Source organism: Fundulus heteroclitus, chromosome 3 (assembly GCF_011125445.2).
Source record: "Fundulus heteroclitus isolate FHET01 chromosome 3, MU-UCD_Fhet_4.1, whole genome shotgun sequence".
NCBI classification, from domain to species: domain Eukaryota; kingdom Metazoa; phylum Chordata; class Actinopteri; order Cyprinodontiformes; family Fundulidae; genus Fundulus; species Fundulus heteroclitus.
In genome coordinates, this window is record NC_046363.1 from 469720 (window position 1) to 537392 (window position 67673).

At 41.3% G+C, this 67673-nt stretch overlaps 1 protein-coding gene and 1 pseudogene across 3 annotated transcripts; both read right to left on the reverse strand.

Moving 5' to 3' along the window:
• LOC118557426 overlaps positions 1-6040 on the reverse strand; it is a 19677-nt pseudogene extending 13637 nt beyond the window's left edge.
• A 16491-nt stretch (positions 6041-22531) lies between these two features.
• Positions 22532-39286, reverse strand: LOC118558089. Of its 3 annotated transcripts, none has more exons than XM_036128559.1 (11): positions 39051-39131; positions 26567-26655; positions 26046-26195; positions 25655-25791; positions 25111-25247; positions 24888-24981; positions 24553-24664; positions 24118-24344; positions 23802-23976; positions 23531-23661; positions 22532-23172 (listed from the first exon to the last, which is right to left on the reverse strand). In XM_036128559.1, exons 1-11 carry the CDS (start codon positions 39059-39061, stop codon positions 22858-22860), a joined length of 1578 nt encoding a protein of 525 aa, XP_035984452.1. In that variant the 5' UTR covers positions 39062-39131; the 3' UTR covers positions 22532-22857. The 3 variants fall into 3 exon arrangements, with proteins under 3 accessions (XP_035984452.1, XP_035984451.1, XP_035984455.1); XM_036128558.1 differs by lacking the exon at positions 39051-39131 and adding an exon at positions 26873-27230; XM_036128562.1 differs by lacking the exon at positions 26567-26655 and having other exon boundaries at positions 39051-39286.
• Between the last annotated feature and the right edge of the window lie 28387 nt (positions 39287-67673).

The window sequence follows — 67673 nt, forward strand, 5'->3', positions numbered from 1 at the left end:
ACGTCCCGGAGCACGGCCCCGGCGTGTCAGGTTCTCCGGCGGACGTCCCGGAGCACGGCCCCGGCGTGTCAGGTTCTCCGGCGGACCTCCCAGAGAACGCCGGCGGAGCAGGGCTTTCGGAGGCCTTCGCCTGGAGAGGGAGAAAACAGACCCTGGCGCCGGACTAAACACTAAGGACGGCGCTGTACTAAAAGCTGGGGACGGCGCCGGACTACCGGCTACAGGGGGCGCCGGACTACCGGCGACTGGTGCGGGAGCCTGGCTACAGGCGACTGGTGCGGGAGCCTGGCTACAGGCGACTGGTGCGGGAGCCTGGCTACAGGCGACTGGGGCGGGAGCCTGGCTACAGGCGACTGGGGCGGGAGCCTGGCTACAGGCGACTGGGGCGGGAGCCTGGCTACAGGCGACTGGGGCGGGAGCCTGGCTACAGGCGACTGGTGCGGGAGCCTGGCTACAGGCGACTGGGGCGGGAGCCTGGCTACAGGCGACTGGTGCGGGAGCCTGGCTACAGGCGACTGGTGCGGGAGCCTGGCTACAGGCTACGGGCAGGGCCTGGCTACAGGCTTCGGGCAGGGCCTGGCTACAGGCTTCGGGCAGGACCTGGCTACAGGCTTCGGGCAGGGCCTGGCTACAGGCTTCGGGCAGGGCCTGGCTACAGGCTTCGGGCAGGGCCTGGCTACAGGCTTCGGGCAGGGCCTGGCTACAGGCTTCGGGCAAGGCCTGGCTACAGGCTTCGGGCAGGACCTGGCTACAGGGTACGGGTGACAGTGCTTTGAAACTACGAGGAGCTGGCACTGGAGACAGTGCTTTAACGCTATGAGGAGCTGGCACTGGAGACAGTGCTCTAACGCTACGAAGAGCTGGGACTGGAGACAGTGCTCTAACGCTACGAAGAGCTGGGACTGGAGACAGTGCTCTAACGCTACGAAGAGCTGGGACTGGAGACAGTGCTCTAACGCTACGAAGAGCTGGGACTGGAGACAGTGCGCTTAAGCTACGAGGAGCTGGCACTGGAGACAGTGCTCTAATGCTACGAGGAGCTGGCACTGGAGACAGTGCGCTTAAGCTACGAGGAGCTGGCACTTGAGACAGTGCGCTTAAGCTACGAGGAGCTGGCACTGGAGACAGTGCGCTAAAGCTACGAGGAGCTGGCACTGGAGACAGTGCGCTAAAGCTACGAGGAGCTGGCACTGGAGACAGTGCGCTAAAGCTACGAGGAGCTGGCACTGGAGACAGTGCGCTAAAGCTACGAGGAGCTGGCACTGGAGACAGTGCGCTAAAGCTACGAGGAGCTGGCACCGGACACTGAGTCTTTGAGCTGCGGGGAGCAGGCACCGGACACTGAGTCTTTGAGCTGCGGGGAGCAGGCACCGGACACTGAGTCTTTGAGCTGCGGGGAGCAGGCACCGGACACTGAGTCTTTGAGCTGCGGGGAGCAGACACCGGGGCAGAGATTAAGGGCTGGTCCTCCAGGACCCCCTCACGGGACTCGAGCGGAGGCGGACCCTCCGAATCTCCCTCCTCGTCGCCAAGCGGAGGCGGACCCTCCTGGGTCTTCACGTCGCCCGCTGGCGGCGACCCCTCAGGGGCAGGAGCCGAGGCGTCAGCCAGACCAACCGCTTGCCGGCGTTTGCGGTGGCGGGGCGGCTGCGGCAGAGCGCTCCTCCCTTGGAAGTGGCCTCTGGGACCAACACCAGGGGGACAAAACGCCAGCCTGGAACCCTCAAACGAGACTCCCAAGACAACCTCAGGTAAGCGCCTGACATCCTCTTCTGTCCCAAACAAAGCCCAAGTGTCCATCATAATCTTAAGTCCAGATCGCAAACTCGGTGTCGGGTTCATTGTGGGAAAAAAAAAAGAAAAAGAGGAGAGGGAAAAAAAAAAACAACGTACTTGTCTGGCGATGGGTCCGGTTTATGGCCACATCATTCTGTCACGAACCAGAGACAGATGGACCCAGTATTCAACCAGACAAGCAGAGGTTAGGTGAAAGAACATTTATTTACAAAAATGCAAAAACAAAAACGGGCATCAGGCCAAAAAAGGGAAGAATGTGTCTAATAACCAAAAATAACAAAAAGCAGTCACTGACAAAACTATTAACAAAAACAGGGGACAGGCTAACTTAGAAATCCAGAGACAAGCAGTGGTCAGTTAAACAGGCAAACAAACGTGGAACAGGGAATGCTGGACAAGACTCACCGATAGGGATTGGAAAGACAAACAATGATGTGGCAGATTGCAGGGGGCAGAGGCAGGTATAAGTAAGGGAGTGATCAGGTGAATGGAGTGAAACTAATTAGTGACATGGGTGGAGCTAATCGGGAACAGGGAAGTGCTTGGGAGTAAAACTGAAGCCGATTGGATGGTGACTGGTGAAGGGGAGTGACAGGAAGACAAAAGAATGCTGGCAGGTGAACTGAGTTTAGACTGGTGACAGAAATGGTCTGAGCAGGCCGGATAAACTTATAACCTAAAACAAAATCAAACACTAAGACAGAACCAAAATTAGAAACTGAACTTAAGGCAGGAGAGTAAAGTAATTAATCAAATAACAAACAAAACACATAACCAAACCCAAATCATGACAGTGACATCCTCTTCATCATTGCTGCATGTTCCCAGCTTGCCATCTTCCTCGTGACTTGACATTGGAATAGTTTATCTGGGTTTCTGGGAAATCCACCTCAATACAGTCATCTTTTCCAGTGGTGGTACATATGTTCAAAGGTTAATTTTCTTCATCAGAGTCAGACTATAGAAAGAACAACAAAATAAACTATCTTTTGATGAGTTCTGCTGTTACCAATATGAGATGTTCAATAAAAAAAATAAACCAACGAACCAGAAGAGTTTTTGATGGCCTCACATACAAGGCTTTGGTTTTGAAAACCTTGTGTATCAGCATCCCATTAAGTTCTTGACCCTCCTGGAGTTTGGGGGCTACAAGCTTACTGCCACAACCCATGAGAAACTCAAGGCTGCAAAGATGTGAATGTCAAACAAAATATTTCCCATGTTATATTTATGCAAATAGTTGCTAACTGGTGTTAAAATGCAGACATGTCATTTAATTTACAAAGGAAATATGTAAATGTGTCGAGTGAAAATAGAAAACAGGCTTTACCTGACATCTTCTGGAATGCGTTCACCAAAACCAGCTCTGATCTGTTCCACGACTGTTTTGTAGTCCCAGGCTTTCTGAAATTTAAAAGCACTGAAGATATGTCCGTGCTTGTGTAATCTCAGTTTTGACCCTTGCTTGCACACCAGTCCCCAAGATGGATTTGGAAGTAGTACAACATCCTTGTTGAAATGGTCAAAATACTGCGGTCTGGATCTAAAATTACATTTAAAAATCAAATAGCAACATGAAAAGCCAAAAATGTTTCCCAATTTTGAAAAAAAAGAAAAGAAAAATATTTTCTGGCTTTGAATTCATATTGTTGCTGTACATTTAGAAGTTATTTTCCCAAAATTATTTAACAAACAAAGTCATAAATTTTCTCACTCTCAATCCATCTAGCTTTTTATGTCTTGACAGATAAATAAATTACTGGGGTCCGTGCACCTTTTGTTAACATTTTTTTATTGATTGTCTAAGCATTTAAAAAATTAATTCAGCGATTTTTTTGATGTATTTTTCACTTTAGTCACCCATCAAAAATCTTGTGATTACAAAACGCCCCGTGACCTCATTTGATTGATATGGTTTGGGTTTTATATCAAAAATAAAAATTACATAAATAAAACACAATGTGTTTGAAAGCAGTGGTAACTGACTGATATCCTTCAAATTAAAAGGAGCATAACACAAATCGGAAAAGACTTTGATTCATTTGGTTATCACAAAACCAAATGAAAATATGTAAAACAAAACAAAAAAGAAAACAAAATAACAGAAAAACACAAATGATTAAGACAATAAACTAACAACCTCGACATCATTAGGTGTTGTCAGTTTACCGAAAAAAAAAATTAGAAATGTTATGCTGAGAAGACTGTTGGATCCCAGCCTCTCTAGCTTCAGGTGCGCTCCAGATACAGGGGGAACTAATCGTCACAAGTGAAAAGTATTTCACAAGACAAATCTTTAAATAAAATGAGGGCCGTTTTATAACCGTCTGATTGTTGACGTAAGGATGAGGTAAAAAAAGAAACGAAGAAAACCAACCCGTCGATGTATTGTAATTTTTAAATTACTTGTAATTACCCCACATGTTTAAATTAGTAATAAAATGTTTGTTTTTAATTCTCAATCAAAGACCAATGGATTCAACTGTTCACGGACCATACAGACAATTTGTTAAGCTAGCCCATGACTTTATCAGAAAATCTCAAATTACCTTTTCTTCCTTGTTGTTGATGTCCATGCACCGAAGCGCTGTTGAGCTTGATAGCGAGGGGCAGATTCCCTTCTGACTGTAGCTGCAGCTGGTACAGGCATGCTACGCTGGCGGGATGGAAACAGAGATGCTAAGCGGCTATCCACCGAGTCCGGAGTTGGAGTTGAAGTTATCGGTTGCTGTCAGAGCGTTGTAGCATTTGACAGGGTTCTGATTGTCTCCGTTGAAGCTAAAATATTGTTGAGTAATGCCACTGCTTCCATGAGGTGTTCAGTGGGTCGCTGAGCAGACATCGGTGGGTCTAGTATCAACTAGAGATAGCACAAAAAACGTGCGATGCTAACCCGCCCGCCTCCCCCGCCAAAAAATAAATAAACACCACTTTGTAGCATTTGACAGGATTCGGAACAAGGTCTCTGTTGAAGCCAAAATGAAGCTGAGTTAATGGCTCTGCTTCTATGAGGTGTTCAGCCGGTAGCTGAGCAATAATCAATAATTTCATTTTGTAAAATATCGGATGGAGATTGCGCAACATGTACGAAGCTAGCCAGAATGACCTCTGTTTAAAACAACATCCGGTTTAATGACGTTCCTTCCTGTTTCACTGAAATGCCTTCCGTTTCAACTGAAATGCCTTCCGTTTCAACTGAAATCCGTAGCTTTTCAGTAGTGTGTGTGAGAGCTTTTTCAGTAGTGTATATGAAAGCTTTTTCAATAGTGTATATGAAAGCTTTTTCAGTAGTGTATATGAAAGCTTTTTCAATAGTGTATATGAAAGCCTTTTCAGTAGTGTATATGAAAGCTTTTTCAATAGTGTATATGAAAGCTTTTTCAGTAGTGTATATGAAAGCTTTTTCAATAGTGTATATGAAAGCTTTTTCAGTAGTGTTTATGAAAGATTTTTCAATAGTGTATATGAAAGCTTTTTCAATAGTGTATATGAAAGCTTTTTCAGTAGTGTATATGAAAGCTTTTCAATAGTGTATATGAAAGCTTTTCAGTAGTGTTTATGAAAGCTTTTCAGTAATGTATATGAAAGCTTTTCAGTAGTGTTTATGAAAGCTTTTCAGTAGTGTGTGTGAAAGCTTTTCAATAGTGTGTGTGAAAGCTTTTCAGTAGTGTGTGTGAACGCTTTTCAATAGTATATATGAAAGCTTTTCAGTAGTGTATATGAAAGCTTTTCAGTAGTGTTTATGAAAGCTTTTCAGTAGTGTTTATGAAAGCTTTTCAGTAGTGGATATGAAAGCTTTTCAGTAGTTTATATAAAAGCTTTTCAGTAGTGTTTATGAAAGCTTTTCAGTAGTGTATATGAAAGCTTTTCAGTAGTTTATTTAAAAGCTTTTCAGTAGTGTATATGAAAGGTAAAGCTTTTCACCAGTTTATATGAACAGTTCTCACTACTTTGTATGAGAACGTTTGAGTAGGTTATATAAGAGGTAAATGTTTTCACTAGTTTATGTGAGAGCTTTTCACTAGTGTTTGTGCAAGGTTTTCAGTAGGTTATATAAGAGGTAAATGTTTTCACTAGTGTATGTGAGAGCTTTTCACTAGTGTTTACGCACGGTTTTCACTATATTATATGGAAGAGTTTAATTTAACATGTGTATATGGAAGTTATTTTTGATTTATGTGTCTAGGGGCACCCCATACCAGAGTACCATCACTGACCTTTACTCTGACTTTGTCTGCGGCATCGTCCCTAATGGAACGTACACGAGGTGTTCTACTTGGAAACCACAAGTCAACTTTCCTACAGAGGGTGGATGGTTCCTGTGTGGAGGAGACAGCATCTATCCATTGTTGCCTGTAAACTGGTCAGGTACATGTGCACCTGTGTTTGTTTCTGACCACACTGTCATCATCTCAGCTCAAGCTGTGAAGGAAAATCATCCTTCTAATAGGAGGAGAAGAGAACTCAGCTCCAGCTCAGTTTTCCAGCCCCATGATCCCATAAGGGGTTCCAACGTTCCCCTTTGAACATAAGCACTGGAGTAAAGCGACTAAAATAGGACTTTCACCTTTCCCGTGGTTTGGAGTTGGTAAATTTATGCTGATGATTGAGACACTGGACTACAGAATGAAGACCCTGGTGAACAATGACGATGGACATTAATAAAGGACAAAACAATTAAGTGAAATGAGTTTAATGGTACTGCAAAACAGAATAGTTTTGGACATGTAAACTGCTAGCCAAGGTGGCGTATGTGTAATGATTGGAATGTCCTGCTGTACGTACATTTCTGAAGCAAATTAAACTCATATTACTGAAGTGATGTCTGCTTTAAAGAATCTGCAACAAGCAATGTCCCTGGATGCTTTTCCTCTAAGTATGAACTTTCACTCCGGGTTCTTTTCAGGATCGTGGTGGCACCTTTTACTGAAAATAATGACACCCATTATTATTGTTCTTATTATTCTTTGTGATTTTATTGCTTGTGTAATCCCATGCCTAAAGTCTATGATTGCTAAAACTATGGGAAATGTAATGTTTCAACATCAAATGCTTTCACAAATCCCTCTTGAAGAAATACACTCCGTATCTTAACTTTTCCCTTGTTAAATGCTTAACAAAATGACAGTCTCATTAAAAATGCAGAATGCAAGAAAAGAATACTTGAAGTAGGTTAAGTTAAGCTTTCAATAAAATGATTAACAGGAGGGATATGTTGGGGAAATATAAATGTAATCATTTTATTTCTATCAAGTTACAGGTATTTGGTTTGTTTAAGGGTTTGCTTTCAGGAAGATTTTGTTGTTCCTTAGGCAGGAATAACAAATGGCTCTCTCAGATAAGAATTGTCTCCCTTATCCAGCTGTGCATGAAGCTGGTGAGCAATTACCATCTGCAATTTCAATTGTTTCCTTTATTGCTTTTAACCTCCTGACTAGTGATGGGTCGATGAGGCGTCATGAAACGTTTCGACACATTGCAACTCTGTGCCGATACTGTGCCGATACTGTGTCACTGAATACTGACACCTGCTGGACCTTAAAAATCCCTACAGGCAACCTGGTTGACAGAGTTAACTGACACTGATTTGATGACCAAGTATACACAATACAATTTAAATCATTGTATGTTGCATTGTATTATTTTATATTTTCATTTGAATTAAACATATATTTGATTTTTTTTAGATACAGTCAATAAATAATGTGAAGGAGGATGCTTGAGGACTGGCTTTTTTATTTTTTTTACAAATGGTTGATCGGGCGCTGTGTTTAGTTACCTGACTGATATCATCTGTTCTGAAATCGGACATGCTGAGTATGACAAAGGGAGGAAAAACTACTCAGAATAGCAACTTTCTACTCAGTGTAGATCAGCCGTTTTTTTCTGAAACGACGCTCAGAACACAGACGCACAGCGCAACCCGCCCAACCAAAAAAGCGTTGCAGAACCCATCCATCAGTGGTGCGCTCCGATCAGCACCTGGCGCTCACAGAGCGAGACTGTGGTACAACACCATCACACCAGAGTTGCAAAATGGTTAAAAATTAACCATTATTAACCGTTATTTTGTTTACAGTTCAGCTTGGATTTTCTTTACTGCGCAGCATAGCTCTGCTGTGCGCGCTGCTGTGCGCGAATGCACACCCGTGCAGCTTAGAGGGAACAGAAACAGTTTGGCGCGTCAGTCAGTTCGAAACAGGTGCTGTATTGGTCACGTGACCGAAACAGTTCCTGTATCGGTCACGTGACTTTTCCGTAGCAATACACACATCGACACGGGTTTCGCTCTATGAGACCGACACATGCGCCGACGCATCGGTGTTGCCGGACCCATCACTACTCCTGACCCTTTTCAACCCTCATGTTGTAAATTCCTGAAACCTCCTGACCCAATCCTCCTGACCGCCTCTTTGATGTGTGACAATAAAGACAAGAGGACAGAAATGACCCGACGCAGATGATCCCAAACTTTCAGGGAGGGAAGTTCTCCGTTTGGGTATCCTCTGTCCTTTTCTATAGAACAGTCTAAAACTTGTGTTGTGTGGTTTTCATTCTAGGATAAAAGGGGTTATCTTTAATAACCCTATCAAGAGCGTTAACGGGTGTATGGGTAAGCGTCAAATTCAGCAAAGCTCTAGAACTCGGATACCGCCTTGCTGAAATCACTGAGGTCTGGCATTTTGAAAAACAGAGCAGTTCAATCTTTAAACCGTATATCCACACTTTTCTCAAGGGTAAGCAGGAGGCTTCAGGTTTCCCGGCTGAAGCGATGGATGAGGAAAGTCATTTGAAATATGTGGCTGACTACAAACGTGAGCAGGGCATCTAGTTGGATATGGAGATTGTACAAGACAAAAGATTGAGGTGAATCCGGCTAAAAGGCAGGTGGCTAAATTGTGTCTGAACAGTTTTTGGGGCAAATTTGCACAGAGAAATCATTTGGCTCAGACGACCATTGTCTCTGACCCCGATGAATTTTCAACTTCCTGTTTTCAGGTAAATACACAGTGAGCTACTTTCACTTCTTGAACAATGAAATGTGTATGGTTCAGTGGAAATACAGCAATCGCTGCATCTCTCCACCCTTTACAACTGCCCACGCGCGTCTGAAATTGTACACCTGTCTCGAACGACTTCAACAGTGTGTTTTGTACATTGATACGGACAGCTTGATCTATGTGGTTAAACTGGGTCAGACCTCCCTCGAGTTAGGAAATTTTTTAGGTGATTTAACTGATGAACTTTAAGGCGACACCATACAGGAGTTTGTTTCCGCAGGTCCGAAAAGCTATGCTTACCAGACGAGACACCGAAAACAAGTGGTGATGAAGTTTAAAGGTATCACTCAGACTCATGAATGCAGTGAGAGGGTGAATTTTGACAGCGTGAAAGACCTGGTAGAAGGTTATCTGCAAGGTTCTACAGGGGATGTTTTACAGGCTCTACAGCCTACCAACAGGAGGGATAAAATAAACTTCCAGCTTCAAAATGCCACATTTCAGAAAAAGCTCCGGGTGGTGTATGACAAGAGAAGGCTTTTTCCTGACGGAACAACCCTTCCGTTTCGTTATCAAAGGCTAACTGAGAAAAAATGTCGCTGTCCTGTGAAACACAGGAGGTTGAATTTGATCCAAGATTCAAAACCCCCTTTTCGTGTATTATTTCAGGGCTTTTTAGGTTTCCAAAGTATGTATTCTGAATTGCAAAAAATGAATAAAACGATTAAATTCATCTAGGAACTACCTGATTCATTTGATGATGAAAATCTGTTTCCTCCTGATCAAAATGATTTGGTTATTTTAGACTATGTAATTTTCCAGGCTTCGGAGCATCCAGAAGTGCTCAAGATTTTTACCCAATACCGGCATCGTAAAAGTATGAACGTTATTATGCTGACTCAGAATGTGCTTCATCAAGGCAAGTAAAGCCGTACCATCAGTTTTAAACGCTAATTATAAGGTGTTGTTTAAGAACCCCAGAGATAAACTGCAACTAAATATATCAGCCCGTCCAATATTTCCGTCAAAAAAAACTTTCTTTATGGAGAGTTTTCAAGACGCCACCAAAGAACCTCACGGGTACTTAATCGTCGATCTGACGTTTCAGACTGAGAATTGGAATGCTCCCAGGTCAGTGGCCGGCTATCTATGTACCGAAATTAAACTAATTCATCATGTCAGCGCGCATAAGAAGGAACGCTCCCTTATTCAGAGCTCTGTTTCATACATCTCAGAAATCAAAGATATTCTTGCCCACTGCTCACCTGATTTTCTCAAAGCCTTGTGTGAGATAGCTCTCAATATCTTAAAAGGTAACGTTAAAGTATCTCCTTCACAACATAAAAAACTGGAAAAGCAGAAAAAGATCATCAGACTGCGAGCTGATATAAGAACCGGTTTAAAACGCAAGCGGCTGGTTCTGAAAAATCAAACGGGTAGTTTTATTCTTCCTTTATTGACTACCGTGGCCCCTTTAATCGGAGAACTGGTGGGAGGTTTCATCAGGAGATGAGAGAAAATGTCTCTTAGGGCTGTGCAAAAGATGTATCTGGTTTCACCGCATCAGTTCAAACGTTTGACCCCGTCAGAGCCTTCTATCAGACAGACCGCCGAAGAGGATTTGAATTCTAAAATGAGAGAGATTCTGAATGAACCAGGACTGAGTTCTTATGAAAAAATTATAAGGTACAATGCTCTGTTGCAGAGATATCTCACTCTAATGAAGCAGGGTCAGCTGGACGAACCCCGAGTGACTTTAACTGTGCAATGTGACCCTGTGTCTCAAAATAATGAGGCTGACTCTACCGGTTTTCCAGCCTCTCCTGCAGTATTGGACCAAACCGCTAACGAGGTTTTAAAAGCTCTACCTAACAGAGATCACAAAAACGCTAAATACATACTGAAAAAGTTATCAGAAGTTGGCACGAGTTGGACCTCAAAAGGCAAATTTGTTTATCGCGATCATGTGATGGGAGGTTCACATTTGGTTGATGTGCTCAAAAACCTTCTGCTTCCGTTTAAGAGGAAAACACAGACCCATGAACTTGTAGGTTCGACCCCATTCATGGCAGCCCTAAAGGAGCTAAACATCCCCGTGTCGTCAGTCAGTAATCCGCAAGCCCGTGACCAATACAGAGGCATGACAGAAACAGGTGTATCGGAGAAGAACGGTGATAAACCTGTCATCAAACGAAAAGTAAAAATTGAGTTGTCTCCTAAATTCCCTGGAATAGACTTAGAGGATCCCACCCCCGAGCACGGACGTGCTCGAAGACTGTGAGTCAAAACCCCCGCATGGTTGAAATTTCCACCCTAAAAGTCTGTATGAAATAAAAACTGGAGAAAAGAATTTGTAATAAAGAAACTTTAATGTTTCAAATTATTAATGTGTACAGTGGTTTTTTTAGACAAGTTACAGCTTGTAACAATTTTTAAACATTTGTAAAATACAAGTTCCATGATTAAACGAGCACGAGGTCCTATTTTTGATACAATGCTGATATTTTTCCGCAAAATCATATACCATGACATCATTGTGGTAGGTAGCCAATATGTCATGCACTGAAAGCCCACAGGCTTTATGACACAGATAATAAACACAATGGTGACCGCACACAGTTGATAGAGTGTCTTGAAGTTCACGATTATGATACAATATTTTCGAGGATCTCTATTTCAAAAATGTCACTATTCTTGATGGATAAAATTCAAAATCAGGACTGAATCCGTAAGAGTCGAAAAAGGAATCAGCTCATCGCGCTGATGAGCTGATGGTACGGATCGTGCTACCGGTACGGATAGCACAAGGGTAGCTCAAACAAAAGGCAAAAATATCTTCTTCTCCAGCACATTCTTCGCGCCTCCCCTGTCGCGCCTCACCTAATGAAAACCACTGGTTTAGATCATCCAGAGTGCTAATTTTCCCGCAGATTTAACAAACATCAGTTAAACTATTCCACCATTGAAAATGAGACTCTGGCTCTTAGCTCTTCAGTACTTCCATGTTTACTTCCATGTTCTTAGTTCCACCATTGCTGTTTAGACTGTTCATAATCCTCATGTATTCCTCTCTCAAATGTTCAACCACAATCAGAGTCCCATGTGGTGGGCTCTGTTACTGCAAGAATACAAACTTGACATTCGTCATAAAAAAGGTTCTGAAAATGTTCTTGCAGATGACCTTTCCAGGTTGTGAGTAAGTATATGTTCTGTTTTAAGGGGAGGGGTGTTATGGCTGTCGATTTTCACCCAGTAGTGCAGACTGGGCTCTGGGTTAATAATGCAGAAAAGACTGTTGTAGCACGCGCCTGGGATTTGCTATAAGGACACTGAACTAGCCTCCGACATACTGAGCTCCTGTGTGAACCATTTCCCGAAGCCATGGACCAATCAAGTCTTTAATCACCTTCTGAAGTGAAGATAGAGTGTCTTCACTTCAAAAGACACTCTGAAAGCCTCATTCAGTGGGGCTGTATTTGAACAGTGAACACGGTTTGCACCCATGTGCGCGTTTTGTGAATAACTGAAATACAAACAGCATTTGAACCATTAATAACCAATAGACCACAGCAAAACAGCTATTCTCCTACTAATGAACGATTGTGCTTCAGTCACATAACTAGGTCAAATATTTTGATATTTCTAGAAACTGAAGTTATTACATTTAAAGCTTCCAGCTTGCTTTTGCTGACAACACAAACTGTTTTGGTACAATTAACATTTATCAAAGATAAATTATCAAAAAAAGAGCAAATTGTTGTGTGGCACTTAGTGACCCAACACAGTTATGGGGCCAGTATCCCTTCCATCACTAAACACATTAAAGGGTACAATTCCTCGCCTCACGTCTAAAAGCATGTGCTTTGCTTTCTGCTTCTGATAGAGGGAAAATTACCCTCTTTCAGAGAGTAGCCTGATGGGGAGCTGCAGTTGGAGGCTTTTAGTGTTTCTGCTGGTCAAACATAAAAACAGAAAAGGTGAACACAGGTGAAGCCTAGTGTGTTGTGTTGACTTTGAGAGCTTTTAATCTCCATTACGGCTGCATAATGCCACATCTTGGATCTGATTAACTTTGACATCTCTCGGCTCAGCTCTAATCACTTGCCTACGGCCACCATCCAGTTGTCATGCTGACATTATTTGCCTGCAAAGTTTGCAGCAGGAACTTTGAAAGCATGAATGGCTTTTTGCTGAGCTACACTCTACAAAGTACTGAGTTGGTCAGAGTGGCAGTTATACATGCTAAAGTTTTCTTGTCCTGTTGTTTTGTTTCACAGTAAAATAATATTTTGTCTTGTGCATGTATTACGCATGTCTACACACACACAGTTTTAGGCATGTTCTCTAAATTAAATGGTGCAAACTCTCAAACAATCAATTCTAATTCCAGGTTGAGACAAAACAAAACTTGATATATGAAAAGGGGTTTAATACTTTTGCAGGTACTGTAAATGACTTCATCAAAATAATAATAATAATAGAAATATATATATATATTTATATATAATTTCAACAAAGCATATACAAAACAGAAAAGTGCTTTTAATTTAATTTAGTTCAAAACTGAGCAAATAATTTACAGAGCAATATTTAATATTGAATATTTAAATATTACAAAACAATTTCCTTTATGTGAACCAGCATCAAGACACATAAAAATTATTTTTTTTTGAGAGACCGCAATCTTGTGTTTTTCAAGTGCAAAAAAAATATGTGTATGGGTTTTAGAAAATAACAAGCCTCCTCCATAGAGGGATTTATATAAAAAAGTGGCCTTCTTTGACCTAAATTTGAAGCGTGATAAAAGGGTGCTTATACCAGTGGCAGTACGGACGGGCTAAATAGGGTAATGTTAATGTTGTTGCTCTTCATTTTAACTTTTTCCTGCTCAGCGAAAACCTTGTGTCTCCTCACCCTTCGCCAATCAGTGAATGGTAATCTGTTCACATAACATTTTTGATGTGAACATTTTTACCACACCGGTGCTGAACAAACTGTAATTGAAATAAAAGCCGCAAGCGGCGTCGATCGGCCCTCGCAGCCAAGCGCCGCTCTGGCCTATTGGCCACCGCGGGGGTTCGCACGTGTTCTGCCGCCAGCCACCGCAGAAGCTGTCACACATTTTCCCCGCTTGTCCACCAGGCAATACACAAAAACGCGTTGGTCAGCGCTCCCCCACGACTCACAAAAAATCTGGTGCAGATCGGTTGATGCAGTGAGGAGATACAGCTGTTGAATAATGATATTGCATTTGGCCACCAGGCCGGACTAAATCGTTCGGGGGGCCGGATCCTACCCGCGGGCCGTACGTTTGAAACCCCTGGTTTAAACATTAGTATACCAATTTAATCAAAGGTATTTTACTAGCTGTTAATCCAGCTTCATGTAAAAGTTACCCAAACCTTTTTAGTTATTTAACGTTAATTGTAATTTTATGTGTTTAAGGGTTTCGTTTCTTGCATTAAGCTTTTATGAAAGTTTGACTGTGAAATTGGTGGATACACACCCAAAAGTAATTATGTGAAAGTAACACATTAGCAATTGGAATTTTGCTAAAGTGTTACTTTAGCAATATTCCACATGTGCATGTTGTGTAACAACTTGCGTAATTCCTAACAGACCACTTCACTCTCAGAAAGCAGGTCTGCTGGTGGTTCCTAAAGCCTGTAAAACCAGAATGGTAGGCAGATCCTTTAGCTATCATGCTCCTCTCCAGTGGAACCAACTCCCAGTTTTGGTCCGTGATGCAGACACCCTGTCTACTTTTAAGACTAATCCTAAAACTTTCCTTTTTCCATCCATCCATCGTCTTCTGCTTATCCGGGGTCAGGTCGTGGGGGTAGCAGCTTCAAGAGGGAGGCCCAGACCATTCTCTCCCCAGCCACTTGGGCCAATTCCTCCGGGTGAATCCCAAAGCATTCCCAGGCCAGCAGAGTCTCTCCAGCGTGTCCTAGTTCTTCCCCTGGGCCTCCTCCCGGTGGGACGTGCCCAGAACACCTCACCAGGGATGCGTCCAGGAGGCATCCTAACCAGATGCCCGAGCTACCTCAACTGGCTCCTCTCAATGTGAAGGAGCAGCAGCTCTACTCTGAGTCCTCCCCGGATGACTGAGCTCCTCACCCTATCTCTAAGGGAGATTTTTTTAAATCACCCGTTACAAGCGACTAAAACCGCTTGCACAACTGTTCGGGAACTTTTAATCACCTGAAACCCTGAACGACGAACTTTAACCGATCGCTTTAAAACTTACTTGCTGTGGTGTGCTTTTCTCCCGGTCGGATCCCGTCAATCCCTCGTTGGCGAAAGGAGTTAACCTATGACGCGGGCCCAGCGAGTTACATCCCGGGACTTTAAACAGGTCCTTGACTCAGACCACCGGTGGGTTTCAGCACGTTGCTCTTCTCGTCAGCGAGCTGATATGTTGGGATCCACGTCACGGCACCAGGCTGATAGGGTTTTTAAAGATAACCCCTTTTATCCTAGAATGAAAACCACACAGGAAATTCGAGGTGAAAACCTTCATGCAACCCGACGCAATTATGATCGACTTTAAAGGATCCACATTTGTCTCTTTAAAGAACTCTTCTCTGAATTTCACACAACCCCTGAAAAGAATCTCCACATCGTTTTGACAATAATAAAGAGCTTCTTTCTGAAAGTCAAAGGGGTGCTTACAGACCTCGTTGTACCAAATGGAAAAACGTTACTGCTCGGCGGGATTCATGTACTCGACCGCGTAGAAGCTGTGAAGCGGATCCACGTAGTTTAATGTCTTCTCAGAGAACAAGTGGGGGAAAAAAACCTTTAGAGTGATCAGTGAAGCCTAATGCTTTTGACATTTGGCTGAGTTTCATAGTAAGGAATGAAAGACTGTCGATGAATTTCAGGCCGTAATCAGGCTCGGTAAAACAGATGATTATACTTCCCTGTGTGATTAGATATGGTTTAATGCCTAGCTGAACTATCACACTCAGAACCAAGTAAGAGTCAAATCCCCGGTTGTTGTGAGCTAAAAAAGTATAACCTCTGTAACGAGCTTTCCTGAAATTGAGTAGAAGATCCTTGACGCATTTCAATCCATAGGAATACCAAGTTTCCCCATTCAAAGTTTTTGTGCAGGCAAGATATGGAATGTGTGAACCAGACTTATCTGTAAAAGTTTCGAGATCGTAAAAAAACAATTTCTCACCGAGCTCTGGATCAGTCAGGCTTGGTTGAATGTAACACTGATGTCCGTTTAACGTTACATCAGCACCGCCAGGCACTTTCTCATGACAGACCGGGCATTTTATCGAAAATTGGTGAGGCTTGCTCTCTTTGCCAGCGGGCAAATCATATAGCTTTTTACAAACAGGACAGAATTTAGTGGTGTCACAGCTACTCACATGCTTGTGCCTATTAAAGCATAGTGAATTGCGACAGATCCGCTTACAGTCTATGCATTGTACAGAACTGTACGGCTGCATTGTACAGTTCGGATCGAGGCAAACCGAACAGCGACCTTCACAGTTATGTCTGTTCATGTTTTTGAAACCGCTAAAGCAATAGCTGCAAATGTACTTAGAACCTGTGAATGCTGTGAGACTTTTAATTCCATAATAATGATTTTTGAACAGAAACAGAAAAAAAGGATTTGAACGATCTGAAAAGTCGGTCTGGAAATTACAAAGCAGCGCGTCCTTGCTGTCTTTATGGAAAACGACAATTTTCCTGTTGAGAATCTTTTCAAATTTCTGCACATCGCTGAAAGTCACAGGAGTTTGCTCTGTCAGACCTGCCATATGCTGCCAAATTGTCCCTGGATGGACGGCTTCACTGTCTGTAAAAGTCGGATTAAAGAGATGTGCTAGACTTGTTGCAAAACAAAGTTGATTAGAAGCATTTTCAACAATATAGAGATGACGTCGTTTTTTTATGGATCAGTTCACAGTCTAACAGTTTAACGGCCTTACATTTTGCACCCCCGCTAGGCGTTCTTACAACCTGAAGGACAATTTCTAAGTTGTCGGTTAATTCCTCGTTAGATTGTGTTAAGTTGTCTTCTGAAATGCAGGCAGGATTGAATCACCTTCACCATTGACTTGCCTGGCGGTGCTGATGTATGACGAGAAAATCCTTCCCCGCTTAATTCTAGCTGAATAATTTCGTTACGGGACGTCAGAGGTGTAACAGTCTGTGCAAGGTCGGCCAGAACATCATAAACTTGTGTGTAAAATTCATATGGATCTGGAATCTCGCCAGGCTGCGAAGTGGTGATGCTGAAAGAGCGTCTTATTTCTGTAACATTGAAACATTCACGCTGGATGCTGGATGTAGAGCTCTGCTGAGTATGCTCAGAGCTATACACAGCTGACTGGCTGGTGCAGGGTTGATCCTCGGGGTCATGCACGGGAACGACAGCTTCGCTGACACCGGGATGTTGACTCGTGCTGGAGGTGGGATTTTGCAAAACAGTATTCGAAGAACCAGACTGATTAACTTGACTGCTTTCTACAACAGTTTGATTTAAACTACCCCCATGCTGCTGCTGCTGCTGCTGATGGTGCTGCGGAGACTGCTCACCTGCAGGATTAGAGTTAAATGGCTGAGAGAAGGAGGCGTTTAATTGATGGAGGGCTTGTTCTGGCGACGATAAACGCTCATAATTCCAACTCTGCTCCGTATGAGCCTGTTGTCTATCGGGAGAACTACTACCTTGATGTAAATTTGCAGACACAGACGTATCCTGAACAGGTATATTTTAAAGCTCGTTAACCATTTCCGTGATTTAATTTAAAACATCTGTAACTTGCTGCTCAAAGTGTAGTAAATCATTTTCCGTGGAGGAGGGTTGAGAGAATGAAACGTTTAATTGATGGAGGGCTTGTTCTAATCGGGAGGGTGAAGCATTAGGTAGATTCAGAACACCAGACGTATCATGAACAGGTATATTTTGTAATTCGTTTACAGCTTTTAACATTTCATTTAAAGCATCTCTCATTTGCTGGCTACCCATTTTTACAGAGGTCACAATTTTACTTGGTTACAAGGAGTGCAGTCTCGACAGCTGGAACAGTTGATCCAGCTGAATCTGGCAGGATCTCACAAATTCTGCAGCTTGCAGGCAGTATAACTGTGCTCTGTCTCTTGACGACGGAATTTGTTCAACAACCGCAGACGTTTCTGTAATACAAGAAAAATAAAAAATAGAATATAATTAGATTTTTAACATAATCAGGTTTGTATAAAAATGTATTTAATATATCACAAACTAATTCTTTGAACACATTCAAATTAAGATGTACTATGAATAATCCTCTTAACAGCACAAGCTTTGATGATTATTCGGTCGATGTCATGCTGGAGTTTCAGGACAGATGTACGTAAGTTATTCAGATGGGGTCTTCTTCTCTGTTCACTTCTTGTACGGTGCAGTGTTGGTTGTTCACTCAAAAAAACAGATTTGGTGTGTGGTAAATTAATCTAAATGTGAAGTGTTGGTTTTACTATAAATAGTTGTGTTTTGTGTTTGAACATCATTAAGTAATGTTATTTTAACATGATGTGGGATAAGTTAACATTTACTAAATTCAGTTATGCTGACAGAACCTAATGCCTATTGGGTAAGATATCAAGTGACGTATACAAGTTCAGAACAGAGGGTGGCAGTAATGTGCAAGCAGGGAGTGCATTAACAAACTTTAGTTCAAGAATTGCAGAAGAAGATAGAGCAACAAACGCGGTGAAACGGAGAAGTTCGAGAAGATAAGGTAAATCATTTACCATCCATCGTCTTGAAAAAATAAAACACTGCACAGAAATGTTACATAACTCTTTATTATCCACTCTATGATTTAGAACAATAATTTAGTCACTGAGTGTTTCGTAGTGTCATATATGTGCTTAGCACTGTATTAGCATTAGCAGAGCCTTGTTAACACGCTCTTCTGTTGGTAACACGGTTGACACAAAGATGAACTAGATGTCTGCTTTCGCTTAAATATCTAAAAAAAAACAGCGCGTAAGCATGTCACTTAATGAATTCAGCACAGTCTATGACCATATTCTATAGAAATATAGAATTTCAAGCGAAACAACCCTGTAACTTTTCCCTCTACATATACAGTGCTTCAAGTTCTCCACACAGTAAATTTTGAAGAGTAAAATTTACTCAATTTGAGGAAAATTTTACTCCCAAAAAGACAATATTTGGTCCCAGTCCAAAAAGAGTGAAATTTACTCCCATCATAAAAGTTAAAATTTCAGAGTTATCTGTACTCTAGCTAGAGTTCATGTTTTACTCCACAAGATTACAATTTACTCAATTTAGCTTAAAGTGAGAACAACTCCAACACCATTTCACTCAATAGAGTTGTATTTTACTCTGTATGGAGCAGTTACTGCCTCAAAATAGAGGTTAATTCTACTATAAATTGAGAAGAATTTTACTCTGTACGGAGCAGTTATTGCCTCAAAATAGAGGTTAATTCTACTATAAATTGAGAAGAATTTTACTCTGTACAGAGCAGTTATTGCCTCAAAATAGAGGTTAATTCTACTATAAATTGAGAAGAATTTTACTCTGTACAGAGCAGTTATTGCCTCAAAATAGAGGTTAATTCTACTATAAATTGAGAAGAATTTTACTCTGTACAGAGCAGTTATTGCCTCAAAATAGAGGTTAATTCTACTATAAATTGAGAAGAATTTTACTCTGTACAGAGCAGTTATTGCCTCAAAATAGAGGTTAATTCTACTATAAATTGAGAAGAATTTTACTCTGTACAGAGCAGTTATTGCCTCAAAATAGAGGTTAATTCTACTATAAATTGAGAAGAATTTTACTCTGTACAGAGCAGTTATTGCCTCAAAATAGAGGTTAATTCTACTATAAATTGAGAAGAATTTTACTCTGTACAGAGCAGTTACTGCCTCAAAATAGAGGTTAATTCTACTATAAATTGAGATGAATTTTACTCTGTACAGAGCAGATACTGCCTCAAAATAGAGGTCCAACTCTATTAACTGATTTGTATTTCACTTAAAATGAATCTTAAAAATAACTCTGGATTAAAATGTCTGAAATAATAAAAAAGACCAGAAATATATATTCCACAATTAACTTGTATTTTCTTAAATGCATAACACTGCGCACCCATCATATACATGTCAATACTGTTTGGCCGTTGTAATATCACAGCATTATATGATACATAAAAACTTAAAATGGTCTCAAAACCTATAACAAAAATCTCCATGAATATGGCTCCATGGGCAGAGTAATCAACATGAGGGAGGGAAGAAAAAAAAAAAAAAGTATTTTGGGGTGACACGTCTCTGTATCATGATAAAAACAAATAGAATATTCACACAATCACTACACCAGTAGCTGCAGGTACGGCTGTAGAATATTGCAATAGCCATCACCCCACCCAAAGAATGTATACTATATTTAAACAATTTGGACACGTGCCCTTTGAAATTGGGTGGATTGTATAAAAGAGGAGAAAAATATGAATAGATTAGAATTGGAGTAATGGACAAGAAATTTAAAAAACCATTACCTGGTGCAATAGTTTGATCTTAACGACTTATTACAGGAAACAGTATGGTACAATAAATGAACTTGAATCATCATTACTGTATGACCTCTGCATATCGAATGCTTTGTGACACAAAAGCTCTTTGACATCAATAACATGAGGTCCTTCTGCAGTGCATACAACTTTAAATGCACAAAAATGCTCATCCATGCACACTGCTTGTAGTACAAATGTAAGTAACAATAACCTCTCGTCTTTAAGAACAACACGGTGGATTTTGTGAAAAACTGGCATCTCATTATGCACTTTAAGACAAACAACTAAACCTGAACGATACACATTTCCATGTTGTTTGGCCCATCTAACATCTAACACCTTAGTGTCCATTGCTACCTGAAGATCCTCTGCTATCTCAAAGCCCCTGTCCATCACATTTAAAGCTACCATTTTACTTGGACCAAGCACCAGTCTGTCAGGCTCAAATGTTTTCCAACTATATGCTACTTGAGTTTGGTGTTTCTTTGCCAATGTTTTAGTTATATTTTTGAAACTTTTGAGTTGTTTTTTGAAGAAATTGTGCTTTGCTTCATAGCGCATGCACAAGGTGTGCAAAACTGGTCCAATTTTACGAATACATGTAGGATAATGCACCATAAAATGATGCTTTGGTAGTAGCTTCTTGCTGGGAAACAAATGCTTGAATAATCCATGGTGCTCTAAAATCAAATCTCACCTCTGTAAATCAAATAAATGGTAATGCCAGTTGACAACATGGGAGAAAATACAATATGTGCTATTTGAAGCAGCAACAGAAGCAAATACCAATATTGATCACCTTGACAAACCAAGTCTCCAAATATAAGTGGGAAATTCCGAAGTAAACACCAAGATTGGATTGCGTTTAAACCCAAGTCGTTTGAGTCCTCCACTAACTTCAATGCAGGTGGCTTGTTGTTTTGTTCCATGTAGCCATAGTTAAAGTTCTTAATTCTCCTGTCTATTTCCTTTGATGTTGTGTAGTTTTTGATCAAGTGTAGTATTAGCAGCTTCATTTCATATTGTGCCACTCCCTCCAAGATATCGTGCATAATATCAACAGAGAAGTTTTCACATGTATTAAAGTACTTCAAAGAATTTAGAACACAGGAACGTTTTACACCCATCACATAGGGAAGACTAGGAGTTTTATCCATCATTTGGCAGTGTTTTGCATGAAGTGCTTGAGTTCGCATGACTATCTTGGGTGAATCTTCTGTGAATTCTGTTTGAAAGTCCTCTTTCTTAGCGAGACAAAAGCGACAACAATATCTGGCACTGAATGACTCTACAAAACCAAACAAACCATGAAGACCAAGGTTGTCACCAGTAACTTGAACAATAGTTCCATACACATTCTCCTCATACAGTGGGACCTGAATTCCTTTAGTCTCCAGCTCTTTAATGTCTTGAACAATTGGATGAAGTATTTTAGAAAAGCCATATGTCTTAATGTCTTGGGCATGAAATAAAGCAACCAAATGAATATTAAGCAGCATTGAGTTGTGCTTTGGAGAAAGATTACGCAAAGTGAAATACATTGCTCCCAATTTATGTATTCCCTTTTTACTCCCCAATGGATTTGTACATTCAAAATCATCATAGAAAAGCTGCAACTGAATTGCATGCTTCTGTTTTGAAAATAAAGGATGACTGTTGAAAAGAGCTCCATCACAAAAGTCATTTAGATCTTTTCTTGAACTATAATCCCTCTGCATCATGTCTTTTATCTTAGGGTGTTTGTAAATGAAGTCTAATGTTTTCAAAATTGGAATATAAACAAATTTATCAGTAACAACAACTGGATCATAAGTTCCAGTAGTTCGATTGCGTCATGTATCAAATCTTGTACCAAGAACACATTCAACGGGTTCCACCCTTCCCCACTTTTCTGTGAAATACTGCCTTCTCTTAGTTTCAGAATTTAAGAGACCAAAAGGATTTTCAATTTCTTCAAAGCACTGATCAATTTTAAACTCCACCTCAGTGTTTATAGGTTCCTGCAAAGATAGACACTGCTTCACAGATTCTTTTGCTTGATTATGGATCTCATCAACAATCTCTTCCATTGAAGTAACCAAAGAGTTAATGATTGTTTCACCTACACCTGCCACTTTAAGTTCAGCCACTGTTGTAGCACAGCTGTCTACAAGACTCTTATTAAGAATGACTGGGTCAGAAGAGGGAATGCTTGATGGAAAGTCATCAGCAAAACTTCCGGCTAAATGTGCAGTTGTAGAGGGGCCTTTACCAGAATCACCACGAGGTTCATGTGCTTTAAGATGCTTTCGAAACCCAGAAAAAGTACCAAAGAAGTGGGAACAACCAGGCTGACCACATTTCAGACGAAGTGTCTTTCCTGAACAAAGTCCGTGGATCAACTTTAAGTGCTTAATTAGTGAATTGGCATTGGCCTGAGGGGCTTTGCAAAAAAAACAAAACATTTCTGTATCAAATCAGTGCAAAAGCAGATCCCTCCAAAGCATCTCAAAGTGTCAAAATCAGTGCAGCATCCGGGCTCTCATCTCTTTGACCCTGGGATTCACCTTAGTTGTAGCAGCATCAATTTGGTAAACAGCGGTTTGCAAAAAGTAGTAGACATTGGCCAGATCCCTGTATGAGGTAGCGAAGACGAAATGAGCTTTGAAAAGCTCATCAAAAGAGGTAAGCGGATCTGGTGACTGACACGGGATTGCATGTTTGTCAATCACAATGAAATATTTGTGTATGGCGCTCCTCTTGGTCCCCACAGCCAGTAGATAGGGTTGACGGCTCTCTGTGATGCTGTCCAGATGACCCTCAACACTGGTCCCAGTCTGTGACAAGAAAATGTAATTAGTCTTGCTATTAAAATAAATCTGTTGCAGTTTATGGCCCCATCATCACCACAAGAACCACCTTTTCCCACAAAATGCTAGATACCATAGAAACCATACCATTTTCAGCCTTATTTTTTTTATTCTTCTAACTGTAAAAGAAATAAAACACTTAATCATATCAGCGTATCTGAGGCTGACGATGACAGATCTGTGGGGAGCCAAATCAGATAAATTTCACAGGCTACTCGGTAGACTGCGTGGCCATCGTTTGATATAACAAGAGTTTAGTTTTAAGGTTTAATATTACGAACAGAACAGTTAGCCTTCTTAAGCTTTAATTAAATCGTAACATTACCTTGATAAATTTCACAAGGTGGTCAATGGCTTGTCTGGCAGAGAGCTTTCCTGGTCTTTTGTTGCGGCCATGAGGTGATGGCGGCATGAGGTGGATAAGGAGCAAGATGGATGACAATTCACTGTCCCATCCTGAAAATAAAGAAAATTTTGAAAGACATTTTTACTAAAACGTCCATATTTTTGTTTCAAAACCCACTTACTACTACAACGTGTATATATATATATATATATATATATAATCATCATATATTTCTTTAATTCGGCTGTACCATCTTCCAGTTCCTCTGTTGTGGATTCTGCGTTATGAAGGAGATCTTCAAGGTCGCTTGTCTGGGTGAGGCCACGACTTTGTTCAAGGACTCTCTGCTTGTAGTGCGTAGGCCACTGCTCCAGGAACCTTGCAGAGATGTCATCACCAAACATCAGACTGAAATCCTGCTCTATCTGCAGTCAAGATGGAATACAGAAAACAACATGGCATACATCATTAATAGGTGCACCAGGGCTTACCAGGGATGTCATCTGTTTAAAGTAATTTTTCATCTCAGCTCGATTTCAGTGCTAGGTAGTTTAAGAGCGACCTACCATTCCCTTGATGTCAAGAAATCTTGGAAAGGTGGTAAATATTTCAGAGGACTTTACTGGGTCATTAACCATTGCTTGGCGATGGGTGAAGGTCTGTTTCATCTTCTCCCTGATAATTGCTTCATCAGTTGTATGCTTCATCAGTGCGATGGCCTCACAACACTGGGTTTCTGTGGCCAGTTGGTCTTCCTTACAGAAGGGGGTTCTCTCACCAGAAACCGGACCGCCTGTAACAGTGAAACCACTTAATGATGCAATACTTTACTTCCCAAAAAAAGTTGAGCAAATTTCACCCCTTACACAGCCGCCCACTCGTCTTTTTTCTTAACCACTGCAATACCCACTACTGTAACAAAAAGCACTATGCATATTAATAATGGGTTTTAATGTGTGAATTCTCATAAGAAAAATATAACTACACTAAAATTCATGCACCTGTCAGTGGCTGAGGGTTTCTTTTCTTTTGTCCCTCTGAGGCTTCTTTCTGAAGCATTTTCACTCTCCATGCAAGAAATCCACTCCCATCTACCGGATTGTAATACTGCTCCTAAAGACCAAGAAAGTATTTATATTTTTCTTCCTTAAAAACACCAACATGTCCTTGCTAAAATCAAGGTCAGCCAGTTTGACATCTGCTGTGATTAACTTGTTGAGGTTAGAAGAAAGGGTCAGCTTACAGAAATGTTAATATTTAGTTGAAATCTCACTCGGTTTTTTGATCAGTACCACAAGTAATGAGTTAAGAGGTTAGACTTGTTTTATGTACTTACATAGCCCAAAGTTCCCTGGGGATCAGCCAGGTATGGAAACAAGGCAGTGATGCCCTTTGCGTAGTCCTCTTTAACACGTCTTGAAGGACTTGTCCTACAGTGCACACACACACACACACACACACGTATGAGAGCCAAACAAAAGTATTACTATGCCGATGCCTTCTGAACAAAAAAAAAAAAAAAAAACTTAGGGTTGGACGTTAATTACATGACAACATACCCATGTTCACTCGCCATGTGTGCAACCAAGATCTTCACCATGTCACATCTTCTGGAATCTGTTAAGCTTTTTGTCCGACCATACTCTGTAAGGATCCTCTCTCCTCCAGGTTTCTTCCTCAGAATGTTTTCAATGAGCTAAGTGTGAAGAGCGAAAAAAAAAAGGGAGGGACACAGGAATTTGGTTGCCAATTCTATTCACAGTGACACAAATGTAAACCATGCCCCATATTTCTCTGCAAATTTACTTGACCCCCCCACCATTTTATCAGAATCACCATCTTGATCTTTCCATGTAATAGTAACTTTGTCTTCATTGTCATCGAAACACACATTACAACAAAATTTGATTTCTGCTTTTAACCCATCCCCTTGGGGAGCAGTGGGCTGCAACTGTCCAGCACCTAGGGAGCAATTGTTGGTTAAGGGTCTTGCTCAGGGACCCAGAGTGCAGGCTGTGGGGATCGAACCGGGTACTTGCATCCTTCTCAGAGTCCAATCTCACTGCTCTAACCACTAGCCCACCACTCCCCAGTAAAGCTTACCTGAGCTAGACGAGTCAGGTCAGCTCTGTTTCTTTGGGCAGGAGTAGACTGCAAAATGATGGTGTCATCAGAGTCCCCTTCATCAAAGGAGCTGTTGCTTGTGCAAATGGAGTGGTTTGTAGAGGGGCTGACTAAATCTAGCAAGTTGACATAACAGGTGTGATTAGCAATAGAGGATCATCTGTGATAAGAGTAGTATGCAAGACCCCGCTAGATTAGGATGGATCCACACACTAAACTAGTTATTCGTCAGATGCTTTTTTAAGTGTCTGAAGAGGCATGTTTATTCAAAATGTCATGCAATGTGGATAAGTATCTCTTTACTATGTTGCATTACAAAGTAAGTCAGGACTGCATGGATTATGAGACTCTGAATGAACAAGTTACTCACCCTCAAAATCTGAACCCTTGGGCAAACGGACCTCAAGCACACCCAGGTCTGGTTTCATTACAAGAAACGCAAATGCATCCTCGTCAACTTCAGTGTTCAAATCATCATAGACTTTTAAGTCCAAGGTAGGAATCTCAAACTTCTTGGAAACTGTGAAGACAAAACAATATTGCACAAGATTGATATTCTGTTGTGCAATTAATCCTATTTTTATTAAAAGGTCATACATTTGTTTCTATTTATATTCAAACCACTTAAAACAACGATTTTATACTTTAACTATAAAAGAAATTATGAAGATTTTTACTAATATTTGAATATACTTTTACAGCGAACATTTCTAACTCAAATTGTTCTTATTAATCAGGGTACACGAAACACCATCTAGAGAAGGGGGTCCAAAATCTAAGACATACTTTAGGGGTCCTTGACAACAACAACGATAACAATAATAATAAAAAAAGACAGCACTACTCATTTTAACATGACACCCAACAGCTTGTGCAATTTGTTTCACTCACAACACTCCAAAAATGATTTGAAGGTCAGTTGCCCTTCATAACAAATGTATTTCTGGCGGTCTCTGTATTTCACTCTTACAGCCTGCATTCTTTATGGAAAGTAAAAAAGATAAAAGTTACTAAGATAATATAATTGATGCACTGAATGTTACAATTAGCTTAAGTATTACAAAAGCCTTATCTACAGGTAGACTCGATACCACTCTGCATTTGCATCTAATTAAATGTTGTTTGAAAGCTGGGTAAAGTCATTGTTTTTGTCTTAGGTTGCTTCCAATGTGTTTACATGCCTATCAATTCACATACCTAACGTTACAATGCTGCCGCTCCAGCATAGACCACAACACCCCATCTCTGAGTGAATAAAGAATTGTTGGTGTCAACCAGTTTCATTTGAGCTCACCTCTGTAAACTTCGCATAATTCCTTTCAACCCTTTGCTACGTGGGAAAACTCCGAAACTGTCGTTGAGGACATGTTTGTTCCATGACTTAATTCAGAGTAAAATGCACGTGCTTGCTAACGGTCCAAACACACACTAGCTAAGTGGTGACTCAATTCAGAGTAAAATACACGTGCTTGCTAGAAAAATACCAGGTAAAACGGTCCACATACAAAAAAAAAATAATAATACAGAACGGAAAGCAATTAAAACAGTCGGTGTAAATTAATCAGTTCAACGAAGAACCTTACACGTGATTGCTATAGGTCCAAACACACACACTAGCTAACTGATGCCTCAATTCAGAGTAAAATACACGTGCTTGCTGACGGTCCAAACACACACTAGCCAAGTGGTGACTCAATTCAGAGTAAAATACACGTGCTTGCTAGCAAAATACCAGGTAAAACGGTCCACATACAAATAAAATAAATAAATAACAATACAGAACGGAAAGCAATTAAAACAGTCGGTGTAAATTAATCAGTTCAAAGAAGAACCTTACACGTGATTGCTATCGGTCCAAACATACACACTAGCTAACTGATGCCTCAATTCAGAGTAAAATGCACGTGCTTGCTAACGGTCCAAACACACACTAGCTAAGTGGTGACTCAATTCAGTGTAAAATACACGTGCTTGCTAGCAAAATACCAGGTAAAACGGTCCACATACAAAAAAAATAATACAGAACGGAAAGCAATTAAAACAGTCGGTGTAAATTAATCAGTTCAAAGAAGATAACCTTACACGTGATTGCTATCGGTCCAAACACACACACACACACACACACACACACACACACACACACACACTAGCTAACTGATGCCTCAATTCAGAGTAAAATGCACGTGCTTGCTAACGGTCCAAACACACACTAGCTAAGTGGTGACTCAATTCAGAGTAAAATACACGTGCTTGCTAGCAAAATACCAGGTAAAAACGGTCCACATACAAAATAAATAAATAAATAACAATACAGAACGGAAAGCAATTAAAACAGTCGATGTAAATTAATCAGTTCAAAGAAGAACCTTACATGTGTTGCTATCGGTCCAAGCACACACACTAGCTAACTGATGCCTCAATTCAGAGTAAAATACACGTGCTTGCTGACGGTACACACAAAAACCCCACTTGTTAACTGAAATCTGGTAAAACCTCACGGTCAAGCTTGCTACCCGCACAGCAGAGAAAACATACCACATATAATAGACTGGTACACAGAACATTTTAAATAAAATACAATTTGCAAACCAAGGGCACAACTCAATACAGAGTAAACTGTTACTGTTTCACCGTGCCGTGTCTACGGTGAAGCACCCTCGGTGGACCCAGTTCGTTTTACCCAGTCAGGCGACCCCCACTTACTTATTACCTTGAATGTAGGACGCATAAAACAGACAAGTATGCTTTTAGTTATATTTTATCTAGGTAAAGACAGAGAAATAGTTACAGTCACACCAGCGCTGATGGGCCCCTGATCGGCAGGAGGCCTCGAGTGCTCATCACGCAAACATTATAAAGGGATCTCGGGACACACCCATACAAGGGCGGTACACATCCAAACTGTGACATCAGCAGGGAAGCTGTGTCACCTCCAGGGTGGTATCTGATAGATATGTGCCAATCTTTTGGGTCAGTGCCATCTAAGTGTGCCATGCAGTTCTGGGATAAACAGCTCGTTCCACTTGACCTTGTTGATATCCTAACAGTCCCCCTGATGATGTGTCATTATGGCACATCACCAAAGATGATCAACCAGTGGAACGACAGCTCTCAGTCTGTCCCTCTCCCAGAACAGTCGGTCATTCCGTCCAGTCCAAGCAATCCAAGCACGTCAGCTTCCGGCTTCCAGAGTCCATCCATCTGTGATCTCCATGGCAGTCGATAGTGCGGTTCAGTCTCTGGGGTCACACAGTCTCTGCTGGTGTGCCCGAAAGGCACTTTGTAAAAAACAGTCCAGTTGTCCGTTAGCCCCCCCTGTTGGTGTGCCCCAAAGGCACATCACAACGAAAACAGTTCCAAGGAATGGGCCGGACAAACCACAATGGAAACATCTTAGCATCAATCAGCATGAATCATTTTTTACTCAACACCACAGTCCAAGCATTTTAACTACAATTTAGGGTTCAACTATTTGAGCTAGGCCTGTTTTAGGTTCCTATGCGCACATTATTTTAAGTTTACTTTAGACCAGATAAGCTAAAGATGTACCTTAATCAAGGCCAAATTCGTCTACTCTACCCCCACCCCAAGAAACCTCCTACTCGGTCCTCCACTCTCCATTCCTATGGACAACGATCCATCACCTTCACACCTCACAAATCCAAGAGTACCAGTAGGGGCATCAGAGGGCAGGCTGAGCCTCAAGCAGGAAAACCCCATCTCTCTAAGAAATGGTAAAAAACCTGATAGAGCCCAGTCTAGGGGAGTCCCACTCTGGGCCAATCTGAGCGAGAAGACACCCTGTATTGAATCTAAAAATTAGGCTTACCAAGTAATTTATGGATCTGTGATAGCCATCAGATCCTGGTTCTCTATATAACAAAGCAAAAAGATTGCAAGAACTGTAGGTCTTGGTGTGTGTGTCTGTAACAGAGAGTTTCCATTCTTAGTCATAAAGCCATAGCGATCATCATAATGCAACATCACAGTATAAACATCATAACACATAAGATCAAACATGGTGATGGAAGTCAGTGGAGAAGAGAAAGGAAAAAATCAGTTTTGTGATATAAAAGGTGTCTGTACGTCAATAACGCAAGTAAAAAACGTCAGGCCAGTCTGAGCACGTGGCAGACATGAATCTATTCGCACATAAGTGGTCAGCTCAGTGTTCTCAGGCAACTGCTCCTTCATGGCAAATCCATAGGTCTCTGGCATGTACTCCCAAACTTCTTAAGTCCTCTTCTTATTCCTCAGCATGGACAAAAACGATTTAGTTGGATGGTAATGAGTGTCCTGTCCTTTTTCAGGCAATAAGCATTTTATCCCCAGGAAAATGCTCTGTTGAGATGGTTGGCAGACACCAGGCCTTGTTTACTGTTGGATAACAGAAACAAGGTGTAATTAGTGTTCTTATCAAGACTCCCAATCCTTCTTTCATTTACCTTCTTCAAACACTTTCACATCCAGATATTTCCGTTCACAATTATTATGCTCTTAGCTTTACCTCCTTTACTGTAATCATTAGATCTTGCATTACTCTTATATAAAAGAAAAATCTGAAAGTTCAACGTTATCTGCAGCAGCATTTCTCTATAATTCTTTCCCATGTGTGTCTCACCTTACAATTGTCCAACAGTTGAAAAGATCTCTGCAATAGAAATTTATCATCATATGTTTCATGGCTACTGTGACACGGTTCATCTCAATTTATCTAGCACACAAGGAATTGTATTAAAACCTTTCAGAAACTTCTTACTGAACCAGCTCCAAAATACTTCACATTTTTCTAAAAAGTCCAACAGAAAAACCCTTAAGTTTGTAAAAGAAAGCTCCACTATATATATTTGCAGAATAATGTTGTGATGTTAATAAGAAGCAGCCCTATGTACTTCTTGTCTTATTTTGAAAAACTCAGCTAAGAGAAAGGAAGTGTGTGCATGCCCCTCGCCCACACGGAGTTGTGATTGGTTGCTATTCAGGAAGTGGGTGTAGCCCAGGGTGGAGACAGGAAGTAGTTCTGTGATTCACTTTCAGCTTGACGTGCATCAACCCTGGTTTTATCGTATGTCCCCCTGTTTGAATCTTGTTTGAAACAACCCGTTAAACTGTAGTATGCTGTGAGCAGTAAGTCACTGTTGCTTATTAAACACATCGCCCCCTGATCATGTAAGAAGCTCCATACTGCTCTAGGTCTTTAAACCTTTTTCAGTCTTTCAACATTAGTTAAATTGATAATACATCCAAGCACAATTATATCCCCAAGTAATTCAACCCTTTAACAAGTATCTAGTTCTTGTTCTCATGTGTTTAGTTTATCCTTGAAAAACCTTAAGCAGACATTACTCCGAGTGATTTTCTTACATTCTCATACATTTATTATTACTACTGTTGCTTTTTCTACAGTTTGTTCAAATTTAGGATCTGTGTTTTGTTAACTTATATCACCCAGTGATCTATAAATCCGTATTTTATGTTTACACCGTCTTGTCCCAGCAGATTAAAAATTCCCATTGTAGAATTTGCTTTTTTGTTTCATCAATCACTGTCTGTTATGATTATTGAAGAAATTGTGCAGTTCCTTTAAACCCTCTTAAATATTGACCACCCATTGGTAAATGATCAGCTTTAAGTTTTGCCCTTTATCTAGTTCTTTGTTTAGCCTTAGTATCTGCACCTTTAATTGACGAATAGTGGAATTCTTTGTATAAACACTTCTCTGTGTCCGTATTTGTTTAGGCCTCTATAATTTTGTTTTTTGCATTTTAAGTGTGAACCTGGTCAGGATAGAGAAAGTCATCTCCGATGCTCCTTTTGGCAACCCCAGCAAACCCAAACATAAAATTGTTCACAGTCAGTGTTAGGTTACAGGTAATCCCTGTGGGAGCACGACGTCGTCTCCTTTGTTCCAAGCGCCTGGGTCATCGAAACACTCCACCACCTGCGACAAATCTCTGACATTTTCAAACCACAGCAGCCATTCCTGGGTGTCCCACACCCCCTGTCTGTGAAATGTCCCCTTGTCGTAAGCCCAGGCTTTCAGTTTCTCTCCTGTTAAGTGTCCCCCTTTAGAGCCCATTTACCCCACAGTGTTCAAGAGTGTGTTCTAGGTGCGTTTCCTGAACGCCAACCTCTCCATGTCATGTTCGTGAAACCTTGTAGTTGAATTCCATCACCTGTGAAGCAAAGCAGTCATGCATAGTTCTTTTCAAGATTTTCTTTATCACAGCAGGAGTGTCACTGTCTGATGCCATTGCAGCTCTGATGTTCCTCAGAGCCAACCTTCATGCATTGACATCATGTTGGAGCTGTTATCCTCATCTTGTGTCCAGGAGTGCTTCTGCTGTCCTGACCAGATACCAAACGTCCAACTAATCTAATTGACCTCATTACTTTTCTGCATGTACAAGAGGACGATCGTTAGATTATCCTGGTCTAAAAGACCACTAGGTTAATAGATGGCTAAACTATGTTTATGTGTTCTTTTCTTCTGGATGTTTTAACATTTAGTTAAAGAACAACTATTGTGCTATTTTGTGTTTAAACAGATAGTTTTTAAGTCTCCTCACACCTTTTAGGTAACTGCGTACAATTCCAAACTATTTACATTGGTGCTTTAATCCTAATTTACCCAAGTTATTTATTAGAATAAGGCATTATTCTAAACCTGCAGTTATTCTGCTTATATTGAAAAATTAGCTTGCTCACTCGTTCGTTCAGTCGGTTATGCTATTAACTGTTGCTGTAATGCCTACTTTAACTTTTTCGCCCACTAGTTTTGTCATGATCATAATTATCGCCCATTGATGTAATAGCATACATTGTTCTTATCCACTTTCCTTTTACGTTTAAACGGCCCCTCTATGTAATCCCCAATATAAGTTGTCAAACCTTTTAGGTTTAGCATAATTACTTAAGCTGCTCTATGCTCTCATCCCGTAACTTAATATTTTGGTGCAAAATGGATGTCTTTTAGCGGTTCCCCCTATTTCTTCTCATGCATGATGTATTTTATGAAGCTTATTGTATCTTAAAGGTGCCTCTTTGAATCTACTTCAAAACCCCTTGTGGGGTTAATAAAATTCCAAAACATATTTATATGTATTTTAAATGATTTAAATAAAAACCTTGTTAGACAAGTAAAAGAAAATCCTTCTTATCAGCGGCCCAAAATCTCTACCAGCTTTGTTTCCAGACCAGTACCACTTGTCCGAATGCGTTTGACCCTCTTATCGCTCGCTAATAACAGCTCTGACTTAAAACAATTAACATCCTAGGGGTTTAATTATAATCCTGATTGCTTTGAATCTGAAAGTTTTCTTCTAAGCGCATCCGCCAATGTGTATGTTTCTAATGTGTGTTTCGTGTTTTAATTATGTGCAGGAAAATCTGATGTGAAATGCAGAAGGGGTGTCTGCCAACTCATCTTTGTTTCGTGTTGCGGTCCATTGAAGGTTATCCGATGCCTCTGTCTTTGCCCCCGCAATTAGTTGTCCATTTTCAGTCCTCATGTCTCAGTTCAACAGCACAACATCGTTCCAGGACAAGCGTTGTCCATGAATATTCTTTCTCCAATCGTTGTGTCTGAAACCACAAGGAATTCTGCCAGCATTTTGCCAATATGGATTTTGTCCAAAATCAAATTGTCCAATACAAGAATTGTCTATCTTCATCCGTAGTGTAGTGTAAATAAGTTGAAAAGAAAAAAATCAAAACAAAAATTACAAGAAAACTGTCTCAAAACAAAATCAACCACATCGTTCCCTCTAAAACAAAATTATTCTTGAAGTTTTTCACCTTTACCCCAGATCTTGATCCCTTAAAAATTTATCCAAGCAAAATATTTTACAGACAGTTCAACCTCTTTGTATAAGTTCATTAATAAAAAACATTTCTCTTAACCTTGTAGCATCACATTCCCCATTAAACCTCTATGCAGCTTCTGCAAAAATTACTGATTTTTTTTTTTTTTTTTTTCTAAATTTGATTAAAAACTGGATTAGGCAGGAGTCAAGTACATCACCTTTTTCTCCGTCCTCTGGACCACTGTGGCACCGCTTGGTACTAACTTGTCTCTGAGAATGCCTAAAAAGAGACTAAAATCTCTCCGTTAGCACATTCCAATTATATATGACCAGGTTTCCTTGCAAGAAAAAAAGCAGAAAACAGGATAGAAATGTTAATGTGAGTCAGTAGAGAGGGCAGCAGGGGTACATGAACAATTTCCAAAGCCACCTTCTTACCTCTAGAAGGATACTGAATACTGAATTGTACTTTATAAATAAATTTGCCTTGCCTTGCCTAGAAGGTCTCGATATTACCTGTCATAAGTTTGTTAAACTTAGCATAATTTAGTCACTTTTGTCAATCCCTGCATGTCCATTTTAGATCATGACTTCTTACCATACGGCCTGAAAGAGCTCACTTTCCAGAGACTTCTTTTGGAACAAGGTGGCTTTACAGTTTCATCTCACATCATCTGAAAGAAGTAACTCAGAGAAAAACAATTCTGTTAGTGTATTAGGTGACAAAAGAAAACCTGGTCTTTCTAGTGTCCTGGTTCTTAACGTGATGTGTCTAAGTTCTTGGTTGGTCCAGGGGAGGTAGGAATCTCTCGTTCCTTTACTTTCATCATTTTATATTAAAACTTCTCCTCTTCTTAAATTATCTGCCGTACAACCTTGAATATTGTCACTTCTTTGTCACTGGTGATGCAAAAATTAAAGCAAAGGAATCATTTAACAAAGAAATAATCAAAGTACACAAAACAATAAAAACCCGAAAGTAAAAAGTCTCCCAAAGCGTGCATTATGTGTGTTCCAATATCTTATAGCATTCTTTTGATTTCTTTCTAGCTCTTTCGATCATGCAAACTTAGTTATTAATGCTTTTCAATCTTAATTGGTTAAGGGTGAAACTTTAAAGCAACCATTTTCTCTTTCAGGCTTTTGAGCTTCTGGTGTTTTTCTATACATGATAAGAGTTTTCCCCGTAATTCAGCACATTGAGAAGGTGGCTTTATTTTATTTTTTCCCTCTGACATACTTTTCGTGCCCCCAGGCCAGAACACACAGACCCAGCCTTGCCATAAACATTCAGATGTTTACATCATGGTCAGATTTGTTTATCATATCTATTGTCCTGTTTCAGGTTAAACTGACCCTCTGAGGCTTGCCTCAGCTCAGCATAACTAATAACATCAGATGCTTTTGTAACCGATGACATGCTTAATGTGGCCTTGTGATATCTTAACACTTCTCAAAATTTCTCATTAGCTGCATTCAAATCCCCAGTAAAAAGAAATAAAATAAATTAATACAGAACCCTTAGAAAAGCAACCATATTTAGTCCCATACAGTTTGTTTAAAGCACAGTTTGTCTCATCTATTTAAATCAAAAATCATGTATATCTTAATGCTCTTAAATTCTTCTTTTTAGGCAGCTGTAAAATCCTTAGTTAAAAATCTCCCCTTTAAACATATCCCATCCAGTTCCATTTCTACCAAACATTCTCCCATATGCTCCCCATATGCTGTTTGCCATTTTATTAATGTTCCAAAATTACAATATAAAAGCTTTTTCTCTGTTATTATTTCAGCTGTCATGAATTCATTGACAAACACAAGCCAAGCACAATCTAATAGCATAACTGAATACAGCCCCAACACCTCTGGTTACTGTTCTGCATAATTAAGCTCCAAACAACAACAAAAACCTTTATCCCTAGTCCCAAGTAGTTCCTACAGCCCTGGGATATTTTCTGTTTAAGACACGTTAACATCTCTCAGTGTAACAATTTAATTTGGCCGGATGTTTAATGTGGGAAGAAAACAAACTGTTATTGAAATCTCTCTTTACCTTTCTTCAGCTTTTAGTTAACGTAGTTCATGATTAAAAACGTCATTTGAATTACGGAGCTGCAGTTCTCCCAAAACAAATGAACATTCTGAAACCATGAACATCACACAGACGAACGTTTAGTTACATACGATACACAAATACATACATTTACATACAAAGATGACATTCAGACAGACAAACACGTGCAGGCCTGCTTTTTCTGACTGTCTTAAATAGTTCTATGTTTTTCATAGTTTTTAAACGTCTATAGCAACGCCGAAAGATGTATTTTCAACATGTTAAGTTCCCGCTTAGTTTAAAAGTGGAGAGCTTGCGCTGGCTACGACCCCCGAATGTTTCGTCCAAACACGGTTTTACTCTTCAGCCCCGCAAGGATACAACTCTGTGTCTCGCAGACACCTGGACGCTTACCCCTTTTTGAAAGTTATACGTTGCATTTAATAGTTACGAACAATTTTATCCACAACGGAAGTCCCAGTCGGTCCCCACGTAAACGCTTCCCCGGTGCAACGCCCTTTTAGTTCCGTTTCCGTTTCCTTTTTATTTTTTATTTTATTAAAAACTTTCGCTTTTCTTTTTCTTATTAATCCAACTGCCCCGACCAACTGGTTGCACTTTGAACACCCCCCTGCGCCAAAAACCCCCAAAACAAAACAAAACACAAATACATTTATCTGTAACCTCACTTACACACAAAGACCCATTTGCACACACACACACAGACACACTCAATATCCGCGGATCCAAGCAGTCTCTCCCCCACTCACTCTGACTCAATAATCTCATTTCAACAGACACAATATATTGTACAAGACATGACGAAGGCAACAATATCAGACAGACAGCTTGCGCGCAAACTTACAACATTCTGTTCACATATGCTGAAGCCGTCTCCCCTGCCCAACGTGTAGTGTCATTTAAAAAGGCCAGAATCCGTACTTACTGGATAAAATGTCCTCAATGTGCTCCAAAGTTGCCGTGCCACTGGGGCCAAAGGAGCAGCTGTTCCTAGTACGTCAGTTCCAGCAGAGACTTCAACCGCATGTACCTCTTGTGGTTCCAGGTATGCTGATAAGCCAGTCCTCACATCACCAATAGCCAATACATACCCGCTTAAAGTCTCCACGAATGCTTTGATCCAAAGGTGCGCCCCTTTTCTGGGATCAGGGAACATGTGCCTCAGATGAACGTTGTCAGCACATGAAAGAGGGCTGTAAACAGCTGCATTCACCTGTCCTGTAGCACTGTGAGTCTGAAACAATGGCAGTTGCACACTTTGTTTTGTTGCAGGTAAAGAAAGATCAGTTTCGCTAGAATGCAGGTTACATCTGGGTCTTACGTCAGAGCTTATCTGTCCCCCACATAACACCATACCAGGCACCTGCACCGAAGGGTCTGATGAAGTCACCACACTCCTGGCCTTGGATAACAGTTCTCCCTTATCACCATGCAGATTGTTTTGCATAGTTGTGTACTTACCTTCTTGTTTGAAAGAAGATGATTCCCTTACCCCTTGCAGATTTTCACTCTCTTGTTGTTTGTCGAGGCCTGAGAAGCACATGCTGAAATACAGTTCAGTTAGTTTTATCAAGCCTGCTATTTTGATTTCCTCTTTTTGGTATTTTTCTCGAGCAAACTCACCTGCATCACCCGTTTCTACTTGTGCTAGGGCTAATCTATTTTTTAACATCTGCAAATAGTAAGTGCACATTTGGGCCTCTGGTGGTGACCCTTCTGTATCACCAAAAACCCCGTCTCTCCTCATTTTTTCACACCACTCCTCAAATTGTTTTAAATGGTTTTCAGCATCTTTGTGTGGGAAGTTTGCCATTATGCTCCCTTTTCCTGTCTCCAGCAGTGTTCCTAAAGAACACCCCTGGAGCTCATTTTCTGCCTGATTCTCAGCCATTCCAGCACTCACACGTCTTGGCCAACCTGCTGGGACAGCGTCCTGACCCCGGTCCAATGAGAGCTTATTTTTTATCTCTCAGACACCAAAACTTATTATGTTCCTATATGCCTTATTATTGTGTTTTTACACGGCAGTTTCAATGAGCCAGTGTACTCAGGATGAGAAGGCCCTTACCCTTCACTTCACTTCCACGGCTCAATGACAATAACGTGTCTCACACACACACACACACACACACACATACACACTCACACTCTCTCTGGCCAATCTTTAGTTAACTCAGTACGTACCTCCGGTCCTGCTGGTTGTGTGTGCGTCCACTGGCTTTTTTCTCTTTCTATATTCGTCTGTAATCGGGGTTTTAACAAAACGTCAAACCACCGCATTCACACTATTGTGTATTAGCCAGGTCGTACGCGCTCGTTTTTCGAAAAAGGCTGCTTTTATATTACCGCAAAAACGACTTTTATGTTCGTCCTCGCGGAAAATAAGGGGGCATCTAAACCCACATTTTCTAGGCTACACGATGTTTTAGAAGCCACGCGTACAGGCGTGTCTGTCAGAATGGCCGCTTTTATGTTACACACAGAGGAACACGTATTTTCCTCTGTGCCTAACAAGGGGACCTTTTAAACCCTAAATTCTCAAGGTGCACAGTATTTTCGGAACCCTGGCCAAGGATTCCCGGACTCTCACCTCTGTGACCGCACGCAAATCCCAAGTTACTATCGACACGTTTGCAAACAATTATCCTCAAACCTTTCTCTGCCTTTAGAAATACAAAAAGTCGGCCCTCCAGGAAGAAAAAGACACTAGGAGATGAATGAAATCTCCTTACCTTTTGTTGCGGCCGCAAGCTGTGTGTTTTTCTTCCGGAATGACGTCCTGACCGAAAAAACGGAAGGTGGTATGTCGTCCTTTGGGTCCGGGCGGAAACACCAATTTGTTACTGTTTCACCGTGCCGTGTCTACGGTGAAGCACCCTCGGTGGACCCAGTTCGTTTTACCCAGTCAGGCGACCCCCACTTACTTATTACCTTGAATGTAGGACGCATAAAACAGACAAGTATGCTTTTAGTTATATTTTATCTAGGTAAAGACAGAGAAATAGTTACAGTCACACCAGCGCTGATGGGCCCCTGATCGGCAGGAGGCCTCGAGTGCTCATCACGCAAACATTATAAAGGGATCTCGGGACACACCCATACAAGGGCGGTACACATCCAAACTGTGACATCAGCAGGGAAGCTGTGTCACCTCCAGGGTGGTATCTGATAGATATGTGCCAATCTTTTGGGTCAGTGCCATCTAAGTGTGCCATGCAGTTCTGGGATAAACAGCTCGTTCCACTTGACCTTGTTGATATCCTAACAAAACCTTCAAAATGGCCAGTAAAAACACACGTGGTAAGTTAAGCTAACAGTGAAATTTGGTTTAAATTCACATCTAAAGATATAGTCTGTGCTGAAGCTAACATTAGCATCGACATAACTGCATGTTTGAGACACACAAACTCACAAGCATTATCTCCCAAGTAAGGTAACAAAATTCTGCTGACATTTTGTCTTAAATAAAATAAATTTTTGTACTTTGCTGACTTACCCGGCAAACATCCGTCTTCACCTTGACCTTCCAACTGCTGGGATGGAAAATGACGGCAAAAACGAAACCTAAGGAACATTAGGGGGCGTGGTTTTGATATTACTCCAATATGATTGACTCTATTTTTTTCCTCCTACTCTAGTGACGACTGGAAGTAATTACACTCCGAAGTTAATAAATATTACTCTTTTAGAGGAAAATAATGGTAACTCTGAAAAAAGTACTCTCTAATTTTTCCTGTGCAGTAGTGCCGAATTTCCATCGTGCAGCAATTGCGGGCAGGGATTCTATTTTTTGGAGCGGAAAATAAACTTGTCAACGTGAGTCCAGACACGTGCGCTCTCGCTCTCTCTGTCTCTCTCTGTCTCTCTCTCTCTCTCTCTCACATACATTCAAGACCAAGCTTATTTTAATGTTGAACACTTGTAACAAATTGAATCAGGGTAAGGCAGATTTTGTGTGTGTATCCATGCGCGCGCGCGGATACAAAAATCTGCGTTACCCACATTTGAGCGGGGTGGTGGCACTGAGCTATATAATACACTGGAGTGCTAATCGCCCGCTGTTAGAACGAGTCGCTTTGAAGCCGCCATATTGGTACTCCCTATTTTCCTCCAGTAACTAGGGAATATGTGCGCTACAGCATTGAATAACGAGGATTTTCTCATGTTCAGGGGGGGCTTAAAGCTTTTAAAATGTCAAATGCCATATACTTTTATGTTATGTTCTAAAACTATCAAGTACTGAGAAAGTCATGTGCTGAAATATTTTGCATTTTATTAATTTAAATGTACATTTATAACATTTATAAATATATAAATAACAATATATAAAACATATATTTACATATATGTATACACATATATATATATATATATATATATATATACATATATACATGTACAAATATTTATATATACATATATGTATATTTAATATGAATAACATGTAAAATATTTCAGCACCTAATTTCCTAGTAGTTGATAGTGTTAGTACATCCACTGACTGTAGAATTACCTGTGAAACGTTTTCACACAGCCAGAAAACTGCTTGTTGTTGCAACCAAATCCTATGGGATTCTGTGAGAGTAGGGTGTAGCAAGATGGTGGCCAGTGACTTCAGTTTTTCGGCAAAATCAGCACTCTAGTGTATTATATAGCTCAGTGGGTGGTGGTATCTGCTGATTCTTACTTCATGACATGAGGTAAAATTTGCTATTATTTTACATTTTGATTTTCTCTTTCTAGGAATATACATTTTCTTCACCCTCATTGATTGCTCTCTCTCTCTGATTATCACATCACATCCAAGACGAGGTGTGTGGAACCATTGATCTCAACTGCCATCCCTTCACATAAGTGTCCCAGAAAAGGGGATCATCTGCCAGTGACAGGCCATAGCATACAAATATGTAAGGATGACATGAAAAGTTGAAGTTTGCAAACAACTGTGATACATCCAGATAGGGTTGGCTAGGCTTTACACTTGAGTTATGTGGAGGTGCAAGGAGTGCAGTTTGTGTTTTCAGAGTAGATATGAGCTTCTCAAACATATCAGACTAATGCACCGCAATAGGCAACGGTACTCATGCCTGTATTCAAATTGTCTATGTAATTTCAAGACACTGAATGCTTTGCACATCCACTTATCTAGAGTTCATCCCAAACCAGATTCTCATAAGCTTCTGGAATTGACAACATTTAGTTGTCCTTTGTGCACCTGTAGTACTCTGTCTTCTGAGAGAGATTTTTTCTCACATTTAGGCATTCATTTCAAAAGCCATGAAACTGTTGCCTGTGTTTTCAGGGATTGTGATCACAAAACAAATATCTACGGAAAATATCACTCGCACAAAAACAGGAAACACAACCCCCATGTGCTAAATGATTTCAAACCAGGCATAGTGACTACAGCTGGGGTTTCTCAAGAGTTGTCTGACAATGTAGAAAAAGATGCACTTAACTCAGATGACTCTGCAATGGACATAAACAGATCTTTTTCAAGTGAAGATGTAGATTTAAGTAAGACTATGTCTGACACAATTCGGCAAAATTTAGCTGCAGCTTTATTTAGACTTGAACATTTTGCTCATGAGCCAGCTACAAAAATGGATGAGTTTCTTGAGGAACTGCACTATTTGTTTAGTACAGGCACAATGCCCTTCTCTGTAAACATTATTGAAGATGTACTCAGGAAACATAGTTCCACATTTGATAGGTCAATGACAACTGAAGTAGACACAGCCCTCTCAGTCTCTCACCCCTTGCTTAAAGCTATAGGTGAGGGTGGCTGTTTGAGCACATCATACCTCCGCAACAAGTTTTACAGAGAGAACTTTAATGTCACCGAGCCTGTTGAGTACTTGCTTAATGAAAAGGAAAATAAAAGTTGCCAGTATGTGCCTATACTTAAGAGTTTGCAACAACTTTTAAATAGGAAGGATGTTATGGAAAAGATCATTGAGAACCACAGAGCCTATCAGAGTAATGGGATAACTGGAGGATGGCATACTTATAAGTCATTTCAGGATGGGTCTCTCTTTAAGAGAAACTGTTTCCTTTCAGTGGATGATATTAGGATTTTGATAACGTTATACATAGATGACTTTGAAGTATGCAATCCTTTGGGTACTTCTCGAAGAAAACACAAGCGCTGTGCAATCTACTGGACTCTAAGTAATTTGCCTCCAGGATCCCATTCAGAACTTTCCTCAATTTACTTAGCAGTCTTGAGCAAATCTGATGATGTGAAGAAGTATGGTTATGACCAAGTCTTGCAATTACTACTGCAGGATTTAAAAACCCTTGAACAAGATGGAATTTTTGTTCCTTTGCGTGGTAGGTGTGTTAAAGGCACTGTTCAAGTTGTTCTTGCTGATAACCTCGGTGCTCACAGTACTGCAGGTTTTAATGAAAGCTTCAGTACAGGGAGTACAGTACAGGGAGAATCATCCACCACAGCACATATGCCGATTCTGCACTGCAACACGGAAAGAGATTCAAACAAAAGATGTGAAATCAGGTTCATTCATTCTGAGAACCAAAGAGCTACATGAAACACACTTGAACTCTGCCCAGAAGGATGGTTCAAGCTGTTTTGGGGTCAAAAGGCAGTGTGTATTCATTAAAACCTTGCTCACTTTGACGTTCTCTCAAGTTATCCCCCTGATATCATGCATGATGTGTTGGAGGGTGTTGTGCCTGTGGAGCTTGCACAGTGCTTGTCATTGTTAATAGCCAAGAAATATTTTAGTCTTGAGCATCTTAATAAGTCGATCCTTGGATTTCCGTACAAGTGGTCAGATAAGACAAACAAGCCCCATGCAATTCCACCCACGTTTTCTAAAACAATTGGGGGGAATGCACATGAGAACTGGGCCCTGCTAAGATTTCTTCCATTCATCATTGGGTATCTGGTGCCAGAAGGTGATGAGGCTTGGCAAATTCTAATGGATTTAAAAGATATTGTGCAGCTTTTGGTAGCGCCAACACATACTGAGGAATCCATTGCTTACCTTGAGTGCAAAATTTCAGAGCATCGCAAAAGATACCAAGAACTCTTTCCTGATATGCAGCTTCTACCCAAGCATCATTACTTGGAACACTATCCTGTACTCATCAGGAAGTTTGGTCCTCTAGTTAATCTCTGGACCATGCGATTTGAGGCCAAGCATAGCTTTTTTAAGCAGGTCATTCGACATTCAAACTGCTTCAAAAATGTGCCCCTCACACTGGCTGTCAAGCACCAACTGATGATATCACATGAAAGCATCAAGTTTTATAAAACCTGCTTTTGAGATCACAAGTGTCTCAACTGTTCCTGTCGATCTTCTAAAAAAAGAAATAATGGAGAACATTGAACAAATGAGGTACACATGACTACATGTGTGACAACCAACGGTATACGTTTCAAAAAGGGCATGATTGTAGCCCATGGGTCTACCAGTTGGCTGCCTGAGTTTGGACAGATAGATCACATTTTTGTTATACAAGAGAGACTGGTTTTTGTGGTTAAGAGACTTTATGCGTTGTATAGTGAACACCACAGAGCCTTTGAGCTCATGCCATGTCCAACCAAAAAGACAGATCTCATTGAGTTTAGAAATCTGGCAGATGACTACCCTCTGGCAGACTACTTTGTTGGATCTCTGAGAATGGTGACACTCAAAAGACACATCAGTATTTAAGGTGTGCTGACATTAAAAATTACATATCAATAAACATAATTTGTGTCTGCACTACCATCCAAATTCTTTTACACACTTTATAATTCAAGTGACTTATTTTAAAGAAAAATAAGTGTATTCAAAAACGGAAGTAACAAAAATTATTTAGGTTTGACATTAAAGACGGCAATCTGCTTTTCTATTTGCATCTCTGTTTTCAATTTTTCTTTCATCTTAGTTAAAATTGGATCATATATTGTTTCTTTTTACCATGTTTTAACAGGGGGCAGTTGTCATGTAAAATGTGTTTTTTTGTTTGTTTTTGTAAGTCCCATTTCATATTTTAGCTGTTTGTTGACTGATGAATATACAATATTTGCAGCTTATTGTTTAAAAATATGTTTTAATTGCATCATAACAAAGTAATTGAAATGATTTTTTTTTATTTCCATGATACTTGTTTCTCATATTATATAAGTGATGCATTATTTTTTTTTCCTGTTTGTGATTTAATTTTTTCTTCTGACTTTCAGAGTGGTTGGAAATGCCTGCTTCAGTGATGCTCAGAGTTGTACTTGGGGAAAACAATTCCCAAAGACTGATTTTACAGAATGGACTTCCAGCGACTGTCCCTGAACTTGTTGAGCACATTAAGAAGCAGTGTGGAGTACAGTCTGACTTCAGGCTTCAGTTCATGGATGCTGATTTCGGCAATGAACTTACAAACTTGACTTCTATATCAGAGATCGAGGACAAAAGTACCATAAAGCTAAATTTTGATTCCAGCCAGCTTGACACTCCAACCCCCCCTTACTCGTTTTTTTCTACTTCTCACGGTGGTGATGACTCATCACTTTCAACTGGCTCAGTTGACACAGACAATTTGTCATCACCTGATTCTGCAGCCTCAAGATCGTCTGGATGGCCTATTGTTTTTGTCATTCCCCGATTCCCGTATGACTGTGAGCTGCAGCTGGAAAAAGCCAATGCCGCATTCAAAGCAACTGGAACTTTTCTCGACCCTGACATCAGACTTAAAGCTGCGATTCTTGACAGTTTGGCTGAAGCAATCGTGCAGTACAAAGTGTACCCCACTGATAGTGAATTCGAAGAAGCAGCAGAAGCCCTTGTAACATCTCATCCTTGTTTGAGAGAACCAGGCTCTACCACTGGATATGCTGGCTGGAAAGTTAGTTTGAAATATAAACTTGCCAACTACAGAAGGAAGCTCAAGCGGCTTGGATGCCCAGAGGTCAAACTAAATTCCTTAACAAATAAACCTGCAGAGAAAAGCAGTCCTGCTTACGGTGTGAAGAAGCCCAGGAAAGCTGAGGTGAATTACTGTCCTTCCTACCCATCAGGGGAATCTGCAGAGATACTTGAAAAGCTAAGAGAGGTCCTCATTTCAGAAGCAAAGAAAAGGAACAATAAGGACACAGTCGCAGCAATGATGGCTAAGACCTTTTCTCATAGAAGGCAAGAAGTTATTCGAGATGCACCCATGATTACAGTTTTTAAAACCAGATGGCCAGCTCTCTTCAGTGTACGTGAGGTAAATTAATAAACAATGATAGTATGTACATATTTTAAATTCAAAAATAGTTTGGAAATATTTTTTTCTTTTATTTCCCCCTTGTACTAATTGGTGTTGTATCATATGTTGTTTCAAGCCTGATTAGCCACCTTCTCAAGTTATAACGTAAGGCTTGTGCTTCTGTTGAATGAGAAAAATAGCTAACTGTGTAGGTAGCACTCAAAAAATGTTTCCAAACGATTTTTCAAAGATTTGGAAAATTGCAATTGTTAAACTAATTGGTTGTCTTAGTACATTGATGGTTAAATTTCTCTTTACAATTTCTTATGCCAAGTTATGTGCTGAGTTCAAGAGGATAACAACAATCGGTTTGCTGCCAAAGTTCTTCTCCGAGCTGGATGCTCAATCATCAAAACTGCTCAAGGTCTTTGGCAAGAAGGGTGGTGCACAAGGAGGGGAGATCAGGAGCATCCTGATGCCCCTGACCCAGGTAAAAACTAATGGGACAAACTACCAAATGCGTCACTGTGATGTTGACATTTCAGGAGGAAATGTGATGGGGAGAAGATAGAAGTAAGACATTTTGGAAAGAGGACATTTCCACTGAACGAAAAATTATTTGATTGTGATTCCAGCTTTTGACAAAGTTAACTCAAATAACCTCCCATGATAGAGTAACAAGTCACTTCTTTCATTGCATTTTTGCTTTTCCAACAGTTAAAGATAAAATGGGTTTACATTTGAAAGAAAATAATGTATAAAATGCATGAATATAGAGCATAAGATTAGTCTTTATGCTGATGATGTATTACTCTATCTTCAGCACTCAAACTCTTCCCTTTCTCAAGTAATTAGATTACTAGAATCCTTCTCAAAGGTTTCTGATTACTCTATAAACTGGTCTAAATCTACGGTACTGCCAATTAATTGCTCTTTCCAAAACCCCCTAGATTCACATTTGCACTCAGGAAACATCACATATTTGGGTATCACTGTGTCGTCTAAACTTGCAGATTTAGTAAAATCTAATCACATCCCACTTTTAAAAAAGATAGAAGATGACCTGGATAGATGGAAATCGTTTCCAATTTCACTCATGGGTAGAGTAGCTTCGATTAAAATGATGGTCTTACCTAGAATTAATTACTTATTTTCAATGATCCCCAATAAACCATCATCTGACTGGTTTAAATCTCTAGACTCTTCAATCTCTAAATTTCTTTGGAAAGATAAACCGCCCCGTATCAGCTTAAAGACGCTACAGAAAACTAAAGACAGAGGGGGACTAGATTTGCCTAACTTCCATAAGTACTACTTGGCAAATAGACTACAATATATCACTAAATGGATAAAGCAAAATCCGTTAGACGAGCCCTGGATAGATATAGAACAGAAAATATGCAATAATATCATGATTTCAGATTTGCCGTTTATTAGCTCAAATATAAAACGGCATACATGCTTTAAAAATATCAATATCAGCTCTACTCTGACAGCATGGTGGGAGTTTCTTAAAATGACAAAGTCGTCACTTATCCCATGCAGTCGTACACCCATCTGGAACAACCCTGACATCCTACAAAATAATAATATGATAAACTTTACATACTGGAAGAATAAAGGTATTGAATATCTGGAACATTTACTTGATGGAACCGAGTTCATCAATTTTTCCAAACTAAATATGCAATATGGCATTAGTAAAAATAAATTTTTGGAATATGAACAACTTAAATCTATAATTAGAAAAAAATTTAAGCATATTAAAGGTGGTTTACAAATTCCAAGTAATATATTAGAGTTCCTAGATTTAACCCCCCCCAAACTACTGTCTAAATCATACAGGACACTGACTAAAATAGATGATTCAATATCTCTTCCTATTACGAAATGGGAAGAGGATCTATCAGTCAACTTTGAACAAGACTTCTGGGCTCAGATATGTCTAAGAACTTTCAAATTGACTAGTAACACCAACTTACAACTAATACAATACAAAATCCTTCACAGAGTACACTACACAGGACAAAGATTATTCAAGATGGGTCTGGCACAATCTAATATCTGTCCACACTGCATAGGCAATCATCCTGATAATTATATTCATGCGTTATGGTTATGCACACCAGTCCAGAGGTTCTGGACACAGATATGTAAGGACTTATCAAAGTGCTTGAGCTGTAAAATTACACCTTCCCCATCAGTTTGCTTGCTTGGTAATTTTGAGGAAAGCCCTCTGGGGAATAAAATAGTTTACATGGTTTTCACTGCACTATGTATCGCAAAGAAAACTATCCTCGTGAATTTGAAAAGTAAGGAGAATCTCAGTATCAATCAATATAGAGATCTTTTGTCGGATCATATTAATCTTGAGACAGCATCTGCATCCACATCTGTTCGATCTCTTTGGGCTCCTTTGATTAGCACTATCACTTAGTGGAATGGGGGGCGGTGGGTTGCTTCCTGCAGGGCGCAGTGGCTGGGTGGAGGGGTTCCTGGGACTCTGGGGGCACTTGGAGTGGGGCACTTGGTGGGTCTGACTCCAGGGTCTGTTGCCCCCATATGGGAGGAGCTTGGGAGGCCTACGGGTGGCCCACAGCACCGCTTGTGGCGCTCTTGGGGAGCTACGTGGGGACGGACGTGGGTTACCGACCTGGTAGCTGTGCTGTCGCTGGGTGGGTCCTGGGTGGGTCTGGGGGCCTGGGGTCCCTGGGGCGCGCCGCCCTCGGGCGGGGGCCCCGGCGGGGCCTCGGGGGTTCCGGTTCCGGGGGGTGTGCCGCTTGGGGTCTGGGCCGGCGTGCGCCCAGGTGTCCGCCCCTGCACGGGGCCTCTGGTGCGCTGGGGGTCCTCAGGGCCTGTTGAGCTGGTAGGGGGGCATGGTCGTTAACATCTCAGGGCAGATGCTCTTCCCCTTCTTTGGGTTGGCATTCTGCTAGTGGGGGGAGGGGAGGGAGGGGGAGTAGTGACTTACCCAGCCTGGATGTCTAGTGTCGAATGTATGGTGAGATGTTTGAATGTTAGTGTTGGGGAGGGTTTAAATCTACGGGTGGTGGGGGGGGGGGGGTTTGGTGGACGTTCTGGTGGGCTTGTGTCCGGCCCCCTGTCCCGGTCCTGGTCCGTGTAGTCTCCCGGTGCGGGTCTCACCTGGGGCGTGGGGTTTGGGATGGCTCGTGCGGGCTGGCTGGCCAGGGTCCCCCATCTTATTAATTTATTTATTTAATTATTTATTATTATTATTATTATTAATACATTTTTTTTGGGGGGGGGGGGGTTAAATACAGTAGGCATGGGGGGTGGGCTGGGGGAGGTAGAGGTGTTGGTCCTGGTGGGTGGTTGGCTGGCGGGCCCTGCGGCCTCTCCCCGGCCCCCGGGCTATGGTGGTGCCGCTGGAGGGGCCCCTTTCTCCGGGTGGGGCTTTCGGGGAGCGGGGGTGCCTATTGGAGTCAGTAGGGGAGCTGGCTCCCTGGGTTGGCTCCCCAGTCCTTTGCTCCCCATCCCCGGACTCCTCCCTCTGCCTGCTCCATCACGCCGCCACACATGTAGGTCCTTGGGGAGAGGGCGTTACTGGAGGTTGCCACCTTTTGGTGACGTCCCTCTCCCCAATTTTATCATGCATTTTAGACACTTTCACTCCAAACATTTTCACAACGCACATCCATGTAGGCCACGATATGGGGTGGGGGGGTGGGGGGAAGACGTCTGGGGGGGGGGGGGGGGGCTTATGTTGTGTGAGCCTCGCCCCGGGCGGCTCCCTTCACCCCCTCTCGCATTTAGACATTGAGGGTTCTTCTGGGTAGTTGCTTGGAGGGGGGCGCTGGCACCAGCTCCCTTCCTGAGGGGGGGTGGGCTGTGCCGTGCACCCCCTTCGGTGCTCCCAGTTTTAAACACACCTGAGAACAACATGCAACAACACAACATCTGAGCGGGCGTAGGGAGGATCGGGGGTCTTTTGCACACCCCCGATCTCCGATCGCGGCACAGAGTCTGGGGCCTGGAGGAGGTGCGGGCCACTGGGTACGGGGTCTTGGCGGGGGGCTGTTGCGGCTGGCCAGCGGCTTACCGGATCTGGGGCTGACACCTCTGCTCTCCCAGGAAGGGATGGGGGGCAGGGGTGGCTAGGGTAAGGTCGGGGTGGGAGGGGGTTTATTAGGTATATAGTGGGTGATGGGGGGCTCTGGTCGGATGGCCCGTACGGGTCGTGTCGGCCCCCCCTCTTTGGGGGGCCTGGTCCGGGGGGCGCCTGGTCCGGGGGCAGGGCCAGGGGTCGGGCACAGGCAGTCGTATTGTTGAATTGTGGTGACCCCCCCCCACTTGGGATTTTTGGATGTGAATGCTATGTGGGAATGTGTGTAAAGCCTCCTTTTTTTTAATTTATTTTTTATTTTATTTATTTATTTATTTATTTATTTATTTGGTGTCTGTGTGTGGCGAGTGGGGCACAAGGGAGGGATGTGTGAATGAGTGTTTTTTTTTTTTTTTTTCCAGGTTTGGGTTCGGTCCGCTCCCTCTCCCAAGATCATCTCAAGTCTCCGCTAGGTGCGGAGCCCATCCCCCCACGTCCTGCCCTCCTCCGCTGCGTTGGCGGGCGCCTTGACCCTCTGGCGCGTTGACGGTCCTCGGGTTTGGGGCGGGTTCCCGGGTGGGCGCCGGCCCATTCCCGGCGGTGGCTTCGCGGGGCCTGGCCCCCCGGGGGGCGGCCGGGGCCCCTGCCGCGGGGGCGGGCGCCCCTGGGGCCTCTGGTCCCCAGGGCCCATGGCCGGGACCACTTCAGCGCGGCCGGCTGCCGGCGGAGCCCACGGGCTCGTCCCCGCGGCTCTTGAGGGCGTCGGCATTGCTGTGGCTGGGGGATTTCCTCGGGGTCGTCTCTCCTCTTTCCTCAGGGGGGGGTTGTAGATTTCCTGTGAAGGCCCCTCTCGGGCGCACTGCTTTGGGGGCCCCTTTGGGAGTCCGGGGTTATGGGTCCCCTGACCCCTGCCTCTGTGCTCGGGGAAGGTGGGTCCTCCACAATCACTATCAAGCCATTTCCTTCTGGATAATTTTCACCTAAACTAGTGCACTCTCACAATCTCCCACAGGTGCTGGGTCCCAGGTATTAAATGTTCACTTATATACAGAAAGGCTATAATTTATTTACTTTCTTTTTTTTTTAGGTATCACATTACACATGTCAGCTTAAATAATACATATTATTTAGCAATGGTATCAAGGTGTTACACGATTGTATCTGTTGCTTTATGTCTGTTGGTTGTGCTGTTCTTTTTGTGTCTCTTTCCAGGTGATGGAGCAGACAGAGGAAGTTTTATCATTCTCTTCCTTTTATCTCTTCTTTCTTTCACCTCTTCTTTCTCTTTTTTTTCTCTTCTTGTTTTTCTTTTACTCTCCTACTTTCCCATTGTAGTGTCCATATAATTTGAAATTCTCCCTGCAGGAATCACAATAAAGCTATTTACACGCACAAATCAAGCGGAGCATTATGGCGAAAGCTGTTTGCTCCGCTTGTGAAAGTAAAATCTGTCGAGCTCTATTTGGCATTAAGATATCAATTTTTATTGCCACATTGCTAGACAGGACACTGGGAAAAAATAAAATAAATAAAATGAAAGAAAATAATGTTTCTTTTGTTTAATGTAGCATTAAGTGTGTGACTTTTAGTCTCCCAGTTGGTTAAACAAGTTTTCCTCATGTTTGTGTTTCCTTTGTGTGGCCCGCACACTGACAACATTGATGTGAAAAGAGAGTGCATCCTTAAGGCGTTGTCATTGTACCTGAATGAAGACCCTGAGAAAGTAGTGAAAGAACGCATGGTATGTAATTTAGCTTTTACGCTCTAGTTCTTATACACTCAACAAAAATATAATCGTAACACTTTTGGTTTTGCTCCCATTGATGAACTAAAACTCAAAGATCTAAAACTTTTCCACACATAATGTCCCCATTTTCGCAAATATTGTTCACAAGCCAGTTTATCTGTGATAGTGAGCCCTCCTCTTTGCTGAGATGTTGATTAGACACCATGATTAGTGCACAGGTGTGCCTTAGACTGCCCACAATAAAGGGCCTCTCTGAAAGGTGTAGTTTTGTCACAAAGCACAATACCACAGAAGTTGCAAGATCTGAGGGAGCGTTCAATTGGCATGCTGACAGCCGGAATGTCAACCAGAGCTGTAGCTCATGCATTGAATGTTCATTTCTCTACCCCATGTGGAGAATTTGGCAGCACTTCCAACCAGCCTCACCACCGCAGACCACGTGTAACCACACCAGCCCAGGACCACCACATCCAGCATGTTCACCTCCAAGATCATCTGAGACCAGCCACTGGAACAGCTGCTGAAACAATCGGTTTACATAACCAAAGGATTTCTGCTCAAACTGTCAGAAACAATCTCAGGGAAGCTCATCTGCATGCTCGTGGTCCTCATCGGGGTCTCCAGCTGACTCCAGTTCGTTGTCATAACCAACTTGAGTGGCAAATGCTGACATTCGCTGGCGTCTGGCATGTTGGAGAGGTATTCTCTTCACAGAGGAATCCCACTTTACAGGGCAGATGGCAGACAGCATGTATGGCATCGTGTGGGTGAGCAGTTTTCTGATGTCAATGTTGTGGATTGAGTGGCCCATGGTGGCGGTGGGGTTATGGTAAGGACAGGTATCTGTTATGGACGAAGAACACAGGTGCACAGATGGAATTTTGATTGCACAAACATACCGTGACGAGATCCTGAGGCCATACATCCAAGAAAATCCCCTTATGTTACAGCAGGATAATGCACGGCCCCATGTTGCAAGGATCTGTACACAATTCTTGGAAGCTGAAAACGTCCCTGTTCTTGGATGGCCGGCATGCTCACTGGACGCGTCACCAGCGTATACGAGAGCGTGTACCAGTTCATGCCAACATCCAGCAACTTCGCACAGCCCTTGAAGAGGAGTGGACCAACATTCCACAGGCCACAATTGACAACCTGATCAACTGTATGCGAAGGAGATTTGTTGCAATGCGTGAGGCAAATAGTGGTAAAACTAGATACTGACTGGTTATCATAATTTTTGTGGAGTGTATTTACATCCTATAAAAGAAAATGCAGTTATATGTCACAGATTATTAAATAGCTGTTTTGCATTAGCCGTTTGTCCCTTAAAGGAAAAAACAATTAATATGAAATTTGTTTTTATTTTTTCAGGACTCTGATGTTGACAATGCTGTTGAAGTTGAAGTGTAGACTGTCTTTGGAATAATAGTGATTCGCAGAGAAGGTGCAGAGCCTGAAGATGGTCCAGAGGATGTGGGTATCATTTTGGAGGGGGTCGATGTCCTTAATGAGTTGGGTAATGTACCATTAGCAGTTGCAATGCTGTTTGCTTTAGTTTATGCCCTCAATCTCAGCTACCCCCCCCCCCCCGAGTGGAAATACACTTTTGAAGCTCTGCAGAAACTCATCATGGGGCTTGATGGACAGAGGTTGTCTAAGAAAGTCCAGGTGCTGAAAACCCTACTTGCACGTTAATATTTCTTAGGGTGACAGTTAGGGGCCTTCAACTTTGAAAATATCCCAGAGGTCATGTTGGGGAAGCAGGTGGGGAGCCGTTCAGTTCATAATGTGGTTTTAAATTCTTTATTTCAATGCTCCCAATTGTTGCCAAAATGTGAAGCCTTCTGTTCCTTGGTAATATATTTCTGTGCTAACAGTGCTTGAAATTGTTGCTTTATTTGAATTTCAAGGACATGTATGAATACTTTAGATTATAGGTAAAATCTGTTTCATCTGATTTAGAATTTTAAATTACACTGAATTGTTAGCATCGTATATTGCATAGAAATAGTGTATCTGAATTTTTTTTCACTCTTAAGTTAAAGATTCATGTTGGTGAATTTTCATATTCAAAATCAAAATTTTATATTTAAAAAATACATTTAATAAATTATAATTGTCAAATTTAAAGAGTTTGAATTCAGTTGCTGAATTTTCAAGGTCCCAAATTCAACCAGCAAAATTAGCTTTCCGACATTCATAAAAACTAAGATTCTAGATCAAGTCAAACCAATATCCAGTTTGTTCATTAGATGTTATTGTAAAACTAACTGAAATTTTATTTTAAAAAACGGTGCTATGTGAAGCCCTGATGAAAAGGCTGAATGTTGGTTTGACTTGATCTATAATCTGTTGCTTTTCCCAAGATCTCAGCAGTGAAATTTTGATTCCGAATATGAAAATAGAGACACATTGCTGTTGAAAATGTGAAGCAGTTAATTCAGGTTAAAAGTTATTCAGGTATACCATTTCAACGCATTAATATTCACTGGAAACAATGCTTAATCTTTAATTCATAATCAGATTAAACAGATTTACATAATAAGTAAATGGTCTCTACAGAAACATTTTGAGAAATCAGTTTTTTTTTAATTCATGGATGAAAAAGAATGCAATTTTATTTTTTAATTGTACCTAATTATTTTGTAAAGTCAAATGTTTTTCTTTGTTTGCCTCTTCATGGGCAATAAAGTTTAATCTCAAGGAACCCTGTTTGCTGTTAGGTGCTTTTCCACCCCCGACACCCACTTGATATCAAGTGACACAAACTAGGTTGACAAATATTTACATTGTTTAAAACAAATATAGATGTCAGAATTGACTTATTGAATTATTGATTTTCATACAACTCAAAGGACTCAACTAGTGATTGTCAAGTGCTGCAGTCTTATTGGATCAGCACAATTAATTAGTTGTTTGGTATAATTTGAAAATATAGTTATACCTATCCCATTAAATTGTGTCACCTACTTTTCAATCACACATGGATAAATATGTTGAACTAACCTTAAAAAGGTATGTTGGAGTTACCTGTTGTAATTAAGTTACGGTAGCTTTGCTTATTCAGCATGTTTACATTAATTTCACTCAACAAAAGAGTCCTTTGCCAAATGAGCATTTAATAATTGGGTGGAAATACTCTCCATAAATTATGTTCAAACAACAAATCATTTTTATGTTGGACTTGCCCCTTGTAATTGGGTAATATTAACACCAACGCCTTATGTTTAACCAGCATATTTACATTTATGTCAATAATAAAAAAAGATTCTTGCTAAATTAGCATATTATGATTGGGTGGAAATACTTTCCATAATTTTTTTATGTTCACAAATGATTTTTTTGAGTGTTGGAACAGTTGATCCAGCAAATTCTGGCAGGATCTCACAAGTTCTGCAGCTTGCAGGCAGTACAACCGTGCTCTGTATCCCGACGACGGAATTCGTTCAACAACCGCCGACGTTTCTGTAATACAGATAAAAAAAAAAGAAAATAGAATATAATTAGATTTTTTAACGTAATCAGGTTTGAATAAATTTTATATATCACAAAATAATTATTTGAAAGCTTTGAAATTAAGATATACCTTCAATAATCCTCTTAACAGCACAAGCTTTGATTATTCAGCCGATGTCTTGTTGGAGTTTCAGGACAGATGTACGTGAGTTATTCAGACAGGGTCTTCTTCTCTGTTCACTTTTTGCACGACGGGTGGCTCGAGTTACTGCAAATATGAGTATACAGAATAAATAAAATATAAAAATAACAATGACCAATTGTTGACTTACAGGTTGACTGCGCTGTTGGAGCTGCTGTTGCAGCTGCTGCTGGAGGGGTCAGAACCGATGATGGTTCAACCGCTATGTCTCCCTGTGCTGCTGCCACAAACATGAGCATACAGAATAAATAAAAAAATAAATAAAAACTAAAATAAATAAAATATAAAAACAGTAATGACCAATTCTGGACTTACAGGGTAACTGCAGTGCTGAAGTTGGGGGAGGAAGATCCTCTGATGGTTCATCAGCATTGTCTACCTGGGCTGCTGCCACAAACATGAGCATACAGAATAAATAAAAAATGAATAAAAATAAATACTGAATAACAATAGTAACAAACATGATCATTTACCATCCGGCTGAGGGGTTGAGGTCTGGGGAGGGAGATCTGCTGCTAGCGGTGATTCAACCCGTATATTATCGGTTACAGAGTGAGCCGTTACTGAAGGAATGATAAACGTACAGAGACATACATTTTAAAAAACGGTTACTACATGAAAAATAAAAGTAAATAAATACTGAATAAAAATAGTAATGAACAGATGTTCACTTACAGTCCGGATGGTTAAATGCAGTAGGGGGCGGCAGTATTTTGGCCGTAAACGCTGCTTCGGCTACAATGTCTCGGCGGATTGTTACTGCCGCTAAATAAAACAGATTAAATGAACCCAGATAATTCGGAAATGTACAATCAGGGTTAGATTCAGAGTTATAATAGTTAAACTAGAAGAATGAATCCAGTCAACTCCGCCTCATTTCCAACCTATTAGGAGTGGAAATGAAGATGTTTTACTTTTCTTAACGAAATATAGCAATGGTGTCCTTACATTGTCGTTCAGTTAGTGTGAAAAAACTGAAAATGTAACACTTGTTAGTGCGATCATAAAGGATTGCTATGTCTGTTAAAACTCGATTGATCACTCAATATATCACGTTATGAGAAAGAAAACGGCTCTGTGGTCATTTCCAGATGTGTCACGAAAATATTAGCTTTATGTTATTAGATTGTCGCATGTCTGTCTGCTTAAACCGAAAATCCCCCTTCCTGAGTTCATCACAGCTGTCTGCTTGTTCGTCTTTTTTCTTTTTCTTTTCTTTTTGACCCGCATGAATAGATCATATAGAGCGGATTTCTCGTGTGATCAAATGAACACTGAATAAAGGTACAGCCAAAATTATCAGATTTAATAAGATTTTAATTCAACCAAGAACCATATAGAGATATTAACCATATTAAGAAAACGAGATATGTCTCTTTTAAAAATAGAACAATGTATTTGGAGTTTAAAAAAATCTATTTCATTTTATTAGAATGTGATATTTAAAATATTTAGACTTCACAAAGCTGAAGATTAAAACTTTTATTGATTTCAAAAATACAATACAAAATTCTACAAATTTCGAAGGGGATAACTCGTTTGGCACAACGAGTTTTTACAACGCGTCTTGCCCATTGACAGCTGGAGATCGGCACCAGCACCTCGCGAACCCAGCGGGGATGAACGTGTGAGAAAACGAATGATGGATGTTCTGGGCTATCTCTTTTTTCTTGCCATAAGGATCTCTGCCAGCTGGCACCAGAAAATGCTATTATTGGGCTTTCTTCGTCTGGAAACTGATGCATACAAACATCTTACGAGCGCAGCCATGATGAACTGCTGAACGCGCACAGCTGACAATACAGCGATCTGATTGGCTGAGCAGCAAAAATTGAATCACGTGACCTCTTGGACCGGAGCGCCACAGTTTAGATTTTTTATCGGCTATAACTTCTTAATGTGCAAGTGAAAACGTGGGAACATTGGTGTTTTGAGTTCACTGCTATGTGTAGCAATTTTTCCCGGTGGAAGAAAGTTGCCCCCTGACAGTTCATACGAAACTTCTTAAGGAAGCGTCCTACAGATTCTGGCCCACGGACTAATCTGGAAATTTTGTGTTTGCAGCATTTCTTACACTGCGTGTCTTTATTACCTTTAGAGGCTCTTGCATCACCGCAAGGTTATTCATTATCCGACAAAATCCAGACACCTCCATACATACTGGCTTTATAATAATAACACTGTAAAATGGGGGGAAAGCTTTTATTTAGTTAACAAAATGTGAAGAAGTCCTTGTTTTTAAAGTTAAATCAGAGTAACAGTCACTCCTTAACACTTTGTTTAAGCCTCCTATGCTGAAAGGAGAACCCTTCATCTTGTCCTGTAGGGTTCCACAGAGCCTGAGCTTAAAGAGAGGCCGACCTTTCCTCCTTTGCACGGTCTCTGCAGTTCGGTCTCTACAGCTCTGGACTCCTCAGCTCATCTCACAAGCTTTCTGTTGTTGAACCATGGGGCTGGAAAGGGGGACTTAACAGCCGCGTTGCATTGTGGGATACCTGGGCTACGGCAGAACCAGCCTCTGTTCGTTTATGTTCATACGGTTACGGATACGGTTCAGATATTTAGTTGTGTCCAATTCCTGTCTAATGAAGATCAACATGCATGCATAACACGGATGATACAGTGGGGAGAACAAGTATTTGATACACTGTTGATTTTCCAGGTTTTCCCACTTGCAAAGCTTGAAGAAGACTGTAATTTTTATCATAGGTACTCTTCAACTGTGAGTGATGGAATCTAAAACAAAAATCCAGAAAAATACAATGTATGATTTTTAAATAATTAATTTCCATTTTATTGTGTGAAATAAGTATTTGATCATCTATCAACCCAGTAAGAATTTTGGCTCTCACAGACATGTTAGTTCTTCTTTAAGAAGCCCTCCTGTTCTCCACTTATTACCTGTATTAACTGCACCTGTTTGAACTCGTTACCTGTATAAAAGACACCTCTCCACACACTCAATTAATCAGACACCAGCATCTCCACAATGCCCAAGACCAGAGAGCTGTGTAAGGACATCAGGGATAAAATTGTAGACCTGCACAAGGCTGGGATGGGCTACAGGACAATAGGCAAGCAGCTTAGTGAGAAGGCAACAACAGTTGGTGCAATTATTCGAAAATGGAAGAAATACAAAATAACGGAAAATCTCCCTCGGTCTGGGGCGCCATGCAAGATCTCACCTCGTAGAGCATCATTGATCTTGAGGAAGGTGAGGAATGAGCCCAGAAATACACGGCAGGACCTGGTCAATGACCTGAATAGAGCTGGGACCACAGTCTCAAAGAAAACAATCAGTAACACTCTACGCCGTCAAGGATTAAAATCCTGCAGTGCACACAAGGTGCCCTTCCTCAAGCCAACGCATGTCAAAGCCCGTCTGATGTTTGCAAATGACCATCTGAATGATCCAGAGGAGGAATGGGAGAAGGTCATGTGGTCTGATGAGACAAAAATATAACTTTTTGGTTTAAACTCCACTCGTCATGTTTGGAGGAAGAAGAATGATGAGTACAACCCCAAGAACACCATCCCAACCGTGAAGCATGGCGGTGGAAACATCATTCTTTGGGGATGCTTTTCTGCAAAGGGGACAGGACGACTGCACCATATTGTGGGAAGGATGGATGGGTCTATGTATCGTGAAATTTTGGCCAACAACCTCCTTCCCTCAGTAAGAGCACTGAAGATGGGTCGTGGCTGGGTCTTCCAGCATGATAACGACCCAAAACACACAGCCAGGGCAACTAAAGAGTGGCTCCGTAGGAAACATCTTAAGGTCCTGGAGTGGCCTAGCCAGTCTCCAGACCTGAATCCAATATAAAATATTTGGAGGGAGCTTAAAGTCCGTGTGGCCCAGCAACAGCCCTGAAACAAGAAGGCTCTGGAGGAGATCTGTATGGAGGAGTGGGCCAAAATCCCTGCTGCAGTGTGTGCAAACCTGGTCAAGAACTACAGGAAACGTCTGATCTCTGTAATTGCAAACAAAGGTTTCTGTACCAAATATTAAGTTTAATTTTTCTGGTGTATCAAATACTTATTTCACACAATAAAATGGAAATTAATTATTTAAAAATCATACATTGTATTTTTCTGGATTTTTGTTTTAGATTCCATCACTCACGGTTGAAGAGTACCTATGATAAAAATTACAGTCTTCTTCAAGCTATGCAAGTGGGAAAACCTGGAAAATCAACAGTGTATCAAATACTTGTTCTCCCCACTGTATGTTCTCTGGTCTTTCCCATTTTGCAGGCAAACATAAACCACTAATTGTCTGGCCTTGTTTTTAAATCAGGCAAACAGGAAGTCAGAGTTTAGCCCTGAGAATTTCTCAAACACTCAGATCAACTTAACATTGTAAAAAATTAAATTCAAACTGCTTCAGTTACATTTATTGTTTAGCACTAATTAGGCCAGTGGTGCATGAGTGAAATATTTCTTACTGTGGGATCTTTCCCACTGAATACATATAAACTTGAATCACACATGGTGATCAGGGGTACAAACAGCTGTGGACAGCACAGTAATAATAATAATGGTCGCTTTTAAAGTTTAATCAAACGTTTTCTGCCCGTTTTATTGTTCAAATGCACGACGACATGTGCTGACAGTAAAAGAAATGCTTTTTTTTTTTGACACAGATGCTGCTGGAAACTTCCTCTGCCCTGCTTCGGCACTCTCCTTTAACACTTTTAAAACCGTTCTGGAGATAGACACCATGGGGACGTTCAACACCAGCAAGGTGGTTTATGAGAAGTGGTTCAAGGTACGTCTGCCTTCCTTCAGAGGCGTTTTCATGAAAACAGAGAAATTCTGGTCATTATTACAATTCAGAGTCAGAATTTGGTTCCCATGGGCCTCCTGAAGCTGCAACATTTCACTTAAGCACAATAAAATGTGTGAGATGTGCAGAGAAATCATCCGTTTCATCTCGTTCAACCAGTTGGAAACTAAAATAACTGATCTTTGTCTGATCTGCAAACACATCGTGCTAACAATACAGACGACGTTGTCTGCTATTTTCAGTACCAAGGTGATTTAAAAGAGATTTAAAAGCTATCCAAAAGGAAACTATCTACCGCATGTCGAAATGTGTGGTTTATTCAGGCTGTGAGCGCAAGGTTCTCAGCAGAGAACAGCAAAGCTGCTCTGTTTAAACATGAAGGTAATGTCAACTTTTTTTACGTAGCACCTTTAACCAGGCATGGACTGGTAATCGGGCGTACCGGGCATTTTCCCGGTGGGCCGACGTGCTGTTTGGGCCGGCAGACCCGACATGTATAGTAATAATATGTATTATTACTAGAAAAATTTCTGAAGAAATTTAGCAAGGCGCCTGCCACTTGGTGCGTACCGTACCGTCAGAAATAGCAACAGGAAGCAACACTGCGAAAAAATTACGTCTCTACCATTTATAGATCAGGAGATATGAAGCGTTGTTCGGGGCAAAGTTCTCCATTATAATCCAATGGGACTTATTGTGAGCAAAGTCTCTGCACTTTGGTAGACTCGCCCGCTGCAGCTGTGTCAGTGAGTTTCCATGACAACGGAACTCTGAGGGCCAGAGAGAGAAGCTTCATTGAGATACAATGGCAACTTTCATCGCTCACTGCAGCGGCTGTGATTAATGTAGAAATCTGAAATTCGCACAGTCACTTCCTCTTAACATTTTAAAATTTTCATGTGACTTTCAGCCATGTGTCAGTTTACTGTCCCATTTGGGATTTCACATGCTTTCCTATTGGGCCTTTGCTTCCAACAGGACCTGGCATGATAACCAGACACAACCCAATTGGCCAATACAGCACCACCCACCTGTGGGAAATGGCGCTACTGACAATTTTGGTCAAATGTTGAGTTCTATGCCCAGATGTGGTGAGGCCGAGTTGCTAAAGGAGGCCAATCTGACCCATGAACTTTGGTCACGTTTGGTGACATTAAGTATTGGCACCCCTATTTGAGGCACTTCCCAGTACAGGATTTGGACCAAACTGACAGAGTACAATCCCCCGGTGATACTGAACACAACCATGTTAGCGGCTAACTGTTAGCATGTTGCTAACCGGAAGTAGCTCTATGAAGGTCTCACCAACTTCTGCTTCACAGAAACTGTTCTTACTTTAGAGAGAAAGCTCAGCAAGAAATTTGGGCTACGTCGCATAAAGCATCTCCAAGCTATGAGGTGTCAAACATCCAATGCTTTTCAATGGGGGACCAAACCCCTTATGGACCCAATAATGCAGTGCTTCTCAATTATTTTCTGTTACGCCCCCCCTAGCAAGAAGAAAACTGTTCGCGCCCCCCACTCCCCACCGTGACTATCCATCCCTGCATAACATTTTATCCTTATTAACATTAAAGAAAAAAAGAAAGACATATGGTCAAACTTACAAAGAATAACTTTATTAAATCGTGTTTTAAGAAATTAAAAATAAATAAATCCTTGTTTAAACTGTAAACATGTTTGACCAACTAATTGCACCATTGCAAAATTAAATCAGATCAATAAATATTTAATTATTATAACTAATAAACTACAAAAACTATATACTATATATATACTATATATAGTATATACTATATACTATAAACTATAAAAATATTAGCTAATATATTCAGTTCAGCAACATTAACTCAGGAGCACAATATATAAAACACTTGAACCTACAAAACCAAAATGAATTAAACAATTTGTGCTCATTTTTTCTTTCTTTTTTTGATCAAAATGAGGAGGCAGTATCAGCTCCTCTGCTATGGTGTGGGGCTTTTTGCACTGCGCAATTTGGTACGCCACCTTATATGATGCTAACAGCGCTCGGTGGTTTACTGAAGTAGCCTTCACAAAGCGGGATGACTGTTGGCAATATTCAGCACGTTTTCGCTGAAAAAACTCTAGCGGCTTATCGCCGTGATTGGGGTGTAACGTATTTAGGTGACGCGCTAATTTATTTGGCTTCATGCTGTCCGCTGCGAGCATTTTTAGAGACCAAACACAGCGATCTTTCCTCTTCTCCAACTGTAGTCACCGTGAAGCCAAGCGCAAAATACGCTTTGTCAAAATTCCTCGTCTTAGCTTTCGGGTGACTTTCTTTTGTCTCATTATCTTTGTCTCCCTCCGCTTTCCTTTTTCATCCCTGTTAAAAACTTTTTCATGTTGGGGGTTGTTATGTTGAATAACGGAGGCTGTAGACAGAACGCAGACGGAGCTTTCTGTTGACTCAACACTGGTAACCAAGGTAAACCTGTAAGTCGTAAAATGTTGCACTGTCGCAAACGTGACAAAAGTAACAATGAGAGCGCCACTGCCCCTACTGTAGTGGATGCGCAATTACACTTTATACTAGTACAGCCAAAAAAAAAAAAAAAAAAAAAAAAAAAAAAAGCCTGTTCCCCAGGGTCACACGCGCCCCCCCAGGTATTGCACCGCGCCCCCCCTAGGGGGCGCGCCCCACCATTTGAGAAGCACTGCAATAATGCATGCCCATATATGGTACAGTTTAGCTCAGAGGGAAAGTGCAGGCTTTGCATGCAAGAGGTCATGGGATCGATTTCCGGTGTGGGGGAATTAAAATTTTATATTATAATCCCAACAGTGTGTATATTAAAACATGTGTGCTGATCCCATGAAGTATTTTTTTGTATCACCCGCCATTTTGAGTTACCATGGTAACGTTATAAACTACGTTTTTTCTCCCTATTTGAGGCTCATCCCAGTACAGGATTTGGACCAAACTAACAGAGTACACTCACCCAGTGATACGAATTTCAGGTTCCTACGGTCTTCACAGCCCTCGCTGCCATAGCGTTTGCAATGAGGAGGCAGTGCTGTGCGAAGCACAGCACTGCCTCCCATGCAAATGCATGGGCAGGGCCTATTACTATTCACCTCTAAACGGCTTCTTTATTAATATTCTTAATTATTTGTGCGTTAATGCGGCCCGAACCGTAGCTTGCACCCCCACAATATAGGTATCAAAACGTGCGGTTCGGTCGGCAATAGTGTGCTACTACTTTGATTGGGGTTTCGAGTTACCATGGCAACAAAATTAGCGAAAAACCACCCCCAAAAAACCCATAGGAATGAATGGAGTCGGGTCAAAAGAAAGCCTAAAAAAAGCCTCCAAATGACCATTTTCAACGCTGTACTGTATCGTCATGCTTCCACCTACAAACACCATTTAACTTCCAGTTTGTAGATATTTCTGTGAACTACTCAGAAGTGAAAACGGGATGTGGATATCTTTTATCGTCTCTTCACAGTTACTCCTCAAAGCTCATGTCCAAAAATCAGCGAAATCATCGTTTACAATGAAAGTCAATGACGGAATTCTCCAACCGCTAGAGTGGGCCACTCTAGCTTTTTTAAAGATTTCAAAACTCCGAACAACTTGACCTTACTCGCTCAATTTTCACTCTACGTAGACAAATTATACATCAAAACGTAGGTATTTTTGTCAGGATTCGGGAAATGGCCTTTATAGATTTTTCGCAAATCACCTCAGACCGACACAAACCCGAAACCTCCCCCATTCATTTCCTATGGAGCGGTTTTGAAAAATGACGTCTAAAAATCCAAAACATCACATGTTTTCGCATCGTCGCTACTCCTAAACCGTTTTATGTACAGACATGAGACTTTCACACATGAATGTCCCAACCCTTCTGGCACTCACAAAAAAGGAATTTTGTGGATAACTGTTACGGTTTTTCCGCAGGAACAATTTGTTCTGGAGTAGCGAATGTGCAAAATCCTAAAAACTTTTTGGAGCTGCATTTTCCCACATCAACCACTTTTTTACATCATCGCTGTGTCTACACCGATTTTTGTACAAACATAAAAATGAGCTTCATGGTCCTCAAAAGCCTGCTGATACTCATGGTGAAAGAATTATTTTGATATCTCTTATACTTTTTGAGCTACAGCGATTTGTTCGGAACCGTTTTAAGAGGATTTCTGAAAATCCATAAAAATCCCATTTAGATCATAATTTTTTGCGCCTTTATTAAACTTTATCCAGCAAAAAACGAGTTTTGAAATCTTTAAAAAAGCTAGAGTGGAACACTCTAGCGGTTGGAGAATTCCGTCATTGACTTTCATTGTAAACGATGATTTCGCTGATTTTTGGACATGAGCTTTGAGGAGTACTTGTGAGGAGACGATTACTGATATCCACATCCCGTTTTCACTTCTGAGTAGTTCACAGATATATCTACAAACTAGAAGTTAAACGGTGTTCGTAGGTGAAAGCATGACGACACAGTACAGCTTTGAAAATGGTCCTTTTGAGGGTTTTTTGAGGCTTTCTTTCTACCCGACTCCATTCATTTGTATGGGTTTTTTGGGGGTGGTTTTTCGCTAATTTTGTTGCCATGGTAACTGGAAACCCCAATAAAAGTACCAGCACACATCTCGTAATCGAGCCACACGTTTTGATACCTATATTGTAGGGGTGCTCGCTACGGTTCGGGCCGCATTAATCGTGACGGAAGAAAAATTAAGAATAACTAGAAAAATTTCTGAAGAAATTTAGCAAGGCGCCTGCCACTTGGTGCGTACCGTACCGTCAGAAATAGCAACAGGAAGTAACACTGCGAATTTCAGGTTCCTACGGTCTTCACAGCCCCCGCAGCGGCCGTCGAAAGGTGCCATGTTAAGTCAATGGACCTCCTAGGAGCCTCTTGCTAGCAGCGTTGTCATGGAGACTCACTGACAGCTGCAGCCCTCTCTCTGTCTGTAAAGGCAGAAGAACCCTGGCTAAGGAGAAATTGATAGGACCTTCCTAAAGCTATTTCCGTTAGCAACATGCTAACGGTTAGCCGCTAGCATGGCTGTGTTCAGTATCACCAGGTGATGTTACTCTGTTAGTTTGGTTGAAATCCTGTACTGAGAAGTGCCTAAAATGGGAGACAATCCTAAAATTCACCAAATCTGTCAAGCAGAAGTTTGTACAGGCTTCCTAGAGCTACTTCCGGTTAGCAACATGCTAACCGTTAGCCGCTAACATGGTTGTGTTCAGTATCACCGGGTGATTGTACTCTGTCAGTTTGGTCCAAATCCTGTACTGGGAAGTGCCTCAAATAGGGGTGCCAATACTTAATGTCACCAAACGTGACCAAAGTTCATGGGTCAGATTGGCCTCCTTTAGCAACTCAGCCTCACCACATCTGGGCCCAGAACTCAACATTTGACCAAAATGGTGTGTAGTGCCATTTCCCACAGGTGGGTGGTGCTGTATTGGCCAAGTGGGTCGTGTCTAGGCATCATGCCAGGTCCTGTTGGAAGCAAAGACCCAATAGGAAAGCATGTAAAATCCAAAATGGGACAGTAAACTGACACATGGCTAAAAGTCACATGAAAATTTTAAAATGTTAAGAGGAAGTGACTGTGCGAATTTCAGATTTCTACATTAATCACAGCCGCTGCAGCTGGCGTCGAAAGTTGCCATTCTATCTCAATGGAACGTCTCCCACTGGCCCTCAGAGTTCCGTCGTCATGGAAACTCACTGACACAGCTGCAGCGGGCCAGTCTAAAAAAGTGCAGACACTTGGTGTCCAAGTCTGCCTATTGGATTATAATGGAGAACTTTGCCTCGAACAACGCACGATTTCTCCGGAACCGTAAATGGTAGAGACGTAATTTTTTCTGTGTTTATTTCGTAAAGGATAGGGGAAGAAGACTTGCTATCGGTTTTTGCTGGAAAAAGTTTAATAAAGTCGTAAAAAATTATGATCTAAAGGACATTTTTATGAAATTATAGAAATCCTCTGAAAATGATCCCGAACAAATCGCTCTGGCTAAAAAAGTATAAGAGATATCAAAATAATTCTTTCACTGTGAGTATCAGCAGGCTTTTGATGACCAGGTAGCTCATTTTCATATTTTTACAAAAATCGGTGTAGGCACAGCGACGATGTAAAAAAGTGGATGATGTGGGAAAATGCAGCTCCAAAGCGATTTCAGGATTTTGCACATTCGCTACTCCCGAACAAATTGTTCCTGTGGAAAAACCGTAACAGTTATCCACAAAATTCATTTTTCTTGAGTGCCAGAAGGGTTGGGACATTCATGTGTGAAAGTCTCATGTCTGTACATAAAACGGTTTAGGAGTAGCGACGATGCGAAAACATGTGATGTTTTGGATTTTTAGACGTCATTTTTCAAAACCGCTCCATAGGAAATGAATGGGGGAGGTTTCGGGTTTGTGTCGCTCTGAGGTGATTTGCGAAAAATCTATAAATGCCACACCAATGAGGGTTACATTTCCCGAAGCCTGACAAAAATACCTACGTTTTGATGTATAATTTGTCTACGTAGAGTGACATTTGAGGGAGTAGGCTCAAGTTGTTCGGAGTTTTGAAATTTAAAAAAAAGCTAGAGTGGGCCACTCTAGCGGTTGGAGAATTCCGTCATTGACTTTCATTGTAAATGATGATTTCGCTGATTTTTGGACATGAGCTTTGAGGAGTAACTGTGAAGAGACGATAAAAGATATCCACATCCCGTTTTCACTTCTGAGTAGGTCATAGATATATCTACAAACTGGAAGTTAAACGGTGTTCATAGGTGAAAGCATGGCGACACAGTACAGCTTTGAAAATGGTCATTTTGAGGCTTTTTTGAGGCTTTCTTTCTACCCGACTCCATTGATTATCATGGGTTTTTTGGGGGTTGGTTTTTCGCTAATTTTGTTGCCATGGTAACTCGAAATCCCAATAAAAGTAGTAGCACACATCTCGAGATCGAGCCACAGGTTTTGATGCCTATATTGTGGGGTTGCACGCTAAGTTTTGGGCCGTATTAATCGTGAAGGAAGAAAAATAAAGAATAACTAGAAAAATTTCTGAAGAAATTTAGCAAGGCGCCTGCCTCTTGGTGCGTACCGTACCGTCAAAAATACTAACAGGAAGTAACACTGCGAATTTCAGGTTCCTACGGTCTTCACAGCCCTCACAGCGGCCGTTGAAAGGTGCCATGTTAAGTCAATGAACCTCCTAGGAGCCTCTTGCTAGCAGCGTTGTCATGGAGACTCACTGACAGCTGCAGCCCTCTCTGTCTGTAAAGGCAGAAGAACTCTGGCTAAGCAGCAGTTGGTAGGACCTTCCTAAATCTATTTCCAGTTAGCAGCATGCTAACGGTTAGCCGCTAGCATGGTTGTGTTCAGTATCAGCGGGTGATGTTACTCTGTTAGTTTGGTTGAAATCCTGTACTGAGAAGTGCCTAAAAAGGGAGAAAATCCTAAAATTCACCAAATCTGTCAAGCAGAAGTTTGTACAGGCTTCCTAGAGCTACTTTCGGTTAGCAACATGCTAACCGTTAGCCGCTAACATGGTTGTGTTTGGTATCACTGATTGAGTGTACTCTGTTAGTTTGGTCAAAATCCTGTACTGGGATGAGCCTCAAATAGGGAGAAAATATGTTGTTTATAACGTTGCCATGGTAACTCAAAATGGCGGGTGGTACAAAAAAATACTTAATGGGATCAGCACACATGTTTTAATATACACTGTGGGGATTATAACACAAAAATCTTAGTCACCCACGCCGGGTTTCGAACCCACGACCTCTTGCATGCAAAGCCTGCACTTTCCCTCTGAGCTATACTGTAGCGCCATATATGGGCATGCATCATTGGGAAGATAAGGGGTTTGGTCCCCCATTGAAAAGCATTGGATGTTTGACACCTCATAGCTTGGAGATGCTTGATGCGACGTAACCCAAATTTCTTGTGTAGCTTTCTCTCTAAAGTAAGAACAGACTCTGTGAAGCAGAAGTTGGTGATACCTTCCTAGAGCTACTTCCGGTTAGCAACATGCTAACCGTTAGCCGCTAACAAGGTTGTGTTCAGTATCATCGGGTGATTGTACTCTGTCAGTTTGGTCCAAATCCTGTACTGGGAAGTGCCTCAAATAGGGGTGCCAATACTTAATGTCACCAAACGTGACCAAAGTTCATGGGACAGATTGGCCTCCTTTAGCAACTCAGCCTCACCACATCTGGGCCCAGAACTCAACATTTGACCAAAATGGTGTGTAGTGCCATCTCCCACATGTGGGTGGTGCTGTATTGGCCAATTGGGTCGTGTCTGGGCATCATGCCAGGTCCTGTTGGAAGCAAAGTCCCAATAGGAAAGCATGTAAAATCAAAATGGGACAGAAAACTGACACATGGCTGAAAGTCACATGAAAATTTTAAAATGTTAGGGGGAAGTGACTGTGCAAATTTCAGATTCCTACATTAATCACAGCCGCTTCAGCGGGCGTCGAAAGTTGCCATTGCATCCTAATGGACCTTTCTCAACTCTGGCCCTCAGGAGTTCAGTGTCATGGAAACTCACTACACACATGAAGCGGCCAAAGTCTATGCCCCAAAGGCAGAGAGACTTTCGCTCACAATAAGTCCCATTGGATTATAATGGAGGACTTTGCCCGAACAACGCTTGATATCTC

Coding starts and splice junctions, on each gene's coding strand:
- LOC118558089 (XM_036128558.1), bottom strand. CDS start 26,901: ATGCTGGAGCGGCAGCATTGTAACGTTAG. Junction 24,345..24,552: donor AAACCCTCAGCCACTGACAG/GTGCATGAATTT, acceptor TCACTGTTACAG/GCGGTCCGGTTTCTGGTGAG. Junction 23,173..23,530: donor ACCTTGTGAAATTTATCAAG/GTAATGTTACGA, acceptor TTCTTGTCACAG/ACTGGGACCAGTGTTGAGGG.